Here is a 72089-nt window from a genome sequence, read left to right as displayed (position 1 = left end):
TTATTGATGTTTCAATGCATTTTATCCAAATATTCAAACCGCAAGATCTCTATTGATTTTAAAGGACATCCGGCTGAGATTTTCAGTCTGATTGTCCACCCTCTTGTGTGCTACAGTTTCTAGTTGTACTATTTCTATACTAACTCCTACCTTATATTGTCATTTACAGTATGTATCATTTAGGTTGTTTGTTGCGGCAGGTGGTTTCTCCCTGCGGTTGTCACTTTGTCACTCCAGCCATTCCCCTGGGAATGGACCATGTGTGTGGACAGAGACGATGAGGACAGATACAGTAGAAGAAGTGCAGGAAGGGTCAGACTCAGACAGATCAATAATCCCCTCTAATAATCTCTAATCCTATTACCATGACAACAATGAGCAACATCTCGATACACTCTTTCCTATCAATCGATACGCATCGGAGGGCCTGTGAGAAAGGAATATCGAAGCTGCTTAGCTCAGCTTTTAATGCAGGACAACTCGGAGAGTATACATTTTTGTGGCTCCTCCTGGGCCAGAATGAAAAATGGAGGAAAAAAAACAAAACAAAAAACAAAAGAGTAATGGGTAAGTGTTCTTACAGTGGTGATGATGTAGGTTCTGCTTGGTAGATGTGGCGTCACAGTTTAGCAAGAAGGCCTGCAAAGTGACGCACGTTCCCTGAGAACCAACAACATCTGCTGTCTGTGCATGGAGGCCCCAGCCAAGGGGGCAGAGGGGACAGAGGGGTCCACTATACACAGCAGCAGCGACTACACTTGGCTACTAATTGGTTTGGGTGAGGGAGGGGTGTGTCTTTCGGGGCCAGTGGATGAAGAACAAGGAAGGAGAAGAGTGGTCAAAGTACAGAAAAGGAGAAAAGGAACCCCCCCCTCCCCGCTTCTCTTCCGTTTGTATCCTCTCCAGACTCCAGACTCATCCTTGTAATTTAGATTAATTTCTTCCACATTTTCCTCAGGGATTAGGCTGAGAACGCATTTAGAACCCTGCCTGTTTTCCTCCCTGCACACACACGCAAACCTACTCAGCCCCCCCCCCTTACCCAGAAATTATGGCAGTTGCTTTAAAAACATTAAGTACCGACCACCTCACATTTATTTAAATTAGGGGCGTCCAAACCTTTTTCACAGGGGCCACATACAGAATTGAAAAACGCGGGGGCTGCTTTGATGTTCTTTGTAATAATATTGGAAACAATAATCATGACATGAAATGTTCATAATGTGTCATCTCTAATGTAGGTCGAGATATGCAAAAGCATGGGGACCAAAGTGTGGCCTGAGGGCCATTTGTGGTCCATTGGCAGGCGGCACATTGCATATATATTGTATATATATATATATATATATATATACATACATATATACACACGCACATATAATTTTGTTTATCCTTTTTACAAAATGTTAAAAATATACAAAAATATCAAAGTGGCCCCCCGCATCCTTTGTTTTTTCAATATGCAGTTTGGACACCCCTGCACGAAGCAGTAGATGGATTTAAAAGATAAATTACATTTCAGATCAAAACAACAGAAACAAATAAATAGCATTATTGCTTTGATAACTTCTAACATTACAGTGTGTCAGGTCTTGTCCCAGGACCGGAACTAGGACCCCAAGATGCGAGAGCCAGCGGTGGGTGTAATAATATTTATGACACACGACAGGGAAAAAATACAAACAGAGGAGAAAAAGTGCAACTGAAAATCACCCGGAGAATCACGGGGAAAAACACCGAAGCTAAACAGAAGAAGCTACCGAAAAAGTGAGAGGAAGAAGTGTGGAACAAATAACTTAAGGCGCAACATAAGGCTGGGACAGGATGCTGAGAGAAGCAACAGGTTCAGGTTCAGGTTCAGGTTCAGGTTCAGGTACAGGTACAGGTACAGGTACAGGTACAGGTACAGGTACAGGTACAGGTACAAAGGAGTACAGCCTGAGTTGGTTGGAAGGTACGCAACCTCCTGCAGGAGCTTGCTGCTTAAGAAGGCGTCCTCCAGATGAGCTGCAGGTGTGCCAATTAGGACTCGTGGTAGGAGGTGCGCTGCAACAGGGAGCAGAGAGAGAGAGAGAGAGAGCGGCAGAGCAGCGCACAAATCCTAACACAATGGAACAAATTTGCTAATTATTGGTCAAAAAAACAGTTTAGTATTTTTTTTTTTCCCCAAACAGTCCATCAGTAAGAATTTATAAATACGTGATAAATACCACTGTTAGAAAAGCCTAAAATTCCTACATGTTTATGTCTTTATGGCTCACTGATAAAGTTTTCTCGTCAAGTGTTGAGATTTTCTTTCAGTTCTGTGATTGGCTGTGACTGGCTGCAACGTGACTCCGATTCCATTTGTTAATTGATCATATGATATTATCATTCAGTATTGGTGAGTATCTATACATTTTATACTTTAAATGTGCTTTATAAGTATGTAAGGCATATTTCGGGCTAAAACGTGGATTGTGTCACGGGTGAACAATGGCAACTGAAGAGAGAAGGGGAGGGTTCTGAGTCTACTTTTATTACAAATGTTGATCCGAAATCAGAGGACAACATTAATGTCAGGCAAGCAGGACGACATGAAGTTTACCTACATTTACATGTATAATTCTAACATTATATCAATTTAAACAACAATCATAATAATCATCTGAATAATAAAATAGATACTGCATATTCGACAAAGAAGCTGTTTAAAGTACTCATGACACCAAAATACATGTTAATCTTGTTTTACCCGTGAAAAATAACATTGAAAGGCATGTTTTCTGTGTTACATGTGTGCTCGAATGTTGAAATACTTTCTTTTTTAAATATTTTTTGCCACTATGAAACATTTCCATCAGAGACTGTAGAAGAAGGACGAAGTGACATCACTTCGAGAACCCTCCCTCTCGGAACTACGCATGGAAGACAATGTTTTCATATTGTTATGGTGCATTTTTTTATTGTTTTACTGTTTGTAATATATATAAATATATGTTGTATATTATTTCATGTTGTTCTTATATATTTCTTTGATATTATGCCCGCTCATTCTGTGGCAGGCTTTTGCTCAAACGCTCGAGCGGACAGAGTAAGTCTGTTAACGTTTATAAAAGACGCCATTGACCACGTCAGATTATTTAGTATTGTGTTAAGCACATTTCGAGGACAGTTGTTTTAATAATGTGCCTCAAATAAAGGAAAGTTTGGGACTGAATGTGTCTACCATCAGCTGTCCCGACTCAGACCGCGATCTGCGAGTAAAAACAACAATAGAAGAAGTTTGACTGTGGAAAAGTGTGCCAAGGTGGCAGTAAGTAAATCCACATTTATAGACACTGTTCCTGCTCCCTAGGCCGAGCCTGGCCCTTTAAGAAGAATTGCATCGTGGGAAGTTGAATGTCTCTCTCTCTGTCTCTCTTCCCTCTCTCATCTGTCTGTACCGCCCATTCATTCCTGCGTCCTGATTGACTGCAGACCATTGTCAATCAATCTCCTTCGTGTGCCGCCCTGCTGTGTCTCCCATGTCATCGCGTAGCTTGCTTGCTAGCTTGTAAATGAATCTTGGGTTCGAAGAAGGAGGACTGCAACAGGAGGAGTACTGCAGCAATATGTTTTAACAAGGATACAGAAACACTAGAGTACAGCGGAACGGCACCAGGATAAAAAGGCACGGGTACAGGAGTGAAATACACGTGCGTGACTTCATCATTTCTTGTGTTTGGTTGATCATTAAAATTCGAACAAAGGTTACAAGTTTTTTGAGAGTGTTTAAACGTGAGAAACGTGAGAAAATGTTATTGCCTTTTGAAGAAAAGTGTATTGTGAGGAGTTTTACAGCCTTAAAACATATGTAATAAATAAATTAAGTTGGCTACTTTGCGGATTTTAGTCATTGCGGGCTCTTTTGGGAACCTATCCCCTGCAATAAACGAGGGAACACAGTATTCCACAAATCTTTTGAGTAATAATATGGGTTTTCATGCCAAATTTCAGGTAAGGGCTACTGCTCACTCATTTTGTAGCTTGCAGTCTCTGCCGTCTGTCAGTGTCAATCACTGCTAGTCAAAAAACATACCTGTTGTAGCCAGTTTTTCACGTGTGTAACTAGAGAGGCAGCTCTGGCTTACAAAGCTGATATCGTGCCATCTGTAGATGTTGAAAAACGGACGTATACAGTAATCCCTTGTAAATCAAGGTTAATTGGCTCCCGACCCGATCGTGATAATAAGTGAATTTCTATTTTTCTATTATTTACAAAATGAATATTTTCGTTTACCACCTTCAAAATGAGTTTTACATCATTACAACATTATTAGAGCTTTCAAGACATGAAACAGCACCCCTATAGTCACCTTTACACTTGTATGACCCAATATAGTAGACATAATGACAGAAAGTTAAGGAATAAATAAAACTCCTATGTGTGTGTGTTGCTAGAGGAGATGAGTATTATGTTATTATTGTGGTTGTTGTGAGATCATTCAAACCTGCAATAAAAGCCTCTTGTTCCGTCCATCAGGTCTGATGCTTGTGTGTCTTGTGCTGGCGAACATTACAGTCACAATGCTGACACCTAGTGACCAGTGTACTACTACCTGTACATATACAGTCAAACCTGTTTATAGCGGCCACTAAAGGGAAACGGCAAAAGTGGCCGCTTTAGGCAGGTGGCCGTTATAGACAGGTTGGTGGCCATTTTGAATTTGTGTGCGCACATACTAACATGTCTGTGATTAGAAGCTTGTTGTGTTTGCAGATACATATAATTATACTGTTACATGTTGACCAGTAGAGGGCACTGTGGGACTGCGGATAAAAGTTGTAAAGAACAACTAGGCTTGTTATTCTACACCACACACAGAACAAAGCTGTGCTACTATACAGTATATATATGGCAGAGTGTCATTACAGCTTTAGTTCATCAGGAAGTGACGGGAAGTGACGGTGGGCGTCCCGAGCAGGAGAGCTAGGCTCAGTGCTAGCTGTGAGTGTTGAGAGAGCTGGGAAGTGTGTGGATGTTGGCGTGGATGTAAAGTCCTGCAGTGTTCTCCGCTGTTAATAAAGCAATTAAAGTGCATCAGCGACGTGAGTCTCTCCTTCCCCACAACAAGGGGCATTACAGTATTGACCAGTGCACACCAGGAAATAAACGGTGTCACTGTAGTAGCAAGCTCCAAAGAAGACGGCTTTTTTATGTGGAACAACTGACAGTTTGTGTGGATCTTGTGAATGATTGTGACTGAGCTACGACTCAGTAATTAAAGTCTACACACGACGGCTTAATTGCTTAAAAAACAAAACTTTTTCATGCATGAAGCTTCTGCTTGAGTCGGTAATTTGGCCGCTATATGCAGTCAGATATTGACCAAGGGAGACAAAATGGGTGGCCGCTGGCCGCGTTAGACAGGTGACCGCTATACACAGGGTCTATAACATGTAAATTTTCTGCAGGGTGGCTATTATATAAAGGTGGCCGCTCAGACAGGTTTGACTGTACTACATATCACAATTTGTGTCTTCATCATGCCTAATATTTGTATTTTTCTTCACTGAGCAATTTTTATGCTTGAAAATGCTAATTTAAGCAAAAAATACATAACATTTGCTTAAATATGCTTTTTTTTTTTTTTACTAATAATAGGCCATATTCAACAGCATGATTTATTAATTAATATAAATAAAATAGGAAATTCAAGGGCGTGGGATTACTTTACATTTATGCAGTAACAATGTACAATGTATTCATAACTACACATCACAATACAATATAAATGAATGTTATTATTGTTGTGAATATTTATTTTTTGTCACTTTGCTGTGCGTTCATGGCTGTTTTTCCGCTTGCCAGAAAGCGCCCTCAGTGTGAAGTCACAGCCACAGTCAATTTTTATAGTTGCTTACTGACAGATGACAGCAGCATGGCATAAACATTTTATTAAGTGAATGATTTTATTTTTTTTATTGCTTTTTTCAAACATTTTTTGACATTTTTTACTTTAATGGTCAAGTTTGACCTTTTGTCTACTGTCATGTCGTGTTTTTTTGTATTTTTTTGTCTTTCTTCAAGAGCGACCACGCTACAAAGGAAAGGAAAGCCATCCAGCCAGACAGGTACCCTCCTCAGCTGTTGGACTACATTCCCAGGAAGACCCATAACCAGGCCAGGTGTTTTACTACTGAGTCACGCTGGGGGCAGACAGACCATCACACCGAAAGTCACCATCAAAAAGGAGAACAAGGCAAAAATACACAGTTCACAATATGAAAAAGACAATATATACATACATTAAAAAATGAATAAAGATAGATTTCAAAATATTTCTTTTTAAATGGTGCGTATTATTCTCATGTACCCTCCTTATTGGGATTTGTGGTACCACCTGCTTCCTGTGCTGGAAATGAATCACGGTCTACTACAGAGTTCCGTAGGAGAATGCGCTGTTCGCCGGGTCACAACACACCACGTTGAGATGGCGCTCCTCAAGCTCTTGAAGTGGTTTCAGCAGTGGGGAACTGCGAGCAAGCAATTAGTCTCACTGCAAATAAGCTGTAATGTGCAACACATTGCTGACGCCAAAGGTTGTATGGAATCTAGTGCATTTTTATGTGTAGCCTTCTTTGTCAGCGTGTTTTTCTCCGTCTTTGTGTTCTCAAGAAAATAACAAATACAATTGGTCATGCGTTTCAGCAGTTATTTGGTCACAAATGAGCGGAAGAAGACACTATAACCAAAATGAATGTTTTTTTCCACGCTGTCATGCAAGTGGCCTACATTAGAGGGTCACTCGGTCTGAGCTACAGGGCCTTTCAAAATAAAAGAGGGCTATGGGATTCCTTGACTAAGCTGGGCAAGTCTACGCACGCCTGTTTTTCTCTGCTTATTTGTCTGTGAATCACTCCCACATTCGACTGTGACCATGGACGCCTCGCTGGAAAACAAACAGGCCGCTGTATCAAACAGGTGCACTGACGCAAGCGGCACTCTGCCTCACAAGCACATTATCAGACTAACTAGGGATGTTCTTGCAAAATGAATGTGTAGAAATATACTCTTCCTTCTTATTGTGTTGCTTTTAGTTTCATTAATGTGTCTGCATGCCTTCTGCCAACTCTCTCTGTCCTTTCTCTGCTGTGTGGGGCAGATCTACTGCAAAAATGCTCGTCAAAGATCATCTCTGGCTGGAGGGCTCTGCTGTTTTTAAGAACCTTCTGCAAAAATGTTAGTCGAAGATCTCCAGTATGACAGGAGTGCTGCACTGTTTTTAAGGACCTACTGCAAAATGGTAGTCAAAGATCATCTATGTGTTCTGCTGTTTTCAGAACCAACTGAGTCAAAGATCATCTATATGACAGGAGCATGCTGCAGTTTTCAAAGACATACTGCAAAAATGCTAGTCCAAGATTCTCTACATGACAGAACCACTCTATCAAAGATCCTCTATATGTGCTTTGCTGTTTTTAAGGACCTACTACAAAAATGCTAGTCAAAGATCATCTATGTGACAGGAGCTCTGCTGTATTTACGAACCTACTACAAAAATGCTAGTCAAAGATCATCTATATGACAAGAGTGCGCTGCTGTTTTTAAGGACCTACTACAAAAATGCTAGTCAAAGATCATCTATATGACAGGAGCTCTGCAGTCAAAGATCATCTATATGACAAGACTGCTCTGCTGTTTTTAAGGACCTACTACAAAAATGCTAGTCAAAGATCATCTATATGACAAGAGTGCGCTGCTGTTTTTAAGGACCTACTACAAAAATGCTAGTCAAAGATCATCTATATGACAGGAGCTCTGCAGTCAAAGATCATCTATATGACAAGAGTGCGCTGCTGTTTTTAAGGACCTACTACAAAAATGCTAGTCAAAGATCATCTATATGACAGGAGCTCTGCTGTATTTACGAACCTACTCCAAAAATGCTAGTCAAAGATCATCTATATGACAGAAGCTTTGCTGTATTTACGAACCTACTACAAAAATGTTAGTCAAAGATCATCTATATGACAAGAGTGCGTTGCTGGTTTTAAGGACCTACTACAAAAATGCTAGTCAAAGATCATCTATATGACAGGAGCTCTGCAGTCAAAGATCATCTATATGACAAGAGTGCCCTGCTGTTTTTGAGGACCTACTACAAAAATGCTAGTCAAAGATCATCTATATGACAGGAGCTCTGCTGTATTTACGAACCTAATACAAAAATGCTAGTCAAAGATCATCTATATCACAAGAGTGTGCTGCTGTTTTTAAGGACCTCCAGCAAAAATGACAGTTTCGTCTGCTTTGAGGAATATGAGAAAAATGTTAGTGGCTCCAAAGTTTTGAACTGAACTGAACTTTGCTCTCCCTGGCGTAGACACTGTGTGGATGATGGCACCGGATTCAGGCACCTGTAATGTACTGAGAGGGCAAAGATGTGAATGAGTGTTATTGTGTAGCTCATAAACCCTCCATACCAGCTTGCTCTTCCCCCAACTTTCGCCGATACCTCCTTCCTCCTCCTCTTCCTCGTCCTATCATCTGATCTCTAACACCAGCGAGTTGTAGTCAACTGCTGAGCCACCGCGCTGACAGTTCAGGTTGAACAGGTTCTGAGGGGAGAGGCTGATACTTGTTGAGCTGACATGTACGCGTTAGAGCACTAATGGCTGCCTACCACGCCTCGGCCTTTTACCAAAATGCTACCTTCGGTCCTCAGCAGGGACGTGTGAGGAAAAAAGGGTCATTTTGCAGCACTGATTGATGCACAAGTAAACATGACAGAGCAGCGACTAACCGGCCGAGTGACTCATGGTTAGTCAATTTTGAAGTTCACACGTCAGAGGTTGACGCCGTAAAACTGGTCGGGAGAAATCTCATGAGTGACGCAGGAAGGAAACGGACGTGAGAGATGAAATTTCAAACAAAAAGAGTGCCATTGGTTCATGATAGCTTCTGCAAACTATCAACAAAAACAAGTCAGAGTGGAACCTCCAACGCCCAAATAGTGGTATAATTTGGATTTCAACAAACGTTTTCTGTGGGAATTTACCTCAAAAGTCCAACTATCATCACGTCAGCAACATACCTGTCAACCCTTCCGTTTTCCCTCACGGAAACGCCCATATTTTGCTCTTCTTTCCCGTTTGTCCATATTTTAACTTTCATGGAAAAAACCCAACTCTCTGGTACGTCAGGAGCATCTGGTGTTTAAATTTTCTTGCAACATTGGGGGAGGGTGAGAATTTGTAAAAAAAATTTTAAATTATTTTCCATAAAAAATCCTTTTATTTTGCAAATGTTGTCAGGTATTGTCAGCAAATTGCACGAGACTTCACCTCAGAAACGCTCATCATAAATCCTCTATCAGTGGTCCCCAACCTTTTTGGACCCATGGACCGGTTTGTGTTCCCACAATTCTTGGATGGTGTGGGGGGGCGGGTGTGGGGGGGGGGTTGCACGTTATTATTTTATGTATTATGTGTTGGGTAAAACTAAGACAGGAACAACATCAAATTAAAAGCACAAAATGAATACAGACCCACCATCCACCAATACGAGTCTGGAGACTGTTTTTCAGAGAGAAAATTATAACGTCACTGTCTGATGTGTGTGGGAACAGGCAGTGTGTTAGCATGAATTAACTTGAAGTTGTGCACAGAACAAATATAAATAAACATTAGCACTCAATAACGTCATCAAACCTTACCTTTATGCATTCCCACAAAGTATCAGCATTTGGGAGCAAATATGAAGTGAAAGAAAAAGGGTAAAAATACAGTGTAGTTGTCAATCTCAGCGTGCACTGTAAAATCCAATAGCACTCTCAACTCAGATAAATAGAACAAACTTATTTAAAAAAAAAAAAAAAAGACTTCATCTCACTTGCGTGTACCAAGTAAAACGTAAACATCTGTTGTGGTCAACTATAACTATTAAGCTCCATTTACTTGTTTTTTTCAAGGCAATTGGTTTGAATGTTTTTTTTTTTAAGTGAGGTTAACTAATGGATTTTACAGAGTGGGAGAAGGCTTGCACACTTACAATGGTGCCTTCAAGGACTGTCAAACAAAGTGGGACAGGTCGCTGCTCGCAACAAACAACATGAACATTCAAAATCTTCTAATTGTATTATTTTTTGAATTAAATATATTTCCAAAATTGGCATACTTTTAAATAAAATTTGATGTAGTTATTTCCAAATGTATTATTTTTAAGTGTACAGTGTTCCCTCGTTTATCGGGATAGGTTCCAAAAATAGACCACAATAAGTGAAATCCGCGAAGCAGCCAATGTCTTTTACAATTATTATATACTGTATGTTTTAAGGCTGTAAACCCCCCACAATACACGTCAGACACTTTTCTCAGACAAACAATAACATTTTCTCACATTTCTCACGTTTAAACACTCTCAAAAAAGTTCTAACCTTTGTTTGAATTTTAATGATCAACCCACAGGTCAGACACAAGAAATGATGAAGTCACTCACGTGTATTTCACTCCCGTGATTGTGCCTTTTCGTCCTGGCGCTGTTCCGCTTCACTGTGGTGTTTTTGTATCCTTGTTAAAACATATTGCTGCAGTCCTCCTCCTTCGAACCAAAGATTCATTTACAAGCTAGCAAGCACACAGGAGACACGAAGGAGATTTATTGACAATGGTTTATGGGCGGTGCAGACAGAGGCGAGAGGGAAAGAGACACTCAACTTCCCACAATGCAATTCTTCTTAAAGGGCCAGGCTCATCCTGTAACAGCGTTCATAGCTGCAATAAAAAAAAGCACCCCCCAAAAAAATCTGCGAAACAGCGAATCCGAGAAAGGTGAACCGCGATAGAGCGAGGGAGCACTGTCATTTTTGTTATTATTGCGCCTGAATGTTTTCCGTGGCCCGGTCCGAGGGCGGGGCCAAACGGCCAGGTGGTTGGGGAACCCTGCTCTATATCACAAAAACAAGATCTATGTGACAGAAGAGCTCTGCTACTTTGAGGAATCCGTTAAGGTTAGTTGCTCCAAACCATCATCCTGCAAGACTTCAGCAAATCTCGCAAAACTTCAGCTCAGTGAGCTACTAAAAGTATTTTGCTTCTTCTTTAGCGTTTTTCTGCGTTATTACCACAGAAGAGTACCAGTGATGTTGAAGAGGGACAGTGTGATGATAACCATAGAAACAGAAATACGACTAATTGCCCTGTAGGAGAGCGTCTGGCTCTAGTACTAATATCAGCAATACAATGAGTAGAATACAAATTTTTTATTATTATTATTCATTTTATTTTATTTTTTCTTCTTGTAGTCGCCTGGGAAGGACGTACATGGCAGGAGCTCTGTTGAAGATACTGGAAATTTGATCTATCTTAGTGCTTTCCTGACTACACTTGACGAACACAAGGTCAGCACTGCTTGCTGACTCCCCCAACCTTAACTTGAAATGGCGAGAGGTACAGATTCTATTCAAGTCAAGCTAACTCAAGTCAACTGAAGTTTAAAGAGGTTGCCTAGCAACAATGTCAAATATAAAGCAAAAAATGACACTGGCCCTGGCGTTACGGACTCAAAATCAAAAATAGCGTCAATCAGGCTGTGGGATGACGACATCTAATATATAAATAAATATAGAAATAAATAATATAGAAATAAATTGATGTTACAAGCCTTGGAGAAGGACAGGATTGAGAAACAACAGCATACTGTATCACGAATAGAGCGTCTGCGTTCACAAACAATACAACAATCCACAAAAATAAGTATGGCCATATCATTTCTGGAAGAAGACATAAAATATAAATACAACAACCTCAGTCAAAAGATCATGGATGTCCATAATGGTGTCACAAACACTATGAAAGAAAATAGAGCACTGAGCAAGGATACCAAAGCACTAAGAAAAGAAATGAAGGAGTTGCGAGATGAAAACGCAAACTTGTGCACTGCTCTTAAGGAGGTTAAAACCCCTAGACATCATGCAATGATATTAAGATTCTGAAGGATGACATTAAAGAATTATTGGAAGACAACGCTGCCTTGCGCGCTGCTCTTAAGGGAGCTAAAAACCCTAGCGAAGAAAATAGAGCATTATGCAAGGATGTTAGGGCTCTGCAGGATGATATCAAGGCACTATTGGAAGACAATGCTGCCTTGCGCGCTGCTCTTAAGGAGGTTAAAAACCCCATGGAAGTAAATAAAGCAACATGCACCTCAACATTCTACAGGATGATATCAAGGCACTATTGGAAGACATTGCTGCCTTTCGCACCACTCTTAAAGCAGAGAAAAAAAGCAAAGAAAAATATCACTATACAAATGAAAAATAGAATTGACGAGATGGATATGAATGTATGAATGAATGATGTGGTCCTCACAGGGCTCCGAATTACACCCAGGCCAAAAGATGGGGGGAACCACATGGAATGGATGTTCCTTCAACAAAGCAACAGATTGCCAACTTCCTACAATCAAAGGGAGTGGATGTAGACATTAACACCATCCACACCTGCTTCCCACTATATGGCAGAAGTATAATATCATGATAATAATATAATAAAACAAAATGAATTAAAAGTACTCACCCTTCGATGTAGCATAGGTGAATGCGAGGATTCTTGACTTTCGTGCGTGCTTTTTACTCAAAACCTGCTCCCTGTGTACTTTTAATTTATCATAGTTTTATTTAACAGCAATTCATTTTTTGTTAAACTTATAATAGGTACAGAATGTGACATAAAATATATGCCTGTACAGTTACCAAAGGTTTGCATGATGCCTGAAGCCAATTCATTTGCGTCGTTTTAAAATTAGAACAGCTTGAAAGTCGTGAATCCATCACATGACGCCGCCTGGCTTCACGGGGGTTAAAAGCTACACCACGGCAAATAATGAAGCCTTCTGTTCTCCTCACTTTGCTGTTTTATTGAAAGCAAAATGGTCATACACATGACCAATCAGTGAAACAGCGAGGCAGTACCGTGTCTCGCTACACATCATGCTTGAATCACATCTACTTTTTCCTGCTGTTTTTTTTCAAATCTTCATCAAAGTCATCATCATGATCAGCACGCCCGCTTCCTAACCTTCTACTCGATAGAAAACTAACCCGTTTATTATAAAACACGTCATCATATAAACCACACACCAACAAAAACAAACAAAATAAAATATTTACAATAACGACAACAAAAAGAGCCCATTAAATTACAACATAAATTAGAAAATATTTACATATGGGACAGGCGGGTGGATAAAATTCTATATTGGGATTTAATGTCTAATCAGAAAGAAATATGTACAGTACGTCCACACATTCTCACAACACACACACACACACACACAAAGTAAACTCATCATTAGGTCGTTTTTTGTTTTTTTTTAAATACTAAGAGGATGAATACATAACGTGGTAAACAAATATATCACTTGAGATGGGCATTTGACTCATTCCTAACTCACGAATGCATTCATTCAGTGGTTCTCAAACTTTTTACACCAAGTAACACCTCAAATATATTTTGCAAAGGAAAATTGAATTTAAATATCGGAGAATCTCTAATGAATATATTTATTACTATATTGAATTATTTGCTCATATTAGTTTTAAACATGTATGCCTTTCTAATATAATTTTATTTTACGCTGGAGTGGACTCCAATTTGCCTCAACTGTATCAAAGCGCAATTATTCAACAATATGGTGCGGCGGATCCCCGCACATTTGCCATCCAGCATTTACAGCTCTGCAAATTTGCATATATTTGGTCAAAAATATTTTTCATTTTTCTCCGGAAATACACACGTCGTACACCGTAAGTTGGTCATAATTTAAAAATACGTGATAATACAGTAAAGGTACAGTACAGTGCAGATAACACAATACAATGCACCGCACACATGTACCAGTAAGTTGACAATTTTTACATGTTTATGTCTTTATGCTTCACTGGTAATGTTTTTCGTCAAGCGTTGAGATTTTGCAGTTTGTTCAGAGGTCCTTGAACGCACCAAAGCTGTGTGCTTAGACGCATACGTTTGTTTGGTTATGGAAGGAACAGTTAGCATGTTATCGTAAACTGTTACTTCATTCCAACAGGCGAGCAGTGTGGATTATGTAGACGCAGCTTGGAGAAACACCTTCTCTTGCCTGATAGCCTCTAGCCTGACGACCAGGCTGACGACTACACCCAGTGACTCCGATTCCATTTGTTCATGGATCATCTGACATTATTATTCGTTAATGGTGAGTACCTACACATTTTTACACTTTAAATGTGTTCAATATGTATGTGAGGCATATTTTTAGGGCTGAAACCTGGATTGTGTTGCGAGTGAACAATGGCAATTGAAGAGAAAAGGGGAGGATTCCGGAGCTGGCTTGCACTCACTGGCTTGTGGCGTATGACAAAAATGTTATTTGAATTTAATTTCACCAAATAGTATTGGTTAAGGTTTATATTTGTGCGATTATTTGCTCTCCCGACAATTTTGACATAATTTTGTTGGCAATTGTCGCACAAATTCTAACAAAATGTGTCAAAACTAAGAACGTTGTGTAGAGAAGACGTGCTCGACACATCTGGTTAGATTTCATCTAGAACATTTGTGAAGCTTTGTGAAATTGGTTATAAAAACATACATCCATTGAATATATTGTTGATGAACATTTCACTGTTCAACACGGAGCCTATTTAATTTGGACACGTAGTTACTCATATTTAGATGTTAACCATCATATTTTTGGAAGATATTGTCTAATATAATCGGATTTTTGGTTCAAATTGTAAAAAATTCACGAGAAGAATGCCCCGTACAAAAGTTTGAGAATCAGTGAATGAATGGATTCCCGTGTCCATCCATAGTTTTAAGACATGGCAGCAACCCCTGTGTGAACACTGACGAGGCTTCTGTTGGACCCCATCAGACTGAAGGTCAGCAAAGCACAATAACACTGGATCCATCCTGACGTGACGTGGTGCAGCACAAACAATAATCATCTTTTTTTTCTTTTTTTTTTTGAACCAGAGAGAATTGCGTCTCTTTCTCATAAAAAGTGGTCCTTTGTGTTGAGACACAGGAAATCAGAGGATTTGCCTCCAGACAGCACTGAGGAGGAGGAGGAGGAAGGGGAGCTCACAGCATCTTGAAATGATGTCCTCTTGAGGGGAAATAAAAAAACAGCACACCTGCTGTTGTCCTCCACCAGCGTCTCCTAAAGTTGTTTGTCGTGTTAACAGACAGCTCTCCATCGTATAAAAGTCAAAAGACAGAAAGCGTGCGACAACGTGAAGGAGTCTTCTCAGAGTTCATATGTGGATTCTCCCGGGAGAGCGTCTCATTTCCGATGCTTGTCCAGTTTGTCAGCGGCTTTGCTACCGCCGTCTCCCGCCGCGTCGCCGCCAGTGCTCAGGTACATCTTGTCTACCTGTTTGAGGGCCTCGTTCAGGTAGTTCTGCAGCGACGTCATGGCGGCACAGATAGCCGGCGAGCCGAAGCCGTGGCTGATGAGGCTGAAGTGGGTCAGGCACCCCTGGATGCCCGGCTCCAGGATGGGCGCCGGCCGGGAGTTGCCCAGCGGCGAGCGGTCCTGGGTCAGCAGGTCGGTGAACTCCTTGCAGATTTGCCTGCAGGATTTAGGAGGAACTATTACAATGGCCATCGACACTATACAATGATTTACTACATGTGGTTAGTTGGAAAGCTTTGTCTGTTTACCAAAACCACAAATGCATGGTCGTAGACAACCACAATGTATCCCATACAACATTTTCCACAATGTTCTCATGTTTGGAGCCTCTAATTTGAACGTCACAATAAACTGGATGAATATTCGTCACAGAATTAATAATATGGGGCCGCACGGTGGCCTAGTGGTTAGCATGTTGGCCACACAGTCAGGAGATCGGGAAGATCTGGGTTTGAATCTCTGTTGGGCATTTCTGTGTGGAGTTTGCATGTTCTCCCCGTGCGTGTGTGGGTTTTCTCCGGGTACTCCGGTTTCCTCCCACATTCCAAAAACATGCATGTTAGGTTAATTGGCGACTCTAAATTGTCCATAGGTATGAATGTGAGTGTGAATGGTTGTTTGTCTATATGTGCCCTGCGATTGGCTGGCTACCAGTCCAGGGTGTACCCCGCCTCTCATGCTTGCAGAGTCTAGTTAGAATTTGACGTAATAGGATCTATCCATCCATTTTCTATGCCGTTTATCCTCATTAGGGTCACGGGGGTATGCTGACACTGACATTCCGCTGACACTCACTTGGCTGCGAGGAGCATGTTCTTGCGAGAGTTAATCTCGTTGCGCTCCACATGAGGCCTGCCCAGGTACTCTGCGATCGCCTTGGCTGGAAACTCCGTCTCGCACACGTAACCGAAGTCTCTGGCTAAGTGAACCGCTTCCCCTGAGGAGAAAGCAAACAAACAAAAGTGTCATAAGAGCTTCAAATTCAAGAGCGCACTGTCTTAAGGCACAAGGTAATATTCCTACGCATGTGACGTTTCAGAAATCCAGATTTTTTTCCAGACTTGGTAAATACTGTGGTATGAAAAACTGTTTGCCCCTTCCTGATTTCTTATTTTTTGCATGTTTGTCACACTTAAATGTTTCATCAAACAAATGAGTCAATGACAACACAACTGAACAAAAAATGCAGTTTTGAAATGAAACTTTTATTATTAAGGGAGAAAAAAAATCCAAACCTACATGGCCCTGTTTAAAAAGTGATTGCACCCCCAACCATAGAAACCCACCATAAGAAAGGCACTGGGCAAAAACGGCCTGCATGGCAGAGTTCCAAGACAAAAACCACTACTGAACAAAAAAAACATTAAGGCTCGTCTCAATTCTGCCAGAAAACATCTTGATGATCCCCAAAACCTTTGGGAAAATACGAGACAAAAGTTTAAAGCTGTGTGTCTCATTACATCTGGCGTAAAAGTAACGCTGCATTTCAGAAAAAGAACATCATCCCAACAGTAAAATATGGTGGTGGTAGTGTGATGGTCTGGGGCTGTTTTGCTGCTTCAGGACCTGGAGGATTTGCTGCGATAAATGGAACCACGGATTCTGCTGTCTACCAAAAAATCCTGAAGGACAATGTCCGGCCATCTGTTCATGACCTTAAGGTGAAAGGAACTTGGATGATCCAAAACACACCAGCAAGTCCACCTCTGAATGGCTGAAGAAAAACAAAATGAAGACTTTGGAGTGGCCTAGTCAAAGTCATGACCTGAATCCTATTGAGATGCTTTGGCATGACCTTAGAAATGCGGTTCATGCTGGAAAACCCTCCAATGTGGCTGAATTACAACAATTCTGCAAAGACGAGTGGGCCAAAATTCCTCCACAGCGCTGCAAGAGACTCATTGCAAGTTATCGCTGTAGATGTGTATCATTGAAGCTGCAAAAAATAATCAATAAATTGATGATTAATCAATTATCCAATTAATCAACAACTATTTTGGTGTTAGATTAATCATTTTTGATTATAAAATGTAAATGTGAAATCCTCTGATTTGAGCCACACTAATGTGGATATTTTTAAACATTTTCTTAGTCACCCATGAAAGCAGATATATTATCTTTGGGTTTTAGACTATACAAGATATTCACACACATCAGCTTTGACTTTGGAAAACAGTGATTGAAATTTTTGCCTCTTTTCTGATATGTTGAGGGCCAAACCGCTAACTGTGTTTGGGTCGTACTGATTTGGTCTGTCTGGGGCAGAGGTGCGGCCCAGGGATCATTTACGGCCCACAGCTGTTTTTTATTGGCTCCTGGCGCATTCTAAAAATACAGTTGAACAAGTAAACTAAAAAAAACAACAAAAATGGAAAAAAAGAGCAGTAATTTTACAATAATAACAACAAAATATTAGGAAATTCAAGTCATAATATGAGAAAAATAGCATAAATTTGAAATAAGACTAGACTAAAATATGTATTTTTTTTAAAAGAAAGAAAATAATTGTTAGTTGCATCTGTTGTTTCAAGTAAATAAAAAATGGAATTAACCATTTGTTTTCATTATTCTGAATATGTATGCCATTATGTCACCATATCATTTCCAAGGCATTATAGCTAGGTAATGTAGCTCATACAAAGGTTGGAGGAGGATAAGAGCCGAGGGCTGGCCATTCGACTAGTCGATGTTTCAAAATGTTTTCCGGAATGGGTCGCTCACTGTGTGCTCTCAAACAAACATATTAGCTGCCAGAGCAAGCACCTCAGAAAAACAGATCCATCCATTTCTTTTTTGTTAGTTATCCATAATTTTATCTTTTAGAAAACTAAACAGTTGTAACAGTTTTGGAAACATGAATATTTTTCCATACTTGAGTTTTTATTTTCCATACTTTCCAGAACTGGAAATGTATAAAATCAAATTCCATACTTTTCCATACTTGCGCAGGAACCCTGATATTAGCCCTTAGCTCAAAGGGAAGATGACCCGAGATGAATACGTTCCCCTCTTGACTTGCATGATCATGATGGGCTCATGTGGATCAAAACGCGAGCAGAGGGGGTCGCCTAAGGGGTCCACTGCCCCCTACTACATTGGAGGATGCGGGTTACTACTTAGAAGCTTTAAGGTCAGCTGGGCCTCCTGGCGAGATGCACACTGGATAACAAGGCCTGATTGAGCTAGTAAGGTCTCTAAATAACACAGAGCACCCAGACATTCTCAGAGTCATCAGACTGTTTATCAAAATCAGAAAGAATGAAAGAAGAAAGATTCTAACAGTTCTGTGGATTGTCACCCGTGGCTGGTTGATTTTTGTCGGGGTTAAGGTAGGACTTCCAAGCGCTGGAAGCCGTTAAAGGCTGCATGATGATACGGAGAAAAAAGGAGAAGAGCACGTGGTAGTGCAAGACTCCCCCAAGAAAATAATACAATGAATTGGATTGTGTTCAGCATACAATCATAGAAAAAATTATTAGAGCACCTTTGTTTCTTCAGTTTATTTATCCATTTTAATGCTTGGTACAACTAAAGGTACGTTTGTTTGGACAAATGTAATGATGATAGCAAATATAGCTCATAAGAGTTTAACTTAAGAGCTGATATCTAACAACTTCCATTGTTTTCTTGATAATAACCAAAATCACTTAAGTTCTTACATGAATAGCTATAGCATTGTACTGCCAAAAAATATAAAATGTAAAAAAAAAAATCTCCTCCCATTCCGTGTGGAAGTGGTACGTTTTTGGCTTCTTATTTTGTCCTTCTTCACCACCTCCTTTTGAAACCCTTTTTTAAGTTTACAATAAGTCAATTGGAGGCTAACTGTATATGTTTAAAGCAGCGGCTGTCCCTTGTGTCGCAGCAGTGATCCTTACAGTTGGGCAATGTTTTGCAACAAAGAATAATAGGAGTGTAAAGGTGACTACAGCGGTGGTAAAAACATATTTAGAAAGTCATAAACTGGTTTTCTGTGCTCTAACAACAAAAATATTCCATTTATTCATATTGAATCCTATTTCGTGGAAATTGAACTTACCACGGTTGGGTCTGGAACCAATTAACCATGATAAATGAGGGATGACTGTATATTATTATTTTTCATTACAATATAATTATAGTATTTTACGCTTTTTAAAATATTTTTGCATTATTCTGTTTGCTTGTATATATATATATATATATATATACACATGTAATATACCAACATATTGTGAAATATTATAAAGTATTTTGTATATAGTGCAATAATTGATTCCATGCAAAAACAAACAATGGAAAAGCAAACAAGGAATAATGATAAAAATATATAAAAACTATATATATATATACTGTATATATATATATATATATATATTTTTTTTTTTTATTGCTGTTTTTAGTTTTAGCGTGGTTGTACTGACTGATAGTGAGGCATGACCCTCCAACTCAGGTACACAGATTTGCTTCCTTTCTGTTTAAAAGAGGCAGAGAATGCTACTTAAATCTTATTTAATGATAAAATACTAAAAACATCTATCAAAGTGTACTATTTTGTTTTGGATGGAGGTCTGTGCCCTACTCAGTGCCACCTTGTCCTTCTTCCTACTATTGATACGATATTATTGGATTGACTATCGTTGTTGATGTTGTTCAATGCTGTTACAAAAGGACACAGAGTTCCTCCGTTAAGACAAAAGCTGTGCTGCACTCACGTTCCATCACTAAGAATGTCAATGATGAATGGTGTTCAGGGCACGGCTTTGGCCGAGCACATATAGCACTTTTGCAGCATGTAGACTGACGTTCCCGCATTCTCACTTTATTGCAGCGACATTCTAGGCCGAGAGTAATTACAGTTGACAAGGGAGAAGCGTCGCTGAGTGAGTGACATGTCCTACCTTCCACCAGTGAGGTAAGTAGAGTGACGTTGGCCGCCTTCCGTCTTCCAGCAGGCAAGTTGAGCCCAATTTTGTCCAGTTTTTCTCTCAGGGAGCGCCCGCCATTTTTCGATTTGGCTCTACAGAGGCAGAACACACACGCACAAAGAAAAGACACATTCACGTGACTGTCAACCTAACAAAAGTAATCACACAATAAGATGAAGGCACAATAAACGTGTCATTGTACAAGCTTCAAAAATGAAGAACACAATAGTGTTTGTGGCCCATGCTGACATTTGAAGTACAGAGGAAACTCTAAATTGTAAAGTAGCACAAATACACTTTCAATTTGAAGCACCTGACTTCATTTTACACTTGTATGGCAGTTAAGAATGTTGGAAATGTTACTTTGTGTCTTTTATGAAGGCGGAACAGATGATTTCCATTAGTTTGTAAAAAAAACAAATAAGTAAAAAACAATGTAAAAAAAATAAATAAATAAAGGGGAATAAAATGTTTGGATTGATTTCAAGCATTTTTTAAAAAATGGTTAAGTTTGGACCTGCAGCGCTGTCGAAATAACCTGCCAGACGAGCCCTTGCCAGCTCACCCACGCAGAATCTATTAATATCAAATAAATTGCACGTAAACAAGCTCTTTACTTTACCAAAAAAGGCCAAGAGGAAATTAAGCAGAGATATCACCCATACGGTTTGTGTCATCTGCAGTCACACACCAACACAACTCCCTGTGATGGCCGGCATCTTTAAGGGTGTGTGTATTGTTTGTGTGAGTGTGAGTGTGTGCGTGTGCATGCGTGCATGTGCTCTGCCCCTTTGACTTGCCATCCCCCCACTAACGATCCTCCTCCCAGTACTATATGACCTACTTTTAAAAAATGCTTAAACACGGACACATGGGAAGAAGCGAACGTGCACTCCAAGCACAAACTAGCCAGTCAGCGGTGTTGGATAGTGTGTTCTGTAACCTCATACACACACTACATGTGGCATGAGGTCACCTCAGTGCCAACACTCCTGTCAGTGTGGTTATTGTCTGCAGTGGAGTATCACTCGGAAGAAAATCCACAATATCAAACAAAAAATACCATACCATGCAAATACCTTGCAAAAACATACAGTATGTAAATGCTCTATATTTTGTATGATCACCACCAGATCCACATAACTTATTGTTACTGCAGTTTTACTGTTTACTTGTGAGGTGCAATTAGGATAATGGTGTCCAAAGTGTGGTCGGGGGGCCATTGCTGCAGCACAGATCGCTTTTTATTGGCCCCGGCACGGTGTAGAAAACAATCAAAAACAGATCAAAAAAGCACAAAGAAAAGTTTTTTTGTTTTTTTTTACTTTTTACAAAATAAATAAATACAAATAAAAATATAAAGTCTCTGTATCCTTTAATTTTTTTCAGTTTGCAGCCCTTAGTGAAAAAAGACACCCCTGACTTAATTGTTTTAACTGGCAATCCCCTTATGTAATAGTTACACAGTATACTCTATTAACACTGGTTGTTATGATGGAAACGTCCACTTCAACAGACGTCCTTGTGTTACAATTCAAAGGTTTGGTGCTCTGACCTGCGTAAAACTCCGCCCAGCAGCGATGCATTCAGGCACTCCGGCGGCGAAAGTCGCCTCTGGACCTCAGCCACCGTTACTTTGTACTTGGAAGTGGAGCTCAGCAGCGACAGGCGACCGGGGACGGAGCAGAAGACCTCCGTGGGGTTTGAAACCATGCCCAGCAGGGACTCCTTCTGGAAGGGGAGGCCCAGTGCGTTGCCTTTGGGAAGAGTCACAGGCCCTGAGTGGGTGGAAGGATAATGCAGGTGAGACGCTGAAGAGTCAGGATGAGTTGATAGTGACGATGATTCATATTATCTTCTGCTTTCTTAAGGCAAAGTTAAACGTGGTTTCACTTGGCTTTAGAAGGAAGTTGTGCAAAAACTTAGGCAATCACATTACTATTTGAACTGGACATGTCCTTGAGGGTCCCTGAGCCTACATGAGCTACAGGTACATCCCCAAAGGGACACACTTAACAAAAATAGCAACACATTCCACAAACATGGCTGACAAGTCGCGGCAAAAATGCTATATGTTCATGTCATTTGTAAGTTTCATTGTAGGGGGTTTGATGTTTTTTTTTGTTTTTTTTTTAACGAACAACCACAAAAATGTTAATGATCTTCTAAATGTTTTGCCACAAAATGGCCAAAAATTGAATATTGTGCCACAAAAATGCTGCATTTTGGGGGTTTTAGGGTTAGGTTGAATCATGTTTATTATATTCATCAACAAAAAGTTAAAAACAAATGTTGGTTTTCTACTAAATAAAAAGTATTTCTGTTAACACATGCCACAAATATGGCCGCCAGCTTGCTGTATTTTCCTACAAAAATTCTATAGTTACATATAATAACAAAATAGATAATGTTACTTAAGTATTTATATCTTATCTTGATGAAATTCACGAAAGAAAATATGAAGTAACTTCAAAAACTGGTACAAGATGCACTCCACAAACATGGCCGACACGTTGCAGTAAAAATGCAATATTTTGCTCAGAAATGTCCTCTACCAAGATGGCTGACAAGTTGCAACAAGAATGCTAATGCTATATTTGTACATCATTTCAAAGTGGTTAATGTTAGGGGTTGGTATCACATCATCATTCTGTGACATTATTTATTTTATGACAAAAACAAAGCTAAAATATTAGTTTCTTTGTTCCATCAAACTGTAGAATACTCCTCACTGGGGGGAGATGAAGATGGGGAGGGCCACTGAAAATGAACAGTAATCACTGACAATGTACACAACCTGGACCACGTGCAATAATTAGTCTTTTTCCTTTGATTATCATACTGTATTTCATAAGATGATTTTTTAAATTACAGTTTATTATTATTCTGTTTTACTTACACCTGTTTGTTCTGTGTGTGCTCTGTTGCTATTGCTGCTATTTTCTTGTATACTGCATCCGGTGTTCCTACTATTGGAATCTTTGTTTTCCTGAGGGAACACGTCAAGGGGATCAATAAAGTTCTATCTAATCTAATCTAATCTAATCTAATCTAATCTAATCTAGTTATCTTGTCTTTAGGCAACATATTCCACAAACATGGTCGAGCAGTTGCGATAAAAATGCTATAGATTATGCTGTAGTAAGTGATTTTTGCTATTATTAGGAAATACTTTTTTTTTTATTCAATTACAATATTGTCAAAATGTATTAGTTGTCTAATTGATTAAAAAAAAAAAGTGTAAAAGTTCTGACTGGTCCTGGTGTATTTTGCCATGTATGAATGCGACATCGTGTGATTATAGATCATCGTTCTATGATTGCTACTCATCTACGAATAAGGTTGTATTTGCTCTGCCTATTAAATTGTGAAGGTGAAATTGTCAGGGTCTCCTGTGCACAGACATACACTGAACTCCTGCTCTAATATCAGCTAATCAGCCAGCATCCTGAAGGATCGACACTACAACTACAAATATATGTTTATATATTTTGAACGTAGTAAAAAGGCTGAGACATGATCCCCCCCCACATCAGCACTGACAGTCACTGCACACAAAAGGACAATACAGCACACTAAATAAATACACAGCAAAGCTACTGTATATCATTCTTCATCCTCACCCGCAAGGATGCCCCCCTGATAACAAGTCCTCTGTACGCGATCAAGGCTCCTGCCCCCTCGCAGTCCTAATACTGAGACACAAATCACAAGAGTCACATGTGGAGGCTGCATGGTGCACATATAGCTGACGGACTGACTGTGATGTGACGCCGCCGCTCTTTCCCAAACGGAAAGAGAGCCTAGTTTGCCCACAGCATGCCCTTGAGCGTGGGAACAGGACATGATGAGTCATCACTATCGCTCTATCACATTCCAATCTGTCTAGCTAAATTATTTTTTTTATTCATGTTTCCTGTATTTTTATCATTATTACTGAACGTTATCATTTATTTATTATTACTATATTATGACTTAACTTTTTGAAAACCATAACTTTGATATTATTCACCTTTTAGTTTATTAAACGCAATAAAAAACAATCCAATACGGGTCAAGGTATGCTTGATAAGAGGTTAAAAGGAAAAAAGACAACGTCTCAGCTTTGTGGCAATTGAATTCAATCTACTAGATTAACCGCCGGGCCTCGTATAGTCGCGGGGTGCGTGGCCTACAAAACTAAATAGTGCAGGATTAGAAAAGATTGCCATTACCAGTTGTGGCTGTAGTCAACTTCCAATATAGCGGTAGTATCATGAGTGGTCAGCATCCACCGCCTTTATCTACTTTACCTCTGCGTGCACTTTAAAATGCTACTCATGCCTGGTCCTTACCGATATTACAACACTGGTTCTGTTGCTGCTGTGTTGTGCAGTTTAAAAATAATAAGCATGAATAAGTGACAATGTAGTCAAAGAGAGCCATACTTTTGGTTCACTTTCTCATGCACTCTTTTGGATTTCACCCTCTTATTTGTGGTTTAGGCCAATAAACGCCCCAGCTACAATTACTACATTGGTTCGTAATATTCTGCGATATGGACAATATTCCACCTTTTTTTCATAACAGTACAACTTTTTTTTTAATTCTAACTTTTATTTTCGCTGTGACCCTAATATTCCTTGGTAATGTTCCAACGCCAGTAAGTTTTAATTTGGATTTTAACATATATGCCACGGGCCAGTACAATAAACATGTGACCCCTGGGTCGGTCTTTGAAGACCTCTAACATCCAGTACAATGTATGCCAATAAATGATGTTCGGGTCCTGGGTAGAAACCAACATTTAAAACATGTATACTGTTGCTTTTAAAAGTGACGCTGTAATGTGTTAAAGGTTTTGTGATCTAAAACCCACATCGATCCGTCTATGCATCTATCTATCTGTCAACAAAGAGGTTAAGTGACAGTGCATCAGTCTGTCTATGATTAAAAATGTTATTAAACGTGCTGTGGCTCTGACTCAAAGCCTGTCTAATGGACTCCTGATGACAAAGCATGTGGGAATTAAGCATCTCAATCAAAACAGTTCATGTCCCAACAAATGACTAAACTGTCCTTCCCATGCAATGCAAGCCTGCACCCCGCCACACCCCTTCATCCCAACATGGGATCATCTCCTAATTTCCTGATCTGGCACGATGCCGGAAAGATTGTTGGGGTTTTTCTTGTTTTGTTTAGTTTCAAGCACACCCGAACGGGATCAGATGTAGCTTAAGTTAAGTGCATCTCATAGGTAATGGAGGATCATCAACAGAGAGGATGTACAGCAGAACAAGGCAGAGGGTTTACCGTAAATATCCAGCAGTTGCGTGTAATTAAAGCAGCTTAAAGCATATTCCGTCTTTTTTTTCTTTAAGTTGTTATACCATTAACATGCTAGAAACTCACCTTTTTTGATAACGGTCTGATCTGCCATGATAATACTGTGGTCATCTACGTGCTGAGAAAAAGAACAGAAGTGCAATTTAAAAATATGTTGTACATCTTTGTATAACATATAACATACAGTATACGTCTTTGTATAACATGATGTTCGATTTTTTGGTTTTCTTTTACAGAGCGCCACACACAGAAAAATTGAAGGATGCGGGAGCCACTTTAATACATTTTGTACATTAAAGATGCTAAACCCAATCCGGTGTAGGTTAATATATGCTACGGGATTCTAAACAAAACATTTTAGCTTTGTGTTATAGGTGACAAAGCAAATTAGTGTAATATCTAATAATATATCTCATTAATAACAAATTCATTTTCATTCAGAATTTAGAATATACAGGGCCGTCCCTGGCCAAATTGCCCTGATAGCAAAACCTATTTACATGTTTCCCTATTTTTTGGGGCCCAGTCAGTCAGGGGCCCTTGGAATGTCCTAACTTACCCCCCCATACGATGCCCATGATTAGACTCGCCTCTTTTTTTTCCTCTCCTGCCTCGGGGGAACTTGGTGCTCTATACGTGCCACATCCTTTGCGCATTTGCAGAGAATGTGCCCACTTGCACAAAATGAGGCCCCCCATGGATCATGGGGCCCTACGCACAGTGTGTTCCACGTGTAGGGAGGGGAGGCCCCGAGAATATGCCTTGTGCCAATAAAAAAAAAAAAACAAGCTGCGGCCCATTTTTGGGTTGCACTTTGGACAGCACCTGCTATCCATTCATGAGACACTTTACTTTCACATACGCCCTCTCAAATATGCCTTTATAAGGATAATAATGCTCAGTGTTGATACATTTAATGATTTATATTATTGTGGTGGCAGTGGTGTACAATTGCCACATAGTGAGAGCAGTTTCTAATATTTTGCTGGAATGGTAGAAATGCCTCCCTACATTAAAATAAACATATAAAATTACTGTCTTTTCTGAGTTTTGAATACAGTCCTTATAGATGTGCAGGTATTTTCATTGTAAAAAAAAAAGAAAAAAAAAGACAAGATCAAGACCATCTTTTTGGGCTTTATATATATATATATATATATATATATATATATATATATATATATATATATATATATATATATATATATATATTGTTATATATATTGTGTTATAGCTGACATACATTTTTGTTAGTTATTAGGATAAAATGTGCACGTTTTTCTCAATACATTACACCATTTTGCTGTTTTTTTTTTTTTAATATTGTTTTATATCAACAATTTGTTGCAGCCAAATAAATTTGAGCTGTGGTCTACAAATGGCCCCCCGGGCCGCACTTTGGACACAAATTGTAATGTAACCCTAATTATGAAATATTTGAAGTGTGGGTCTCCATGTTTGAAACACTATTCAAGTAACATTCACTGACCTGCACGTCCTCCATCCCATGGCCCATGTCGTGCATGCCCATGTTCTCCCCGATCACCGACGACTCGATGCCGTGGGCATGCGGCGCAAGAAGCTCCGGCCGGCGGAAGCCTTCCCTCCTCACCCCGGAGGAACCGCCTCCCTCCAGGCCCAGGATCTGGCTAGTCAGGCCGCTCCTGCCATGCGCCGCCAGGCCCTCCTGGCTCTGTCGCCCGGGCCACGGCGGCTGCTGCTGCTGGTTGGACGCCGGCGAGGACTGGTGTATGGAGTTGATGCTGAACGGGTCGGCCAGGTGGGAGTAAGGGTCACCGGACTGTGGGTAGGAGATGGGCTGGTATGGGGGAGGAAAGTAGGGCGGCTGGAAGTCCGAGCTGGCCGAGTGTGAGAGGGAGGGAGACGGGCTGTAGAGGTGTTGGCTGACAGCTGGCAGGTGAGGCAGCCGCGGGTTGCCATTGCTGCTGCCGTCGTGTCTCTCCTGGAAGATGAGAATGAGGGATAAATGTCATCAAATTTCATTTTCTTCTAAGAGCATATTTACCATTAAACAGACATTTTGACATCCTGCTCAGTTATTAGCCGTCGTTCAATTTTTAAAAACTTTCCCCGGTCTAAACATGTACTTTTTGTCGTCTTCTACAGTTTTACCCACACTTGTACGTCTTCTGGATTAAAATATAAACTCTCACTCTACAGTTTTAAACTTTCAACGTCACCCCGAAACTTTCTTTTTTCCCCAGCGTCCTTAAACTCACCTCGCAGTCATCCTCATACTTGACGTTGTCGGCTAGTTTCCACAACATGGCGAAACTATTCAAAAACCCCCGCAAGAAAAAGTCAATTAAAAAAGCCGCTTGAGTTAATCCAGGTTGTGTTTAGAGAAGATCGACTTTTTAAATGGAGTGGGGAATAGTTGCCACAATCCACCCCGCCAAAGTGGAGACGTTTCCACTTTGCCACTGATAAATGAGAGAAAATAAAGAAGTCTCTTCTCTTCTCCGTGGCGGCTTGGCGCGTCTGTGGAGCAAGTGGGCCCAGCCGGTGCTTTTTAAGAAACTTGACTCCCTCTTATGGACGAAAACAGCGCAGATACCAAAATGTCATTACGGTTTTGGCTGGAGGTGGGTGTCATCTTGCTTGGTGACGTCACCAGAAAAAAAAAACTTGAATGGGGACATTTCTGATTGGCTGGGGAAAAATGGCCAATCAGACTATGGTCCGTCTGTACGTTGTCAGAAAAGCAAAAACTACTATGGAAAGCCTTTTATGGATGATGTCTTACACTTTTGTCACTTGTTTTTTTTCTACATTGTTATAGTCATTTTTAGGTTGCTGGTGCACACGTGGTTTTATTATTCTACTGCTTGTTTACCTTCAAAATATGACAAGATGACAAATTACCATGTAATACTTTATGATATATTATTGTTAGTCTTGTAATAAAATATGTTGAATGATTTGCAGCCTAATTAAGTACTACATTATTGTCAGATTGAGTGGTTTTCTGGAAGTATACACCATTTATTAACAGTAAAAAAAAAGGTGCAAAGCTTCAGTTTAATAACTGAATAATGAGCATTTAGATAAAGCACTATTTCCGTTGTTGTTGTTTTCTACAAATGTGGTGGTTAAGAGGCCTGGTTCAAGCTGTAATAAGACCTCTGGGGGGGGCTAACTAGCATGCATCATTCCCTTCCAAAAGCAACTCTTTCTTTCTTAACCTCATTAGCATTTTTGGCGGAGCTCAGCAAGGTCCGAAACTAGACTGCATTAAAGCTTCAATATGCAACACTTCAGCCCCCAAAATAGTATTTCCCCCCCTTTCCAACTGCACATTTGTATTTTTATATTTAAATCTCTCACTGTGACACACTGAATAAACGTTAATTGGGTTTTAATTGGGCACCGCGCTGGACAAGTACAAACGTCAGATTGTAATTGGTGAGATTAAACGAGAGACTCAAACAGCCGGACCGACCTGACCCTGCAGAGCATGCATGCATGGGAACAACAAGATGCTCGGCTGGGGTTCGGAGATTAAGTGAAGAAGTGCTTGATTAAAATGTTATTTTACGTCAGAATGGACAGAGGGCAGATTTGGAGGGAGTTATTCACGCTTGGCCTCACGTTTTAAAACACTCTCAAATGCTCCCTTGCTTGTGGCTTTTTAGACATTTTCTTTAGCAATTAAAATAACATTTGTGGCCAAATCTGTATTTTTTTAAAATATATGCAAGCGTTAAAGGTGGGTTTAAATTACATTAGAAGAGACTTAGAGAAATGAAATATACGGACAAGAGACATAAATATGTAAGGTGATTGAAAATTATTTATGATGTATAAAGCTAATAAATTGATTTATGTGGGATTATTTAGTCAAATGATAACTCTTTAATCTATGATTAGCCATTACGATTAAATGATTAATTCTAATTCATGCATCTCCATCGTAATTTAGTGAAGTAATTTCATTTTATTTTAATATAAATTCCAGCATTTTTTTTTGTTGCTACCATTTAGGAGAATAAATCTTTTGCTTTCATCATACAGTCAAAATGAGAAAGTGTGGATTTATTTTAAAATTAAAAAATAATAATAAAAAAAACATTTTAAAAAGCTTTTGAGCGTATTTAAAGTTAAAACTCACCCTCCAGTCTATCCTCTCCAGCACAGACATCTGCAAAGCTCCAGTCTCGGCCAGTGAGTGAAGCCATGAGAGCTTCACATGCTCATCGTCACCTGATGATTGCGCACTGCGCATGCGCCAGCCACCAAACAACACACCTGAGTGGAGCGAAAACCTAATATTCAAGTATTATAATCTTTTTTTTCGTGTGTGATTTTTATCTTACCTTAAAAGAGCAAAAACATTTTTCTTAGTGATCATATTTCTTGTTTTAACGACTCATTTAATTAATTCCATAATTAGCAGCTATTACAGAACGAAACTATTTGACATTAGGTTAAAAGCAAAGGTTAAAAAAACACACGCATTTCAAGATGAGGTAATTCCACCGCCCCCAATCCCTTTACAAAAAAAGCCACATGGCCTCAGGCTGACCAAAAGAATCCGCTTTCAAAAGCCAGGGAGGCTTTTTAAGGACGAAAAAAACGCCGCCTGTTATCTGATCTTCCACAAAACTTTTGACTTTCATTAATGAACACATCAAAAGTGTCGTCACAACGCGGCTATTGGGTATCCTTCTCGAGAGAAATAAGCCACACTTACCTCTCAACTTGTCAAACTGTCAAATTATTCTTATACTAAATTGACTAGTTGAACTGTAAAGAGAAAAAGGAAAGAAGGGATGCATCGGGTAAAAAAAGTGAGGGCAAATACGTTTCTGTGACTGAAGAGCAGACTGTACAACGACTTTAAAGAGTGTTTGTTTTCTATTTATACTGGTAGTAGCCTATGGTTATTTTGAGAAATGAACTAAATATAAACAACATATTTTAGAACAGTATGTACATGTGTCAAAACGTTTAACTGGTACTGTATATTATAAGTGCAAAATATGATATAGTCTATATTAAATATACGTGTTTTTTTTTTATAAAACAGGCTTATTGGTGTAGATGTAGTTTATCCCTCTTTGCTACAAAAAAAACATTTTATTGATAGTTGTTGCCTGCATTTTGTACGTACATTACACTTATGACTTACATTATTTTATCCTCTTATGCGGGCAGTGGCATTTTTTCAGTTAAAAACAAACATGACTTTCCAATTCAAAAAGTCCAGCTGGTAGAGTCATAAATAAGTTATCAAAAGGAATAAACTACACTATGCACGTTTGCAGTTTTTTTTAAATACAGGATGTGAACACCAAATTTGTATCACGGAATGTGTTTATTCTAATGGTAAACGTCATATTAGCTATATTTTTCCTTTTACAATCAAGCCAATGCTGCCCCCTTGTGGTTGTTTTTGCCCAGTACAACCATTCCAGACAATTTGTTGGGTACACTTTTTTTTTTTTTTTACAATTTCAAGAGTCAGACCAGGAGCTTTGTTTACAGTTTACATTTGCCTTTATAAAGATTGATCAATTTTAATTAAAGGCATTAATTAAACAATAAAAATGTTTATTATTGTTGCTGTATCTGACTTTGATAGAAGTGCATTTTATGCGAGTTAATCAGCTACATGAGCGGTAACATATCAAACATGTCAGTAGGAGGCAGTGTAGTTCTACAGTTTAGCTCTGCATGCTTTGTGTAATAAGTGTAGTGTCTTGTTTATTATGTATTGTAGAAGGTTCAGCAGGGAGTTGATGTTCATTACTTTCCATTAACTACTGTGTGATGATCTCATATTGAGGTCGAGAAATCGCAATAAAGATTTACAATATTAGCTAAAGAATACGCAAAACAGATGGGAATTGTTTAATATGTTAATTTACTTTGAGACTTGCTTATGCCACAAATGCATGTGTAATACAAATGACTACTCATTTAAATGTCGTAAAGAGAGCATGTGGGGGTTAAACTAAGCACAGGATTACACACTTTTCTAGGAGAACTACAACAAAAAAAATGTTCAAATCACCTGAGAGAAAGGGGGGCGGGAGACCTTTATCCATGGGGAGATGATGCAAAACAAAAAAGTGGGCAGCCTGGGGAGTCATTAAACTGTCCACCACATTAACTAAACATGGAGCAACAGGGGTGAACGCCAGGGTGGCAAGGGAGGGTTGTGTGTGTGTGTGTGTGATAAGAGAGAATTAGAAGTGGTAGGGTGTGTGGGTGACCCAGTTGGAGATCTGATCTTTGGTACGCTTGGCAGAGCTGTGGGTGGTGAAGAGAGACTTGAAGGCTTCAGACTTCTCCTCCATTTCTTGGATGGACCTCTTCGAGGCGGCCGATGATGACGACAATGATGACAACTTGCTGCCTTTGGAGGCGCCCAAGGAACCCGAGGGTCCTGCTACATCTGACAAAAATGAAAGAGAAAAAAATGAAAGGCTGCAAAATAATGACAAAGCGGAACTAAATGTAGTTAAAATGGCATGTACTGGCACCTGATTGGCTGCTTCCCTCGCTGTTGTGGACCTCGCCATTTTGTGCTACCTTAACTTCTGTGTCATCTGCACAACATACGTCATAAGCAATGTCAATTATTGCTGGACATACTAGAAATATTCTTGTTTTAGGACAGAGGTGCATGAACAAGAGCAACACAGTCTTTAGCCATTAACACAACACACAGTAACTGAGATTCACATAACACCAAAGTAGACAAAATAATTAGCGCAACTTCACATTGGGCACAAAATGAACCCAGAGTGGTCAGTGATTATTTCAAATAAAAACAATAAATAGTATTTCTAAAGTAATTTTAGTAAAGTAATTATAAAATATGAAAATCGTACTTCATGTAAAATTAATTTTGTTCAACAATAAAATAGCAGCCATCTTAAAAAAAAATGCAAGAGTGCGTGGTGGTACAAAGGTTGGGCATAACACACAATGGGGGAGTGGGTATGTCATGTAATGCTATTTATTTATGGTCTGAGTATAAAACATACTGTAAAACCGAATGTCTTATTAAAATGACCGCTGACACTGTGAAAGAACGACTATCACCAACACACTTCGGCCTTCATATTAAAAAAGCTGTGTATTACATCTTGGCTGACTGCACTGAACAAAAGTCTCAGAAAAGTAGCTTCCAACAACATCAAATAAAAAGCACATAATGAACACAGATTCTCCAATGGAACAAGCCTGGAATTTGTTTTCCCAGAGAGAAGATTATCACAGCGTTTTTTGATGTGTGGGTAACGTAGTTAGCTGGCATGAATTAACTTGACATCAAATAAATACGACCACTAGCACTCAACGCGCACATAAGAATATCATCGAAGCTCACCTTTACGTATTCACACCCAGCATCAGCATTTGGGAACAATGATGGGGTGAAAGACAAACGGGAAAAATATAAAAGTCTATTTGAGGCAGCAATGGAAAACTTTTACTTTGTTTCAGAGCACTTAACTATGGTGCGTTCAAGGACTGCTGGGGAACTTCTCTGCCATAAAGGCCATAAACACGCAAAAACAATGGACCTATTAACAGTATTATTCCGAAAATTTACGGTATATAAAATGGGCCGCACGGTGGTCTAGTGGTTAGCATGTTGGACACACAGTCACAGTCTGGAGATCGGGAAGACCTGGGTTCGATTCTCCCTTGGGCATTTCTGTGTGGAGTTTGCATGTTCTCCCTGTGCGTGAGTGGGTTTTCTCCGGGTGCTCTGATTTCTTCCCACATTCCAAAAACATGCATGTTAGGTTAATTGGAGACACTAAATTGTCCATAGGTGTGAATGGTTGTTTGTCTATATGTGCCTGGCGACCAGTCCAGGGTGTACACCGCCTGTTGCCCAAAGTCAGCTGGGATAGGCTCCAGCATGCCCCCACGACCCTAATGAGGAGAAGCGGCATAGAAAATAGATGGATGGATGTTAATTGGCGTTCCTTCATTGGTCACAATATTAGCAAACCCTGCTCAGCCATATATTATAACATATTATATATATATATTTTTTTAATAAATCATTGCTCCTGAAAGTTTTCCACAGCACGGTTCGGCCCCATCCATTTTTATGTCATTCATCCACAAGCAACACTGCCCGTTGATATCGCCCATTCCGAATCCACGCTGAGGCACAGCTCATATGGGTAGCATTAACCTGCTCTACACTAGGGATTCTCAAAGTGGGGCCCGTGAGCCATAAGCTGGGGGAGGAGACCACAATTTTTTTTTTTTTTTTTGTAATCAAGAAATTAAGTTATGGTACAGTACATGGCTAAAAAGTGCACAACTTTGAATAGGAACAACTAGACCAATAAAACAAACGTTCAAAGCCAAACACTCCCACTTCCATTAGGGTTAATGGATTTGAAACTTCGACAATACTGTGAATGACCAGGTAAATCGCTGACTGCACTCGGGACATACCAAGTGCGCAATTCCTGCTGCCGATTTAAAAAGCACAATGGAGAAATATTTAAGTCCATCTGTTTCACCAAGGGATGCAAAAGCCAAACCAGCTAAGCTTAGAAAATATGAGAAGAGTTATATAGAGTGTAGTTTTGTTGTCCATCCATGTTCTGTCCTCTAGAACCGCGGGTATGCTGGAGTCTATCCCAGTTGACTTCGGGCGAGACTGGTCGCCACAGCACATATAGACAAACAATTCACATTCATACCTATGGACAATTTAAAGTCGCCAATTAATCTAACGCATGTTTTTGGAATGTGGGAAAAAAAAAACGGAGTACCCGCACATGGAGAACATGCAAACTCACAGAGATGCCCAACGGAGATTCAAACCCAGATCTCCTGACTTCCCGATCTCCTGACTGTGTGGCCAACATGCTAACTACAAGGCCACCGTGTGGCCGTTGAGAACAATGACCTGCAAAAATGACTAATAGGGGTGTCAAAATTTCTCGTTCAGAAAAAAACTGTCTCGTGGGCACTAGACCTGGGATGACGATAAATAAGTTAATCACACAATAATTGAAAATGACCTGGATCGTATTGCCTGCTTCAATATATTGCCTTGTGCATGCGTGTCTGTTTTCCTCGTCTCCCGCCTCCAAACAAGCAGGAAGAGGTTCACTCTGTGCACTTGTTTCAGCACCTACAAGTATTAATGTTAGTATTTCACTATTATGTTTTTCACGTTTGGTAATTTGTGGAATCATACATTCATACGTGAACTGTTTAGTTGGAACATAGAAAAATGAGGTGAAAAGATGATCATGATCAGTTGAAATGATCAGTTGGTGTTGTGATAACAATCTCCTTCTCAATACAGATAAGACTAAAGAGATGATCATCGACCCAAGAACAAGGGAAAAGGAGCCGCATAAACCCCTGTTTATTGATGAGACTGAGGTGGAGAGGGTGAAAACCTTCAAGTTCCTTGGCACACACATCAGCGAGGACCTCACCTGGTCTCACAACACCCAAAAAAATTATGAAGAAGTCCCAAAGGAGACTGTACTTCCTGAGAAGACTGAGGAAATTTGGCATGTCCACCACAATCCTGAGTTGCTTCTACAGATGCACCATCGAAAGTGTCCTTACAGCCTCCATCACTGTTTGGTACGGTAACTGTACAACACGTGATAGGAAGGCACTCCAGCGGGTGATCAAGACCTCACAGAACATTGTTGGGGCAGCCCTCCCCTCACTGCAAGACATTTATAAAACTAGAGTCCTACGCAGAACACACAACCTCATCAAGGACAGCACACATCCACAACACTCATTATTCACACTCCTACCGTCAGGCAGACGCTACAGGAGTTTGAAGTCCAGGACCACAAGGCTGGCAAACAGCTTTTACCTACCGGCAATCAGGCTTCTCAACGAAGCACTCACACACGCTGCACGCAACACACGCACACACTCATAGCACTTTATTTATTTATTTATTTGTTTGTTTGTTTGTTTGTTTGTTTGTTTGTATTATTGTCTCTTCTGTTGTTGTTGCTTAATTTATTGGTATATATGTTTATGTTTCTTATGTTTTTATTCTTTCTTGTGTTTTCTTTCTTTTCTTGGGAGAATGGACAGAATAAGATTTTTATTGCATAGTATAACTGCCTGTTTTACCATGCACATGACAATAAAACTCTCTTGAATCTTGAAAAGAGGAATTGTGTGCACAGGAAGAGGTTTGGTCCTTTCACAGAAACTCAGGTTGTGACTGGAGCTAAGTAAATAAACTGCAGGTGTTTTTTGGATGGCAACACTGCTAAACAGGAAACCACGCCAACGGCAACCCACACAGCAGCCACAGGGCGGGGGAAAGAAGATACTGATATGTAGTGCAAAGTCAAAAGTATGAATATTCTCATGACAATAAGAAGAAGACATGGTGATGATCGTGGGTGAAGGGGTCATTTGGGGAAATATTTAGTTTGTACTTTGTGTTAGGATATTTGAATACAACATTCCAATGTCCATTCTAACCAAAAAAAAAAACAAAACAAAACACAAATGAGCATGTAAAGTCTTGTTTTGTTTATGTAAAACGGCAGCTAATGTGCACACAGTCCCTTAACTTCCCAGGCTAGTCTGTAGTTGTACTGTTGTAAGCCCTACATAAGTCATAACTCTGCCTGAGTTGTTCACACAAACCTTTTGGTTTTGATGAGGTGGTTGCACTTTCAGCAGCTTTGCTCTTCTTAGACTTCTACAAAGGGGGATGACAGATCACACTGATTAGATGGTGTACGCAAAATGTCATATCTTGCTTAAAGAATGCAAGTGATCATATACCGTGGTGGATTACCACACTCACTTTAGTTTTGGCTTTGGCTCGCCTCTCCTCCATCTTCTCCGTCAGCTTCTCCACCTCCTCCTTAGTGCCATTAAGCACGACGATGTCTGACTCTTGAAAGGGGTCACCGCACTGAATCACACACAAAACACAAACACACATGACCGACAGGGACAAAGTTATATTAGGATCAGTCAATCAGTTACTGATCAGTTATTGGCATCCTTACAACATGGGTAAGAACACAAGGAGTATAGCTCTTTCATTTGAATAAAAAACTATTTATCTTATAGTGGGGGCCTTATATTTCCAAAGACAGTTCTTGTCTTGATACAATACTTGTATCGTATTGACGCAAACATAAGACTGACTCCACTCTTTTCCAAGTTAGCAAACACTCGGAATAGACCAGGGGTGTCCAAACTACGGCCCATGCGCTGCATTTCTAACTGATCCATGTCAAAGTCTAAACATATAACAGACTATGGCCCGTATATATTATGTACTTAACTGTTTCGTACTTCTTAGTTTAAACACCAGGTGAAGCTACTGTCTTGAACAAGGCAGTGTCTCCACAAAGAAAGCCATCACAGAATAAAAAATGTCGAGCGTAACCAGAAATCGCGGAACCAAAGAGACATAAGATTGCAAGCGAGTGCTACGCTTTGATTATCGCGTTAACGTAAACTGTTAAATGCAAAATCTCGCGGAAATTGACATAATGTGAATGACTGCACCTCAAGCAACCCAGCTGTGAAAATGCTGAAATTTGCAGACGACACCACTGTCACTGGCCTCATCAGTGACAAATCTGCTTACAGAACCGAGGTCAGCTGGCCTCCTGGTGTGTTCAGAACAACCTGGAACTGAAACCACTCAAAAAAAACAACTGTGAGGCTCCAGGGCCAAAAGAGGGCAGGCAACATCTCTGTAGACCGCTCACACCCCACCCACAAACTGTTCCAATTCCTCACCTCCGGTTTGTGATGCAAAGCATTGTTCGCCAAAACAGCCAGACACAAAAACAGTTTCTTCCCCGTGACTGTCAAACTATTGAACACTTAACAACACACACCCCCACGCCCTATTTAATATTATAAACCACTGCTATTAGCATCCATAGGCATTTGCATAATACTGATCTGGAAGTAACATTGTGAATTGTAACCTGTAACATTTTAAATACCATATTTATCTACTTATTCATCTCTTACTCGTCAGCTAGCGTGAGTAGAACTGTGGGTTAGCAGAGCATGCCAGTGCGACTCAGGCTATATGAGTGCGTTTACAACATGTTGTGTTTGCTGCTTGTTAATAAAGCGATTACATCTTCATGATTGTGTCTTCCTTAATCACAAGCACGGACGGGCATTAGTTTGTTAAGGATTTTGTAGCGATGTGTGCAGAGGCGGACATCCCATTAGACAAGCTAGCCAAGCTACATCAGTTTCTCTTTCTGTTCGTTTCTTTTATTCACTGACACACTATACGGTGGCAAAATAAGTGTAAAAAGAACCCTATATGGGTGGAGATGCTTCTTTGAGGCTGAACCAGTTGACAAAATTACTCCCCTTCCACTGGGAAATGGCTCAAGCCAGGAGTAGGTGTGCCTGGACAGAAGGGCCTAGCTTGGCGCCAATTAGGGATGCGTGAGTACACTACTATCTGTTCACCCATCTAAATTATATGTATCCGTATCTGTACTCGGAGTGGGTGGGGCACAAAACGAACGTGGCCGTTATTTAACCAGAAATGGGTGGGGCTTAAATTGGTGCATTATTTTAAGTATGAAATTGACATGGATTGATCAGAAGTTGCTATATTTATTTTCTATTATTAAGCTATATGTGTATTGCATATGTGTGTAAGTGATATGTAAGACCTTATTTAATTATTTTTTAATGATGTGTGTGAAGTTGGTGAGTCATGCAACCATCCAGTGATGGCAAACAGGGAAATAATCTGTCGGCCTTGTTCACTGTAGTTTTCTCAAATGCACCGCAACGAGCAGAGTGTTCCAACTGACTTTATATCACAAGCCAAATTAGAAGCAAGCAGACAGGAAAAAAAAAAACAAAAACAAAAACACTGCCAGTGTCAGATGCAACACGAGCCATTTACAGTTCTCTCTTGTTAAATGCACCACGTACGCAATTAAACGAGTTTATCGAGTAACTTTAGGAAAACCTGAAAAAAAAAAAAAAAAACACGTCCGGAGTGGAGGCAGTGACCAACGCGACACGAATCGTTTTCATCTCTGTCTTATCAAATGCACCGCGTATTTAACGGAACAAGTCTACCTAGTCTAGGAGGACAGGCTGCATAGTAGGAATGAAGCGCCAACGGCAGAAAAGACAATATAAACTATGTTTACCGTTTGTCATCATGGTCAACGTGAGATCTCTCCCCAACAAGATGGTAGAGCTAACGGCGCTAACCCGGCTGCAGAGGAACTACCGTGAGTGCAGCCTGATTAAGACTGAAGATTATATTAGATTTTTTCTCTATTTATTTAAAAAAAAGAATGGACTTATTTCAGCGGCTATGTTTTTATACAATTTTTAAAATTTTGATGAAACAACTTTGCACGCATTTTTGGTTTTGACTTTGTCTAAACTCACTTTGTTGAAAAAGTATCAGGATGTATATCGTAGATCGATATTCAACATAAATATATCGGGATATGAGTTTTGGTCCATATAAGTCAGCCCTAAGCTAAAGGCACCATGTAAAAAGAAAAAGTTTGAATGTTGACACTGTTAACAAATAACGCAAAGCTTTGTCATTAATTATACTGTACGCTTTGTACATTTACTTTTTTAACAAAATCTAAAAAAAAAACCAAAAAAAACCCACATATACCGTATTTTTACGACCATAAGGCACACTTAAAAGTCTTAAATTTTGTCCAAAACGGGCGAGGCGCCTTATAATGCGGAGCACCGTATGTGTGTACCGAGTTCCAAAATCTGTAAGCGTTGCTGTGTGACTTTTATGAGCGCTCCGCTCGACTGACTGGGAGCCTGCCGACACGCTGCTTGTATAGAGGAAAGGGACGTGGGCGTGACTGAGGATGCTAAAGGCACACCCCAGTAGTTATATAAGTATATTTTATGAACTCTATCCATCCGGGCAAGGACTACCGTGGCGTAGCAACATTCAGCGGATTACAAGGAAATTTGGCCATCTTCCGCTCCTACTGCACTAAAAACATTGCAGACAACTACTACCCAACTACATCACCAACATGGACGACGTGCCACTCACTTTCGACATCACACACACAACGGGGCACGAGAAGTTGCCTTTTACTGTTGTGCTTGGTTGCCATGGTAATGGGCGGAAACTGCTACATGTGGTGTTTTTTAAGAGGAAGAAAAGTTTCCACCCGGACCTATCAAAGGGGCTGGAAGAACGACGAGAAAACGGCTGAGTAACGTGTACGGAAAGAGACCGGATGTTTTTTCACACACGTCACAAGTGCAGCAAATTAACTTCATCATTCCGGGAGGCTTGACGAAGGAACACCAACCGCTGGACATCGGTGTAAACACGGCGTTTAAAGTGAAGTTCTGAGGAGCGTGGGAGCGATAGATGACAGCTAGTGAACACAGCTTCACTAACACTGGGAGGCAGCGCCGTGCGAGTTTTGCCACTATTTGTGAATGCATGTAAACACGGCGTTTAAAGTGAAGTTGCGAGCGGCCTGGGAGCAATGAATGACAGTTAGCGAACACAGGCTTCACTAATGGATTGTGGATGCTTGGGCTAACGTGTCTGATGCACTGTTGTTCGAGCTTTCACAAAAGCCAGCATCATTTCTGAGGCGCCGCACGGCAACAAGACTGACTGACAATGACGACAGGTGTTTGATGGAGAACTTGCCCCGCTGTTCAGTTGGGATACAAAAGATGAGGACTGTGATGAATTTGTGGATGAGGATTGATAAAAAAAATATAACGTGAGTACATTGTTAAATACTTCAATAAAGTGCAACCGAACTCAGTTTTGCTTTCGCTGGCTTTTTAAAAACATACAATAGCATGCATGCTAGCATATTGTAGCGTCGCTGGGAGCACTTCCTGTTCCTAAGTGTGCTTTGCGGTAGTGTTTTGGTGCAAATGCTCTTAAAAGTTACATGTTTGAGATACAAAGTTGTGAGACTGACTGAGACTGTTGTGTTTAGTGATGACCATCCTGATTTCAAATTGGTTTGATAAACTGAATGAGAGTTCTGCTCTGGACACGCCTGGAATAGACAGGATCTCATACGTATGTGAACCTAAATTTTAATGGAGTTAATGCTCATCATTTGCACCGCCTCTGTAAAAGGTTCCATGAAAATATGAATCCTGCTTATAGACAAACGCAATTATAACAACACATCAGTGCTTTGACATTGACCATAATGTAAGTACACATGACTGCTTAACAGCCAAATATCTTCAAACATATGGTAAGGCATGGTTAATTTTTTCCAGACATGTTTAATGTAACTTGTTAAGCATCACGTGATTACATTTCCCGGATCAACATGTCCACAGAGGAGTAGGAAGAAGCAGAAGTTTGTTTAATCATACAGCTTCTCCATTTCTATAACTGATAATTCAGTCACGCCATTTTAAATGTTTGCTAACTTCCTGCATGTTCTATTTAGAGAGAGAAGAATAGACAATGTGTAACAATGGATAGCTGGCTTATGCAGTGATGAAGGTAAGTAATAAAAAAAGAATGGTAGGAATTGGGAAAAACTTAATATGGATTTAAAAAAGACAGTATATAGATTATGCAATGTTTAAGGTAACTGAAAGAATACAAACGTTAACATAAAGGTAAACACAAAATAAAAATTGAATACAAGTTATTAAAATAAGAATAAACACAATTAATGATACAAATAAAAAAATAACTGATAATAAGTAAGGATAAATAGATACTGTAGTAAAAATAACGAGGCATCAAGGACGTCTTGTAAAAACATGTACAGTGTGCAATGTTTGTTACAGACTCAATAGCGCCATGGCAGATTATTCTAGACTTTTTGCATCTTTTTTTCGCTCTTTTATCGAGCAGGTCCAGGAAGCACAACACCGTGAGCAGTGAACTGATAAAAAGTGTTTCAAGGCGGTGTGCCTCATGAGATCACAGTCCAACACAAATATGAAAGTAAACCGGCGGGGGGTTCTATTGTGTCCCAGCAATGCAGGGGCCGAGTGGGTGTGAGCCGCCGCCATGTTCTCTATCCGACACAAGAGGGATCATCTCAGGAGCTGAGCAAGCACCAAACAAACTCAGGACAGTCAGGAAAGGATGCTGCTATTTGAGCTCTTAAGCAGACTGTGGGGTTGATTCGATATGTACGCATTTAGCTAGAGCTAAACACAACAATGGAAAATAATGGAAACTGAGACAACACGTGAGCAGGGGACTGTGTGGGGGAGGACCTCAGGGAGAGAGTGTATGTGCAAGGTGTAGCGATGTGTGTGTGTGCGCGCGTGTGTGTGTTACGCATTGGTAACCATGCTGTATCTCATGTACACACAACGCTGACAACCAAATCAAACAGGGACATGTACAGTATAGTACAACAACTACTGCTGCTTTTCTAGTTTGTTGGACTTGGATGGGACTGCTACTGAGACTTGCGATGCTGCTGATTTCCAGATGCATGACGAGCTGAACTGCTTCAAGAGGTAAAATTGTGCTGATCTTGAACTGTGTTTAGATAAAAGCATCTGTTTTTTTTAAATTATTGTTTTTGTTTTTTTTTTACAAACATACATTGACAATACAGACAACAAAATCTGCGAATTGTGACATCATTTAAACAGCCAAAAAGAACCCCTCTGAGCAGCATGCTGGGAGTATGACTTGCAAATGAGTACCGGTAAATCAATTACTTCTGTATCAATTATTCACAGTTCTTCTCCATTTTCCGGTGGTCCCGGAAGTTAACCGTACATAAAGTGGGGCTCTACAGTATACACCTAACATACGGCTGTGCTCATAAATTTACATACCGTGGCAGAATTTGTGATTTTTTTGCCATTTTGAATTTGATATGAATGACATTACAAAAACGTTTCTTTCACTGATGGTAGTTTGGCAAAGCCATTTATTATCAAACAACTTTGCTATCTACATCAGAACAGAAATGACCCTGATCTAAAGTTTACATACCCCCCAATGTTTCCCATACATTCACTTATTTGTGGCGGCCCACAACTAACAAATTTGAGCCGCCACGAATGGATCTACCACTACATGTTAGGTGGCGTTATGCATCATAACTCCACTCCAAATTCCAGCGGCATTAAAAGTGAAAGACGGGAAGTGTTTCTAGCGTCATGCATTTATTTGGTAATCAAGCGGTTACGAAAATCAAAATATTTGCTGAAGGAGCTGAGATCCAGACGTGAAGGAGATCTCCACAAGCATGGGGAGTGTGCAATACCACCGCAATGAAAGGTGAGGCGTGGAAGCGTGCACAAAACCTCCACAAGCTTGCAGCCCAGCCTATGACTAACAGGGGTCATGACAAGAAATAGTGCTAAATAGTGCTAAGAAAGACCTGGATAAACTCTTCCATCATTTGGTAACACTTAGCCTTCGTGTGAAATACCTCAATCAGCAGTGTCCTAAGTGCGGGGTGGGGGCCATTTGTTAGCCAGTGGCACATTGCAGAAGTCAGTGGTGTGCCTTAAGGTCTAGAAAAGCCTTCTCTGCTGGCCTAAACAATTTTCTTTCAAAAAGTAGTGTAGCAAGAAATTTACTTGGTGAATTTACTTGGTGTAGGGCATTAACAATCAATTTTCAAGAGAGACTTTTCTAAAAAAAAAAAAAAAAAAAGAGAGCTTCAATTTAATACGGCATTTGAAGAACAAACAGTGGCTGGAGTATGGTGAGTTTTCGAGGCTCACGGTGTGATCATCAGTCAAACGGCAGCTAAAGCAGCCATGCGACCATCAGAAGGCTAACCAAATAACCTGAAAAATAATTCAGTTCATTGGACAAGATGACCAGCCTGTCTCAGTGGTGGAAGACACCGAGTTCGCTCTCTCATTTAACTTTTTCATTTAACTGGGAGTGCTGCTAGAGGTCCAACAATGTACTGTCACTGTCATCCAAAGTCTCCTTAAAGAAGCCCCCCCCTCTCTTTTTTTTACTGCACACCTGGCCAATTACACTCATCATAAATATATTGAAAAATGTATAATTGATCCATGTGAGCGATATCGGACGATTTCAGTCCTGGACGATCGTATCGGTATAACAATCAATGGCAGAGATGCATATGGTTTCCTTTACAGCTATAAAGGAGGCTTTTATCATTTCTGGATATACTTGTAGAAGCTAAAGCTAGTTAGAAAAGCCTCCTTGAAGTCATAATGGATGTCAGTAATGGTGTCACAAACTTTATGGAAGAAAATAGAGCACAGAGCAAATCTATCACAAATATTATGGAAGAAAATAGAGGACAGAGCAAGGCTATCAAAAGTTGCAAGATGAACATGCAGACTTGAGTGCTGCTCTTAAGGAGGTTAAATACCCTATGGAAGATATCAAGGCTCTGCAGGACAATATTAAGGAACTGTTGAATGACAATGCCCCTCTCCTGTCCAGCCTTTAAAGCAGATAGAATTGTAGATCTAAATGCCGTCAAGTGCTCAACACATTTACTCTGCCAGGGAGAAGTGTGATATACAATTCCCCTGTTATACAGAATTTATTTGACTTAGATGCTTGTTATTAAGCAAATTTGGAGCGACCGGACCGGAGCAGGAGGGGACAGAGAAGAAGATAAAAGAAAAAAAAGGGGGGGGGGAATAAGAGGGGGACAAAAAAATAAAAAGAGACAAGAGACAAGGACAACAGCAGCAACAACAACAATTGTGACAACAACAACAGAACAACAGAAACATACAGAACTACATCAGCAAATAAATGTCTGTGACAACTATAAAGACGAACAAGGACATAAGGACAAAGGACAAATAATATCAACAACCACAATGACAATGCTGCATTGAGACAATCACACATAATAGTAGTCATGAAATGATGAACTATGATAGTGATCACAATGACAATACTGCATTGAAACAGTCACACATAATAGTAGTAATGAAATGATGAACTATGATAGTTATCACAATGACAATACTGCATTGAAACAGTCACACATAATAGTAGTAATGAAATGATGAACTATGATAGTTATCACAATGACAATACTGCATTGAAACAGTCACACATAATTGTAGTAATGAAATGATTATCTATGTTAGTTAACAGAATGATAATTACTGTAATGCACATCACTGTAAAAAAAAAAATATATAATCATACTGCTGATATCACCGTTGCTGTAATAAAACCAACAACATAATAACACCCTGGTTAACTCAGTGAGTAATGTGGGGAAGTACGAATGTACTGTGCTCTGCTCTTAAAGAAGCGGAAAACCGTAAAGAAAATACAGCATTATGCAAGGATGTTAGGGTTCTGCAGGATGATATCAAGGTATTACTGGAAGATAACGCTGGCTTGCGCACTGCTCTCAAGGATAAAGCCATAAAGCCAAAGATAAAGCTATAAACCATATGGAAGCCACCTCACGTACTGATCTTAAGGACGCTAAAGACCCCAGGGAAGAAAATAGAGCATTATGCAATGATATCAACACTCTACAGGATGATATCAAGGCACTATTGAAAGATAATGCTGCCTTTCGCACCACCCCTGAGGAAGAGAAAGAAGCAAAGGAAAATATCAAGGAGCAAATTAAAAACTTCATTGACGAGATGGATCAGATTGCACAAATGAATGATGTGGTCCTCACAGGGCTCCAAATCACACCCAAGTCAAGAGATGTTCCTTCAATAAAGCAGCAGATTGCTAACTTCCTACAATCGAAGGAGGTGGATATCGATGTCAACAGTATTGACACTTGCATCCCACTCCATGGCAGGAACAACACCACACCTGTCATCATTAAGTTCACCAACAGGGAATTCAAAACTGCACTGCTGAAACAGGGAAAGACGCTAAGAGGCACAAACGTCTACATGAATGAGCATCTGACAAAACGCAATTCCGACATCGCCAAGAAAGCACGAGACCTGAGGAAGCAGGGAAAGATACAAAACACTTGGAGCACCAGTGTTAAAATCTTCATTGAAGTAAATGGAGGTCCAGGAGTTGCAAGAGTGCTTGTTGTCCAAGATATCAGCGATCTGGATGCATATTAAAGATCATATTACTATGACAATAAGCATAATGGAGGAAACGCTGTACAAGACAGACCAATGCAACGAGAAGGACTACATTCCATAGCAATAACCTTGACATAATTCATAAAAGGAACTCTTGTATACAAACCCAGCATCACTCACAGTGCAATACTGAAGAGGATGTGGATATCAACAGGAGAGAAAGGACAGGATAAATAGAAAGGGAAAAGGAAAGAAAAAGGAGAAAAAAAAGGGGAAAAAAAGATTTTTTTTTAACGTGTGTACATGTATAATGTATGTGTGTACTGTATATGCATACATGTGTGCATTTGTGTAGGTGCAGATGTATGTGTATATATATATATATGTGCGTGTTTGTATGTCTACACATGTATGTATTAGCAATTGATGTGATACGAAGAGGGGGTAGGATTAAATAAGCTCTGCTTCTTCCTACTCCTTTTCGGACATATGCATGTTCGAAATAAATTAAACCAAACCAAAAATCTTATGAATTAGTAGCAACCTACATACTCGACCTTCTTCAAATCCCCATAAGGCCTGTTCCAATTCTGGGTTTTGCCATGTGTGTTCTCTTTTGCAGTGGTGCTGTCTGAATGACAAGAAGAAGCAGGTCTATTATGTGCCAGCTTGAAGGAGCCAAATGCAGCTTCCTATTGTGCCTAGGGATGAGCATCATGGTCTTCTCCATTATTTATTTGAGGGGCAGATTTCCCAAGGAGGCCCCACTCATGGAACCACCACCGCCTTGCCGACCTTTCTCCGCACAATGTTGTGCTTTTCTCCCTGCCACTCACAGACAGACAAAATGGCAACGACGTGACTGTCAGGTATGACTAAAAGGCCTTTGTGGTTTTCTGGTGATTATCATCATAGAATGTGTTGTCTCAACAGATACAAAGCTATATTACAAACAATGATCTTCAGTGCTCCCATTTGATGACAGACCTTCACTTCATCACAACACCCCTGAGCGGTGAGGAGAAGGACTACCCTTTAGCGTTCATCCTGACTGTTCACAAGGAGCTGGAGCTTTTTGTTCGAATACTTCGGGCGATTTACACGCCCCAAAACGTCTACTGCGTTCATGTGGATGCAAAGGCTTCGCAGGAGTACAGAGCAGCCATAAGGAAGCTGGTTAACTGCTTTGAAAACATCTTCCTGTCCAGCCACAGCGAGGTTGTGACCTATGCCGGCTTTTCCCGCCTGAAGGCAGACTTAAATTGCATGAGTGACTTGGTCAAATCCAAGGTCGGCTGGAGGAAGGTGGTGAACCTGTGTGGGCAGGACTTCCCAATCAAGAGCAACCTGGAACTGGTGCGGTACATGCAGAGCAAAGAGTGGCGTGACATCAACATGACGCCAGGGATCAAGCAGCCAGCGCATATGAGACACCGGACGCAGCTCCAACACAAAGAGATTGTTGGTTCTCACGTGGCCCTCAAAGGGCTCAAGAAAGGTCCTCCTCCACACAAGATGCAAATATATTTTGGCACAGCCTACTACGCACTCACGAGAGGCTTTGTCGACTTTGTTCTGAAGAGCCCCAAAGCCCGCGACCTCTTGGAGTGGTCCAGGGACACATTCAGTCCAGACGAGCACTACTGGGTGACGCTTAACCACATCAAAGGTAAACTCTGACTACTACAGTAGCTGATGATAGTTTTGGTAATATTCAATTGGACCATGCAAAAATGATGCACTCTGTCTGGTTTTGGGTTCTGTCCCAAGACGCTCCAGGTAGCAACCCAGATGGAGGCTGGGCAGGAGCTATCCGAGCTATCAAGTGGCGGGACCAAGAAGGAGAGAAGCACAACGGCTGCAATGGTTCTGTAGATTATGACCTTTTGTCTACAAATATGGACAAATATGGCTCCTGGCTGGAGCCACTCAAGACAGGAACTTGCTCAGTACAAATATAAATGATTACACTAAAAGTCTGTTTTATCTGGCATTCAATGAAAACATTTGCCTTTTTGGTTAAAATCACTACAGCGACAAACGTAGCAAAGAACATAACCAGTCCTGCAATCTTTATGCAAAGTGAATTTTTTAATGGCATTCCAACAGTAATATGTTCTCATAGAGCATATTTATGAGCACTAAAAGCGAGAAAAATCTATAATTTTCCTCACTTGTTTGTTCCACGTTTGAGAGAAGAAAAAAACAATCAAAAGACAACAAACAAACAAAAAAACAGGCTTTAAACTGTCTAATATCCAGCATCAACACTAGATTGTGGGCAACACACTCCCAATACACTATTCTAGGACCTCTTTGAGACTTATTTAAAATTGTTGAAAAATAATAGATATGGGAACTATGAGCACTTTCTCTGGTCATTTTCCAGGCCGTTATGTGCGAGACATCTGCATCTATGGAGTGGAGGACCTGCCGTGGATCATCGAAAGGAACAGCATGTTTGCCAACAAATTTGACAGCCACGACTTCCCAGAGGCTCTGGACTGTCTGGAGCAGTGGCACAGGAACAAGGTGCTGAGCCAGGCCACTGTTCCCATAGAGGCATCATGGCTGTTGGCCACACAGAGCAACTCAAGCAGCAGTAGCAGTCTCAACAAGTGTGCTGCTGGATAAACTCAATTGTGGTATTTGTGTCATTAGTGAACGTTCAGCATAATGTCCAGATTGCTTGCACTCATTCAGGGGGTGGAAACATAAAAAATGATGTCCAGGAAATGGGATGATGCACTGACTGTTTTGAGCACTGACGTAATGACCGATGACTAGTATAATTCGTGTATGTTTATGAAACTGCTAGACGGCTGCTCTTCTTGATAATCATACTACATATTATGTATGAAATTCTGTCAACTGGTTACTGATTGCTTTGTCAAAGCAAATCAAGTAATAAATATTATTGTGAAATTATTTACAGGGGGCTGTAAATGGTAGAACATTCATGTTAAATTTCCATAAATGTTCCATGGAAAGTTAAGCTGCAGGGTTTTTTATTCATTTTTAATTTTTTCCCCATGACATTTAATGGGAATTAACTAAATATTTTGTACTTTATAAAAATTGTATTGTACACAAACCATAATAATGACAATTTTGCTTTTCTCATCGGCAGACATGCACGCAAACTATCCTAAACCTAAACATATACCAGGTGTATGTGTTGTCTGAATAAAGTAACACACTTTGTGTACCGTTCAGCTATATAGACAATTATATTAAAATATAAGCTATTTATCATATCCAAAAATGCCTCAATGTTAGTTGCCAAAAGTGCTGCTCACCTTGTGGCAGATTTCGGTCTTCACCTCCTTGAGGGCACGGTCCGAGAAGACACAACCGCATGTCTGCAGGTAACAGAACCTGAAAATTAAAACATCAGGGAAATTACATATTGTACATATTGTGTTTTCATTTATAATGCCCTGTTGTGTAGAGCTGGCTGTTTCTGTTACCTATGCCTGCCGTTCATCTCTAACCCGACAACAGGGCAAATAAACATTCCACAGTGGATGTCCTCATATCTGTCTCCTTTGGTGTTCCTTCTCTCTCCTTCCCACTCTGGGTTATCAGTCAAATTGAGTTCTTTTATATCCTAAAATACAAAAAAATAATAATCCAGTAATTCCACACACATCCAAGTATGAATCCTGTGTATTAGGGGTGTCACGAAATCTTGTGATACAAGATTAAAACGGAATGAGATTTCACGAGAACAGGATAAGTGGATATCAGAAAGTGGATATCACATTCATGGGGTACGTACTAACTTTCAAGTGTCACTGAACAATGTTGCTCTATTGCTGTCCATCCATCCATCTCCTCTGCCGTTTGTCCTCACTGGGGTCGTGGGAATGGTGAATATGCTGGAGCCTATCCCAGTTGACTTTTGGGCGAGAGGCGGGGTACACCCTGGACTGGTTGCCAGCCAATCGCAGGGCACATATAGACAAATAACCATTCACACTCACATTCATACAATTACAGTCTCCAATGAACCTAACATGGACAGTGTTGTGAAAAAGTGGTTGGCCCCTTCCTGATTTCTTTTTTTTTTGCATGTTTGTCACACTTAAATGTTTCAAATCATCAAACAAGTTTAAATATGAGTCAATGACAACACAGCTGAACACAAATTGCAGTTTTTAAAAGAAACTTTTTATTATTATTAAGGAAGAAAAACATACAAACTTACATAGCCTTGTATGAAAAAGTGATTGCCCCCTAAACCTAACAACTGGTTGTGCCACCCTTAGCAGCAACAACTGCAATCAAGCAGTTGCGATAACTTGCAGTGAGTCTTTTACAGCGCTATGGAGGAATTTTGGCTCACTCATCTTTGCAGAATTGTTGTAATTCAGCCACATTGGAGGGTTTTCCAGCATGAAGCGTCTTTTTAACGTCATACCACAGCATCTCAATGGGATTCAAGTCAGGACTTTGACTAGGCTACTCCAAAGTCTTCATTCTGTTTTTCTTCAGCCATTCAGAGGTGGACTTGCTGGTGTGTTTTGAATCATTGTCCTGCTGCAAAACCCAAGTTCATTTCAGCTTGAGGTCTCGAACAGATGGCCGGACATTCGCCTTCAGGTTTTTTTTTTGTAGAGAGCAGAATCCATGGTTCCATTTATCACAGCAAGTCTTTCAGGTCCTGAAGCAGTAAAACAGCCCCAGACCATCACACTACCACCACCATATTTTACTGTTGGTCTGATGTTCTTTTTCTGAAATGTGGCTTTGCTTTTACGCAAGACGTAATGGGACACACACCTTCCAAAAAGTTCAACTTGTGTCTCATCAGACCACAGAGTATTTTCCTGGGGATCATCAAGATGTTTTCTGCCAAAATTGAGACGAGCCTTAATGTTCTTTTTGTTTAGCAGTGCTTTTGGTCTTAGAACTCTGCCATGCAGGCCATTTTTGCCCACTGTCTTTCCTCTGGTGGAGTCATGAACACTGACCTTGTCTTTTGTGACCTCCTGAATGAGTCGTCGCTTCACTCTTGGGGTAATTTTGGTTGGCCAGCCACTCCTGGGAAGGATCACCACTGTTTCATGTTTTTGCAATTTGTGGAGAGTGGCTCTCACTGTGGTTTGCTGAAGTCCCAAAAGCATTAGAAATGGCTTCTATAACCTTTTCCAGACTGATTGAGCTCAATTATTTTCTTTCTGGGGGTGAGGGGATCACTTTTTTACACAGGCTTATGTAGGTTTTTTAAATCTCCCTTAATAATAAAAAGTTTAATTTAAAAACTGGATTTTGTATTCAGTTGTGTTGTAATTGACTAATATTTCAATTTGTTTGATCCCTAATGAGGAGAAGCGGCATAGAAAATGGATGGATGGATGGATCTGAAACATTAAAGTGTGTCAAACATGCAAAAAATAAGAAATCAGGAAGGGGGCAAACATTTTTTCACACCAATGTATATTTTTGGAATGTGGGAGGAAACCAAAGTACCCGGAGAAAACCCACGCTTGCATGGGGAGAACATGAAAACTCCACACAGAGATGCGAACCCTGACCTTCCCGATCTCCTGACTGTGTGGGCAACATACTAACCACTAGGCCACCGTGGGGCACTCTCTTGTTGCGATTATACTAATTATATATTTTCCTAAAAACACTATTTGTGTGTGGTTGTTTAATGAACATAAACACATAATGTGTCCCGCCTTATGGAGATACGATCACAGGGGTCTCCGATCTCACCAGCTGATTTTGAAGCTTAAGCTCACAAATGGGTCAAAGAATATTTGCTTCAACTCTTTGCAGTTTTTTTATTATAACTGTTCAGTTCAGACTTTATGCCTTATATAATGACAAATGAGCACAAAATAGCATAAAGGCGATGGCCAGACTGTTTGAGTGGAGATCTGCTTTAGATAAATAAAGAAGTGTACAATTTAAATGTTGCTGGTCATAAATAAAACACAAATAGTTGACAGTTCTAATAATGATGAAAGTTGGAGACCCCTGCAACCCGGACACTGAATTTATTCTGTTTTAAGTTGGGCAGGACAGACTTCTATTTAATGAAAGATATTTAATTGTATTATCGTATTTTGTTCACTTTGTTATCTTGAACTAAAAAAGGAAATTATTGAACAATTTATTTACCAGTGTCTTACTCAATGTATTACTCAAAAACATGCATCAAATTAAATTCAGGTTTGTGTCAAATAGTACAACAATCATTTCACAAAAATAAATTTAAAAAAAACCCCAAAAAACAATCCGACCAAAAGGTTATTTTTTAATAATTACCTATTTGCCAGTGGTCCTTGGAATTGCCTAACGACGGCCCTGGCCAATAGCACTCTTCATGAATAAATTAAATGTACAGTTAATCCATGTGATCGGTATCGGCCAATCTCACTCACGGATGATTGATATTAGAATTGGTAGCATAAAACCCTGTTTGGTGCAGTCCTAGTATGATGTGTTTCTAACCATTATTTGAAGTTGTTTTTAAATAGATTATTATCTGTTAAAACTGCGGTTTATTTGTTCAAAAAAATACAGTCAAACCTGTCTTAGCGGCCACCTTTATAGAACGGCCACCTGCCTATAGCAGCCACTGAAAAATCCCCCCCAGCAAATTTACATGTTATAGACCCTGTGTATAGCAGTCACCTGTTTTGTCTCCCTTGGTCAATATCTGCCTGCATATAGCGGCCAAATTACCAACTCAAGTAGAAGCTTCATGCACGAAAAAGTTTCGTTTTTCAATCAATGAAGCCGTCATGTGTAGACTTTGATTACTGAGTCCTAGCTCAGTCACAATCATTCACAAGATCCACACAAACTGTCAGTTGTTCCACATAAAAAAGCCGTCTTCTTTTGAGCTTGCTATTTCCTGGTCAAACATGTAACTTTAAGAGCATTTGCACCAAAACATTACCGCTAATTAGGCTGGGAACAGGACGTGCTCCCAGCGACGCTACAATAAAAAAAAAAACATATGCCAGCATGCATGCGGCAGCGGGAGCAAAACTGAGTTCGGTTGTACTTAATTGAAGTATTTTAGAATGTACTCACGTTATTTTTCATCAATCCTCATCCACAAATCCATCAAAGTCCTCATCTTCTGTATTCGATACAAACAAAGCCGTCTTCTTTTCCGTTCGCTACTAGTCTGTTAACTTGTCAGTGTTATTCAGCTCCGAAGCAAAGAAGGAAACTTCTCCTGTTGCTTCTGCCAACTTTATTTATTGAACGCAGCCACCAGACAGCAGCTCAGAACACACACACATCTCTCAGCATCGTCTCTCCTTCCTGCTTGCCCACAAGGCAAAGGTTAAACAAGCCCCACTACATAGCTGTCCAGCCAATGCCTGTAAGAAATGACACCGTTTATTTCCTGGTGTGCACTGGTCAATACTGTAATGCCGCTTGTTGTGGGGAAGGAGAGACTTACGTCGCCGATGCATTTTAATGGCTTTATTAACAGCGGAGAACACTGCAGGACTTTACATCCACGCCAACATAAACACACTTCCCAACTCTCTCCAAACTCACAGCTAGCACTGAGCCTAGCTCTCCTGCTCGGGACGCCCACCGTCACTTCCCGTCACTTCCTGATGAACTAAAGCTGTAATGACACTGCCGTATAAAAAGTAAAATATTAAAAACAAGCGTAAGACATTACTAGCACAGCTTTGTTCTGTGGGTCGTGGATATATTCTATCAGTTATTAAGCCTCTAGCTTTCTTTTAGTAAGTAAAAACCTTGGCTATGATTGCACTACATTGTCATGTAGACCTACAAAGTACACTTGGAAGAACAAGAGGTGAATAAATGTATTGCAATTGATGTGAAACTGATGAGGGGTAGGATTAAATAAGCTTTGCTTCTTCCTACTCCTTTTTGAACATGCAAAATTGTGAATTGTACTATGTGATGTGCTACTGTTTGACTCATGCATGTTCAGGATTAAAACCATGAACCATGATAATAACAAGCCTAGTAGTGTTGTACAACTTTTATCCACAGTGCCCTCTACTGGTAAACATTATTATTTAAAAAAAAATTCCCCCTTTTTTTTCCTCTACTGGTCAACCTTCAAACTGGACGCCAACCTGTCTATAGAGGCCCCCTGTCTATAGCGGCCACTTTTGCAGACTCCCTCTAGTGGCCGCTATAGACAAGTTTGACTGTATTGACAATAATATAGTTTAGCATCAATTTGTGGAACAATACATGTTTCCACAATAAATGCTTCAAAACGCATCTGCATTGTTTTTTGACTCAGCTAAATAAAAGTTTGTTCAGTCATATTTTTCCGTTCTACTTTTTTTTTTTAATTAATGTTAAAATCTTGTCTCATTCTCATGGACCCAGTCTCATGCATCGTCTCATCTCGTGACACCCCTACTATGTATGCATACGCAGCACATTTTGAGCAAAACAATATCAAAACAAAGAAGAAACACACCTTGGTTCCACGAATATGTGTCACAGCCTCAGCGTTCGGTCTCTCAGCAGACTTATCCAGAAGATATTCAATGACAGCATCTTTGTTATAAAGCCTAAAACAAAAAAATAAGTTGTTTGACTTAATTAAACGTAGTGTGCACAGTCTACCTGTTTATTTTGCATTTTCACTTACTTTCCCAGTTCGCAGGCAACAATTGGACGTCTGAGTTTCTCCTGACTTAGGGCGCAGTATTTCCATTTGGCAGCCATTTCTGCATTTTTGTCAACCTACGTGCAGTTGTAGTACACATATTAATGGTTAAAAACAACATAAGTTCAAATCCAGTTTATGATGAAGTTTAACCCACAACAGCTCCCTGGATAAACAACACTGAGCAAAGAAATGTACCGTACTTATTTATATGCTAGGCCTTCGTTGCGTTTAGTATTACAATGTATTTATTATCAAATATCTATATAATATACATTATCAGCTTAATGTGGTCAGTTTTTCTCAGCGACGGAAAGCTAGCTAACATGCTAGGAAAGCTATTTTTAAAAAAGTCGATCACTGAGGAAAACATAGCGTTTTAAAGCACACTGTATGTTTAAATTGAGACCTATACATTAGTTTCGCTTGGCATTTTCAAAACAAACAGCCACATTACAGAAGTCGACGTTAGCCCAGTCTAGCTAACATTCGCTAACTTAATTCACCTTCTCGACTTTTTTGGGTCCTTTCACCAACTCATGTCTTTTGGGAATAGTTCCACCATCGCATCCCATTTTGAAAGCCGAATGGATGAGAGTGAAGTTTACAGCTGCTGAAGTGGTAGAAAGCGTCGAAATGACCCAGTTTGAAAAACAAAAACAAGACGGACAACGTCCTGAACTGAACCGGATATCCGGTATCAGAAGAGTACGATGTCACTTCCTCCTGTAGCTAATTTTACGACAGCCCTTCTGCGACGGCACATGCTGTGGTAGTTAATATTTTAAAATTTATGAACATAAATGGTCAATAATCATACTTCATATATATAATATTTTGGGAGATAATTTTATAAGTGACTCTTGTCAAAATACTTTGTTAGCATGGGAATGTTTCTATCGTCTTATGACATCCACCAAGACTGAGCTGTGTAAAAACTTTCGTAATGCACGTAGCGCAGACGTAAACGTCATATCCGGATATGTGTAACATAATATATAAATAGAATAAAAAACATAAAATGCAGATATATTTCATTGTAAAAAAAAAAAAAACATAAGTAGAGTGCAATTAAAAAAAAAGCTTCCATATCACCCTCGTGCGGCCAATGGAAGAGCAAGCGTCTTTTTATTGCAATTTCCAGGTTTCACCGCAGAGTGGCAGCACGCGTCTACACATTTGTATAGTTAGAAGAACAATTGTAGCAGTGCATGCACACGTGTGAAAACACCAGCATCTTACAGATGACCTCACTCTCTCATGGCTCTATTAGGCATCTTGCAGTGTACCATTAAACCCAGAGTTAGTAAGTGACATTAGGCTGGCTTTCAAGGCTTGCTGTCCAAAGATGAAAGTTTCCTTAGAAGACAGTCCAATGAGCACTAATGAGATCTACTTCCTGTGCCTTGCAGCCTGCAGATTAGTTTACTATCGACGTCCAAGTGCAGCCATTAGTTTTGGGGAACACCTCGGCGGAGACGCCTCCCTACAGCATGAGAGATAATCTGTGCGGAAAAGAAAAACACAGCATTGAACTTCATTTTGGCTCTTTGAGTGCCATTTTCCACCAATCTGTGCACACGGGCTGCTGACACTGCAGCAAAGTTTTAGCCAAATGAACACATTTAACACACAGAATCATTCGTCTTGTTTTTTATGCCTCTGTGTTCGATTGGCTCTTCCTGTCATTTATAAATTGTGTTAAGCATCTTATTGAATTTCCAGCCTTTCTCACACAGTGCTAAATGTTTAGTATGGATTTTCATTAAAGGCAATGGAGTGAGAGCTCTGTTAGCAAACTGTCTTAGAGTGTACTCACACTAGCCCAATTGTACCATGCCTGTGCCCACTTAACACCTAAAGTACGTCTAGTGTAAGCGCACTGAATCACTGTATTTTGGCATGATTGGAAGAGGTGGTCAAGGGCCCCACACGATTCCATGCACACAAGTGCACACACATAACCTAGCATAGTCATAGAATTCCTGTAATGTGCTCCATGATACACAATTCATAATCAAAATAAAATGCAAAGACTCAAATCAAACCCCCAGCACTCTCGCTCACCCGCAACTACATTTGTATCTGAAATAAACAATGAAATAATGACTCTAAATAGTCCAGTATGCCAGGGAAATTGCAGTAATATGGCAAAATAGAACATGTCAATTAGTTAATGTAATCGCCCCAATTGCAAGTAATTAATGACAGTGGCAACCTTGAATGAAAAATTAATAATCAGAACGACTCTGATGACTTGAAATAGTCCACTAAGTCAGATAAATTGCATGATACAGGAGAATAGAATGTGTTAGTTAATGAATGCAATCGCCCCTCTTTCAAGTAAATAATGACAGTGGCAACCTTGTGCAAAATAAATAATCAGAACGACTCTGATGACTTGAAATAGTCCACTAAGTCAGATAAATTGCAGTAATACAGCAGAAAAGAACATGTTTAATTATTGCGATCGCCCCACTAGCAAGTAATTAATGCCACAGCATCCTTGTGTGAAATAAATAATCAGAACGACTCAAACAAAGACTGGAAATAGTCCTCTTCATTAGAGAAATTGCAGGAGTGATGGGACAAGCGAACAGGCCGTGGCTCAAATGCACAGTATGAATGGCGGCAAAGTCTTGCATGGTACGAGTATGAGTATGAGTATGAGTATGCCCTCGAGCGAGGCGAGCAGAGCACCCCAGACAGGCTGAGAGCAAGCCAACACCTGAGGAACAACAATGCAACAATGGCCACTGTACAACAAGAGACAATAGGTCTTTATCCACTTCTTCCCCATACTTTATAGTGTGTATTCATTCTGCTTTGTCCCTGAATGACGTGCCTACAAGATTAGCTTTAGTTATGTTAATGTGAGCTTGCTGCAGTCTTTGTGGCAAGTGCACAAAGACTAACTGTAAGAGACTCCATCAGGGATCCTGTAAGTGCTTGGATTTTGTATACAGTTCTTTAAAATGCTTGACATTCACAATAAACAGTTGAACAGTTTGCTTGTTAAAATGAGATTTTTCATAACATGATAGCATACATACAAAATAATCTTTATTTAGTATGTATACTGTGTATATATATTTTAAAAATTAGCTATAAGACACTGGTAAAGATCTTCAAAGTGCACACATATCACTTTTTATTCCTGTATTTAAATGAATAAGCTGCGGTTTGTTCGTGTAAAAACATCAAAGACATTTTGCACACAAACATCACTTTGTTCAAAATAAATGTACATTTTCCCCATAAAAAATTATTAGAAATTGTTTTTTTCAGCTTTAGGGGTCACTGTCGCCATCATAAAACCTTTATTTTAACTGTCAACGTAACATATAACATTCGTCACTGCTGTATGGGTTAACCTGACTGAGCCAAAATGAAGCTGAGCAGTCAGGACGGGGGCGTGTGTACTGCTTCTACCGCTACATCACCACTACATCATTTTTTTTCTATGATTATCATCACACTTGTCCTTCTTTGCTTTCTGGGATGGCAAAAAAAAAAATACTCGCCAAAATATACCTCCAAAAAGCCAAAGAAAAAACACAAGATACTTGTGGAGGTCATCTTTTAGATGAGCTATGACAAAAAGTTTGGTTGAAATCCAAAATGTATGACTTCAAAGACCTTTCACTGTATTTGGTTTGTTAACTTCACCTTAAAAAGATACGTGCACCATCAATTTGCACAGTAATCCAAAGATAATCACTGTTATCGCAAGTGTCTGTTTGAAAGAATGCAGGTTTAAAGCCAAAGAAAAAGTGTGTCCGCTTCATTTTCCACAGTCTGTTGTTGAATGCTTATTCTTCTTCAAAGGACGCCCTCACCTCACATATCTTCCCGGCCTGCTGCGGTGCAGCCCTGCAGGACTGACCCAAAGAAAACCTCAACCCCCTCCCGCCCCACAAGCCCCCACGTTCATCCCCTGTGTTTATATTTCCATGATGAGTCCAACCTGCCCAATCAGACTTCCACTCACTGGCCTTGAACTGAAACTGTATACATCTCCACCATCCCAGCCATCCGAGGAAGCCAGTGGGAGCCCAGGCTGCATTAATTGCACGGGACCCGGCCCTTGTAGTGCACCGAGTCCAATGCATTTAGCGTTTCTAATTGGGACGGAATTTCTGTGTTTACATTGGCGCTGGTTGATAGGGACGGACCCCCGAGCCCTCTCCAGCCAGCCAGCCAGCCAAACTACCCAAGCTCTCTGAGCAGAAAAATGACGCTGCCCATTCCCACAATGCTTTGAGACAAAGCTGGGAGGAAACGATGGGGAGCTATTTACTCATTTGTTTGGTTTGGTTTGGTTTAATTTTATTTGAACATGCATGCAAGTTACAATAGAATACATCACATGACTCATTTCACAATTCCACATGTCCAAAAGGAGTAGGAAGAAGCAAAGCTTATTTAATCCTACCCCCCATCCGTTCCACATCTTGTGCAGTACATATTATTCACTTCCTGTATTCCATATGTGATTTTTAATACATAGAATAATAATAAGATAATGTAACAATATGATGATGTAATTATTAACATTTTTTCACAATTAATATAGTAGTCAGTATAAAATAAATAAATAATAATAAATGGAAATAAGTATAACAGAACAATAAATATAATCATCAGTATAATACTAAATAAATACAATAAAGACAAGCATAATAAAGCAAGTTCAAGACTCATCTGACTTGTATTTAGCAAACATCAACTGCTTGTATTGTTTTTTGAATTCGCTCATCTTGGTGCATTGTTTGAGTCCTTTGCCCAATCCGTTCCGTAGTTTAATTCCGCATGCTGAAATGCTGTGGCTTTTTAGCGTTGTTCTCGCATATAAGAGAAGTATTGTATGACATTTTTGGGTAGCAAGTTATTGTTAACTTGATGCATTATTTTAGCGGTTTGAAAATTTACTAAATCAGCAAAATTCAGCAAATTAAAAATAAAGGGTTTGCATGTTCTCTATACGCGGCATTATGAATTATCCTCACCGATCTTTTTCGCAGTTTATAATTATTACCCCATATCTCCACACAATAAGTTAGATATGGTAATACCAGAGAACAGTGAAGAGTGTGGAGTGATTTTTGATCAAGAACAAATTTTGCTTTACTCAATATTGAAGCATTTCTCACCACCTTTTGTTGTATATTTTTGATGTGAGATTTCAAACTCATTTTTTTGTCTATTATAATCCCAGAAATGTATGTTCATTCACCCTTTCAATGTCCACTGTGTCTATTTGTATTTGGTCGTACATGTCCTTTCTGGTATTGCCAAATAGCATTACTTTAGTTTGACTTAAGTTCAAGGATAATCTGTTTTTATCAAACCATTGTTCATTGTTTTAAGAGCAAAAAGGAAACACCAGTGCTTATACTATTTTCTAACAATTTTAAATAAGTCTCATTTTGTGCGTCTGTATCTTTAATGTAACGAGTAATGTAATGAGCTTTACTTTTTACATATACCGCACACTGTAACTCTGCACTTGTCCAATCAAATCTATGGTATGTCACATGGAACAGCATAACATTAAGGAGTGGTACAGGACGATACAGACGTGAGCAACAGTAGCATAGCTATGTGAGCTACGGTGCTAACATAACACGTGCATTTATTTTTTTTCAACTTTTTTCAACTGGTCTTCACATTTTGGTCAGGACTATGTGTGGAATTGAGACACAAAACACAAACGTAATGCACAGAAAATCATGCTACGTGAGCCTATTCCCTGAAGAAGAAAAAAAAAAAATCAAACTTAGTTCCGACGTCTCTCAACTGATAGATAGTTGGCATTGCTTTATTTTAAGATGTGTGGCAAAGCCTCTTTTTTTTTTTTACAAAGCTGTCCGCTGTGGAGTGGTGGACGTACACACGAGGTGGGCTCAACTAGGGGGTGACTCACAGGCACTATCGTGTCAACGGGGAAGCACTTTTTTCCTTTCTGACGTCATAAAAAGCCGCAACTTCAAAAGTGAGCATCTCTCAAAAGTGCAGCAAACAAGTGATTTTTCTCAACACAAAGCAGGCTCTAGTGACACATATTACTGTTGGAACATCGGTGACCGCCATATTGCCTCAAAAGAACAACCCCAGCCTGTCTTTTATTTTACTAAAGTATCTGCTTTGTATGAAAAAGAAGAAAGTGTTTTTAAGGTAAACACAATAAAATTGTTGCTGGGGTCAAGGCAAACGCCCCTGGCTCCACACTGGACTTCACGTACCACTCGCATGACAAGAAATCCAAAACCATGGAAAAGGCCCAACACATCCAACACACACAGACGGCCAAGGGACGGCAATTATTTTCTCATTCCTTTTCCTATTGTATGTTTACACCCACATAGCTACGTATTGTGTCAGTGGGAAACACCCAACCATGGACAATTGTACGACCCCGAGGTCCTGAGCGCGCGTAATGAGGGAGAATAATGCCCTTTTCATAGCTTGTTCTATCAATTGTCAGACATATTTTGTTGACATAATGAATTGACTACTGATCGCAGAAGAATCTGAAAATAAGATGAGGGAGATTTACAGTGTAAGTCAGGGCAAAACCTTAAAACCTTCACTTCACCAAATGACTAATATAATCATAAGTCACGTTATGAAGACATAAATTAAAAACAGAATTAGTGTGTTTATGCTGGTCAAACATCCTTTATATGACAGGAGCGCTCTTCTGTTTTTTAAGAACCTACGGTTACGGCAATTGTGATAGGGGGCACATCAATAAAAATGATGAAAAAAATTTGCGGCTAACTCTCACAATTACGAGTGTGCCTGAACGCCTCACGTCGCGAGGAGAGCGGAGCAGAAAGGAGACAGTGCATGGAGTCGTTGCATTGCTTTGCGTGCATCATATGAACAAATAGGTAAGTTTGATGATTATTTTGTGCGTTACGAGTGTTTAATCTTGTGTTTAACAAGTGTTTGTGAGTGGAGAGTCCCCCGAAAATGAGTCTTTATTGTTGGTTGTATGTATTTTTGTACTTTATATACTGCTTTATCATGATTGTTAAACTTTGCCCTTCAATTTGGTATTTAATTAATATGCAGACTTAAACCATAGCCATCATGTGTTGGCAAAACAGTGAAGCTCAATTCCACCCATTTAAACGGAAGGATGCCAACAATCAGGCTGGAATAAAAGATATGTAGGATGTTTACTTAATTATCTGTGCTCATGTGAAACTTGAAACTTGAAAACTCATGTGAAATACACATTTTTGACCCGGAATTACTATAAAACTAATTAAACAATGAATTATGTTCAGTATTTCAAGTTAATTCAGATAAAAAGGTTTCTGTTTTCAAGTGTTCAGGTGGCTTCCCCTTCAGGTCAAATGTCTGAACGGGGTACATCACATTTTTGGCTTTCTGGAACAGGTTAATTGGATTTACATTATTTCTTATGGAAAAACTGATTCGGTTAGCATTAGAGTCAAACCTTCTGGCAGAAATTAATGACAAAAAAACAACTAATCAAAGCTCCTCTATATAACAGGAGTGCTCTGCTATTTTTAAGGACATACTGAAACAAAAAGCGCCTTTCGGCCATAGCGTTTTTGTATCCTTGTTAAAACATATTGCTCATGCCGTCGTCCTATTCCTTGAACCGAAGATTCATTTAGCTGGTTAGCTGCTGCTTCTACTTCTTCTAGTGTTTATTGGCGATTAGCAAGCAGCTCACACAGTTAACTAGTTTGCTAGCGATGGCAGGAATGACATTGATTGACAATGGTTTATAGCTAATCAGGATGCAGAACACAATGGGCGTGTTCTCCCTTAGCTAATCAAGACTGTTGTGGCTCTATAGCCATCCATTAATTTTCTATGCTGCTTATCCTTATTAGGGTCGTGGGGGTATGCTGGTAGCCTATCCCAGCTGACTTTGGGCGAGAGGCGGGGCACACCCTGGACTGGTCACCAGCCAATCGCAGGGCACATTGGCTCTATATTTAGCCGGGTATTGTCTACTGTGGGTTGCTAATATGCTCGTACAGGTGCGTAAACACATACTGAGACAAGTGGAGCTGCACTTGTCATGTCTTCAACATGAGCATACAACACCCTGTACTGGTAGCAGTAGTAAATACAATAGCAGACACATGCAACAGAGCACCGATAGATCTCTCTAATACACCACAAGGATGCACAACACAATGCGCATTCATACACTGTTGTGTTTTGATTTCTAATGGCATGAGGTTTCACTCAGTGGCAGCTCGGATGGAGAAAGCTGTTTGTCCAAATACACTTTTTCTAAATGGAATAATACAATCTCCCCTCTTCGCACCTCTAGATCTGCTATGAACAGCAAGCAGTTTGGATGTTGACAAAGTGTTGAAGAGGAAGAGATGATAAACTGTAAATAAAACAGAGATTTGATCATTTGACCATGTTTAAAACGCATATAGAGGATCTTTGACTGGTGTTATAACTAGGTCCTTACAAACTGCAGACATACTGTAAGAGCATGTCAAAGATCCTCTATGTAACAGGAGAGCTCTGCTGTTTTTAAGCACCTACTCCAAAATGCTAGTCAAAGATCCTTTATATGACAGGAATGCTATGCTGTTTTTAAGGACCAACTTGTGAAACGCTCGTCAAAGATCCTCCATATGACAGGAGCTAGGTATCGTCTTCTTAAATATTAGTCGCTCCCAAGATTTGAACTGAAGTTGCAGGCCGGTCTGTCACTAATGGGCTGGATTTAGCCCGTGGACTGAAAGTTGGAAGCACCTGGTGTAGATGATTACTTTTTTGTACAAAACCCTACTAAATCGTAGCTTACGTAGCTACGCAACGCGCATGGTGATGTCATATGCCCCAACTGGAATCCGATAAGGGAATGGCTTGGATTCCAAGGAATTGAAACACTCAACAAGAACCGGTTTTCGATTCCCATCCCTAGTCTTGATATTTATTTCTATCACGCAAGGTGGCAGGAGGACTACAATTCTATTGTGCTTGTGCAACCATACTTGACTCTAAACGTCCAGAAGTGCACCCTTAAACAAGGACAAAATGATGCTATTTTAAATTCCCTTGTTCCAAGGCTTGTCAAGTGTGCACCTCATTTTCTTTATTTACTGCAAACTTGATCAGGCGTTAACCCTTTTTTTGCACACTCAGCCAAGAACACACAGAATGTTCAAATTTGTCCAGGTGGACAATTTTTTGCTCCCCATCTGCCAGTGCGTGATTATCTTTTCCACTGCGGCGCAGCAGTCAAAGCAGCCGCAGCCTGACAGATAAATGGACGTACACAAGGAAAGTCTCCATACATCAGTGGATGGTATATGCACGGAACAAATGTTTGTTCATTGGCAGCACTGCACTCAATCACATCTCGTTAGTGTGATTGGACGTCCGAAAGGTTCTGACAGCATGCTGGCTTTGACTGGTGTGGCCCCGGGTGACGGGGACATACCTGTGGCTGCCTTGTGTGCTCAGTGGGCACGTGGTGACGATTAATCGCGCACAGCAGCAGCGGCAGCTGAGGCCTGGAAGAGGCAGTGACTAAGGTTGAGCGTGTCTGTGCCAGCGACTGACTCACCGAACATGTTTTCAGCAATAATAAAACACACTCTCGTACTTTTTTAGTGCCATTTCTTGCCGCCTCATGAGCGCCCACATTCAAGACACAGCAGGGTTTGCTGACGGTGTTGAACTCAGCTCTGAGTTGCACCATTCATAAGTGACATTTAAACACAGGAAGTGAACAAACGATCATTAATTGCTGAGACATGGAGAAGGGGTTGAATAAGATATGCTTCTTCCTTCTCCCTTTCGGACATGTTGAATTGCAAAGTGTAGCTTAATGTAACTTGTTAAGCATGTCCGAAACAAATGAAACCATAACCATCATAAGCTCATTCTGAATATAAGTAAATTGAGTTGAGCTGTCATCCTGGTGGTGTTTTTGGGCTCCTTACCATGTTGGAAAACTGCCATCCCAAAGGAAGGGATCATGCTCTGCTTCACAATGTCACAGTACATGTTGGAATTCATCTTTCTAATCGACCACAGCTCTCCAGCGCCTACAGCACTCATGCAGCCCCAGACCATGACGCACAATGTCCAGTGGTTTTCGTTCGGTCTTTCTTAGGTGTTAAGACAACCGACATCTCTTAAAACGATGCACTGAGAATTAGCCGTCAGTCTGCAGTACATTTATTCAGTCACCCCTCGATGGCTCTCCGAGGGCTCCTTTGGAAGAGACACATGTTTGCAATAACGTTTTTTTGCGTCTGGCCTTGCATAAATGTTTAGCAGCGTTCCTTCTGGGAACTGAGGCCCGACTTTACTGTCTGGACTCAGCTGTAAATTTTCTTTTTAAAAAGGAAGAGGAAGACACAGAAGGAGGTAATGTTCTTGTTTCACCCCCTGCCCTTGGTCCTACATGCACATACAGTTACAGTGCAAAAGGGAGGGGACTATCATGATGATGAACGAAAAGAGAGAAGAAAAGCTTTGAGGCTTTGACAAATGATCTCATAAATGAGTAGGAAGATTACAGGGAAGCTACCCGCTGAGAGGAAGCGGGGCAATAAATATTCTTTAAGAGTTGTCAATAAATGTGCAGTGTTGAGTTGAGAGGAGTATCAATAGAACAAATGAGACTAAGATCCTGGATTAGGTTGTTAACTTGAGCTGAGAATGACATTTATTTTAAATATTAGTTATAAACTATATACTGTATGCATACATATACTGTACCTACACTGTATGTATACATGTTATTTCTCTTTACTTACATGAAGCATTGGCATTATGTTATATATCAGAGGTCACCAACGTGGTGGCCGTGGGCACCAGGTAGCCCCCCACGACCACATGAGGTGCCCGCAAGCCTGCTTTTCATTCAGGTTTTCAAGATTCAAGATTCAAGATTCAAGAGAGTTTTATTGTCATGTGCATGGTAAAACAGCAGTTATACCATGCAATGAAAATCTTATTCTGTTCATTCTCCCAAGGTTTTCAGTTAATAATGAAAGAACAGTAGAAAGAAATGCATTCTGAAATACAAAATGTGAGTTGTGGACACCAGCATTTTGTTAATGTTCTGATAAAACAAGCATATTCGCTTTGCTTGGGTTTAAAATAAGCTCTGAAAATAAATGTTACAAAAATGAGTAGCTCTTGGCCATTTTCATTTTGTAAAAGTAGCTCTCACAAGGAAAAACGTTGGTGACCCCTGCTATATATTATACTGTTATTATTATTATACCATTACACTATTATTGTACTATCTTTGTTATTTTTAATTATTGTGTTTTTTCAATAATATTTTTAATAATGTAACACATTCTAAATGGCTCATTTATACATGTGAGTCTAAGATAATAATATAGAAATAAATAAAATATATCCTATACACCATCGGGTTCAGGGTTTGCCACCCTAGACTGGCACCAACCACTTTGCGGCTGCAGCTCCGATCGGCTACCTCAGCAATGGAGGGACGGAATACGGCCCATTTGGATCAATGTACAACCGGAGGTTAGGGCTGCTATAAAGCTAAAGGAAACACCAAGCATGGATTGCTCGTGGGACCCCTGAAGCTGTTGACCGGTACCAGCAGGCCAAGGTGGTATGCGACTTTGGCGATGATCGAGGCAAAAACTCAGGTGTGGGAAGAGTTTGGTGAGGCTAGGGAGCACAATTTTCGGCCAGCCTCGAAGAGGTTCTGGGACATCATTCAACACTTCAGAAATGGGCAGAAGTGCCTGGTTCACACTGCCTCCTCATTCCTCCACAGCGCTGTAAGAGACTCACTGCAAGTTATTGCAAACACTTGATTGCAGTTGCTGCTGGTAAGGGTGGTAATACGTGAGAAAATAAAACAGTGCTTGTAACTGTCATAGCTGTTATTTAATTGATTACATATTATTTGAGTTCCCTTTTTTCTAGGCCCATGCAGTTGAGAAGCAAAATGATAGCGAGCCATGCCTCTACAGTTTGTGTGGCGTCCATCAGAGCCTCATAAACATCCCGGACAGCCGACTGGCTTTCCCACACCTTTCAAGCACACTTGTTAGTCAGCAGGCCAATTAAACCTGATTTAAGGGTTCACCTGTGCACCCACCGGCAAAAGACCCCCTTAGGGCTCCGCCGCTTGTGTATGAGTGATGGCTTGATGAGATAATGACACACAGCCACAGGTCTTACCTGCAGTCAGCAACCTACGATTGGCTCATTATCTAAGATGGGACAGAGACCCTCCAAAAAAATGTGAAAGGGAAAGGTCATTCCGACAGTCGCATCACTTTGAAGAATGACAAGGTACCGGTAGGCATGAAAATCTAACATGGCCCATGTTACAAATCCTTCAGGTACTTGCATGTACATTGATCACATTTAGTAGTAAAGTTGCTTTTATAAACCTTAAACTGTAAAAAAAATAAGTAAATTGTAAAGGCACAATCTGTTATAAAAAGATGCTGTCAATCAATATGAGTAAATTGCACCACTGTCTTGGGCTCGGCATGATTGCTGAAGCACAAGAATATCATCAATACGCTCAGTCCTCCCGCCAGTTATCAATGGTGTCAGCTTGCATAATAGAAAAAAGGAAGACAAAGTCAGGAAAGGCAACAGCAAAAAACAGCAGAGCGCTTTTATTATACAGAGGATCTTTGACGAGCTTTTTTGCAGAAGGTCCTTAAAAACAGCAAAGCACTCCTTTCATATGGAGGATTTTTGACGATCCTCTGAATGCTCGTCTCCCAGTATTAGCGCATTTATCAGCCTGACAAATCCAAATGGAATACATGTGGTCTGTCTCTTACATACGAGAAGCCCCCCCTGGAGAAACAGGAGCAGCGTCTGTGGTGATATTGATACTTTTCCTTAACACTTTCCTCCTCACGCCTGCAAGAGTTTGTGTCTGGTAAGCAGAGGCAGCATCCTCCAGTTGCTGCCCTTCTTCATTTCCCAGCTGGTTTCCCCATCCTGTGGATAAGCTTACAATGATTCCCACCCCCCACAAGAACAAAACGTGTGAGTATTGCCAAGGTGTGGCAGCCAGAGGTTCAAGACGCCTCACGCCAATTACACCCAGCGTCCACAGTCTTGCTACAGTCCAAACTGTTATATACAGTATCCATCCCAGCATTTCAGTGTGTCTTCCTAATGGTAAATACTGTAACCGGTAAAATGGGTATACTTTAGAGTAGTCAGTGTGTAGCTTGTTTAGCAGTATTTATTTACTATCCACTGAAAATGAAACAACACACAGCCTTTATTGTCCAAATAGCTGGCAACACAATTCAGTAGCAAAGTAATTATGTCTTGCCAACAGTCAAGCATGGTGGTAGCGTCAATGATGTGGCCGTACGAGTGCTGCCAACAAGGAGGAGCTGTGGTTCAAAGCAGAAAGTGATCCCCTGTCTTGGGAACCTGGTTTTCCAACATGATAAAGAGTCCAAACACACGTCTAAGATAACAAGTGCCTTGCTGAGGATGGTGAAGGTGATGGAGTGGCCAAGTATGCGTCCTCCCGACCTCAACCCAATTGAGCACCTACGGAGCGTCCTCAAGCAGAAGAAAGGTGGAGGAACAAGTAGTCCAACATCCACCAGCTCCAGTAGTGATGTCATCATGGAGGAGTGGGTTCCAGTGTTCCAGTAACAACGTCTGCAGCTCTGGTCAATACGTTTTAAGGCAGTGCTGGATAACTGTGCTCACACTAAATATTTACACCAAGGACACAACTTTGACATGCAATTGGACTTGCTAAAACGCCATTTTACTTGTTTCATTTTGGCTTGCTTTGCTTCAGAATGTTATATCGGAATTCACACATCTGCCCAGTAGCACGGCAGCACTTTCAGCCAACCATCTATTGTCCATCTACTACTATCATTCCAGTCTGTAGACAAGACACGATTATCTTGTGGTGTAGCTATTTAGACATTAATGACAGTGTGTTGACTCATTTTCAGTGGATAGTAAACCTGCTACTACTATACGAGCTGTATCCTGACTACTCGATAGTGTATCCCAGTAGGCTTTCTACTGTATGTGAGGGGTATACTCACTTTTGTGAGATACTGTATATTCAAGATTCAAGATTCATATATGTTATAAACCCAAAAAGTTCATCCTATTTTACATTTCATAGTCAATCAGGATTAGGGTGTAAATGCCCAAATGCACTTTCAATCAGTGTGGTCCTTGTTAGACAGCGTCAGTGAATAAATGCCAGTCCTAATCGCCCTCCCGTCCTTCACTCACTTTGCAGCTTTGACTTTGCTTAACCGTGCCAGACAGCGAGGCTCAGACCCCTCTGACATTTACGCCGCAAAACGCTCCAAGCAGAAGCGGCGGCTACCAGGCAAGCATCGCCTCCAATCATCGTCACCAACCTCCGAGGCTCTGGCTGGCTGCCTCTCTGGTTTCACCTCCCTCCGATTCTCATTAACTTGTGTGAGAGTCTCTCACACTCGCATCAGAAAGCAGAGTAAACAAAATGAAAGGATGATATCATGTTTTTGTGTCTCCGTCTTGTTTTTGATGGGCAATTGACTTTGGGAATAAGTGGAGGAGGGCTGACGGGGAGCGCTTGCCAACAAGAGCTGCGAGGCCTCCTGCTCCTCTCGTCTGTGATGCCTGCGGCCTGAGTTTGGCTTGGCCGCCACGGCTGCACTTGATGGTTTATGCATATTAAGCGGTGGAGGACGCTGTGCCATGAGGTTCCTCTTGCACTCAATATGTCTGCGCAGAAGTGACAGCAAAGCGCTTGCTGCCATGGGCGTTTGAAATATTTCAGATTGGAAACAACGGCCGTTTTCAAAGTAGGCCAACACCGCAAGTTTAAGAAAAAAAGAAATGTTTCTCTGCAGAAATGCTGATATTTCACAGCCAGGCAAAAGCGGCTTTTTTAAATTAGCTTCTAGGCTACATTTAATGATGTGTAGTCTCATTTTCCAGTTTTTTTTCCTGTAGTTCCACTCTTTCTGTTCTAGAATTGCATAAGTTCACGATATAAGTACAAAATGTGCCTTGTGTGTGTTTTCAAATGCAAACGTCCATTTCAGAGTGTGTTTATCAATGAACCAGACACTTAACATAAAAACTAAATGTTTCTCTCCAGAAAGTCTGATATTTCACAGCCAGGCAACTTTTTAATTAGCTTCTACGCCATATTGAATCACGTGTAGTCTCATTTTCCACTCTTTCTTTCCCCTTTTCTGTCCTACAATCTAAACTCATGATTTAAACTGATTATATTTATTCTTTTTTATGATTTGATTAAGCTATTGTTTATCACATACCCTGTACTTATTTATTACTATACAATGTTGCTGTTCATTTTTTATTTATTTATTTTTTATTAGTAAATAAGCTTTCAATTTTACGATTACACTTATCATTTTTCCCCTATTAGAAAATGGTAACTGCTACATGTTAAACACAGGGAGTGGACAATAATTACGGGATTAAATAATAATTTTTGGACATGTCGATTTAAGTAAACATGTGATGTACCTCAACGTAACTTTGTTGAACATGTTTGAAATAAACCAAACCATTACTACTACACACAAAATGTAGGCTTCGTGCGTGTTTTCAGATGCAAATCACCACTTGTATTGACCGCCAGCGCGTGTTCATCAATTAACGAGCCACTTATTAGAAAACAAACAGCGCAGACTTCCCCTGAAAGGCCCAGTCAAAACAAGTGGCAAAGGCCGGCTTGTCCCCGCACCACTGCTTCTAATCAGAGCCAGATGTCTCCCCCAGAAAACTATTTCTGCACAACCCCGTCCCCTTTTTCTGCAATGGCTGCCTCCCCTCTTCTTCCACTGACCCCCCCTTCCCCCACTCCCCTTTCCTGTCTGAGACGGCGTAGACGGCCGGTGTTTGGCGGTCGTGATTTGGCTCTCTTGTCTGCTCGCTGGGTTATTTTTTTCTTCTTCTGCATTCCACATCACTTCTACTTTTTAAAGCCATTTTCTACCAGATGGTTCAGTTTGGTACGCATTTCGGCCAGTCAAGGACTAAAAGGACTGATCCACACTGTACTACTTTTCGTTCTACTGAGGTACCAACCAAGGTACCAAGGTTTATAAATCGAGAGTCCTACGCAGAACACACAACCTCATCAAGGACAGCACACATCCACAACACTCATTATTCACACTCCTACCGTCAGGCAGAGTTTGAAGTCCAGGACCACAAGGCTGGCAAACAGCTTTTACCCACAGGCCATCAGGCTTCTCAACAAAGCACTCACACACGCCGCACGCAACACACACTCATAGCACTTTATTTATTTATTTATTTATTTGTATTAATGTCTCTTCTGTTGTTGTTGCTTAATTTATTGGTATATATGTTTATGTTTCTTATGTTCTTATTCTTATTCTTTCTTGTGTTTTCTTTCTTTTCTTGGGAGAATGAACAGAATAAGATTTTCATTGCATAGTATAACTGCTGTTTTACCATGCACATGACAATAAAACTCTCTTTTATTGTCACCACTGGATGACCACCGTCATCCATCATGGCCTGATACCACTTTTACATGTTTTAAATCAGCCCGTAACGATACCAATCAGATACCTTTTTTTCTCCTTTCTTGTTGTTTTAATAGATTTGTATGCAGTACTAAATGTACATTGCATTGCTTAATATTCATTAAAAAAACACCTTGGACAAACAATGCAAATGAAAATTAAACTGGCCACAATATGGCTCAAGTCATGCAATATTGCTGCTGCTGATGCTTTCTGCTTAAATTTTTAATACATGTAGCTTTTAATCGCATTTTGATTGGTCACCAGACCCAGAAGCACCTTTCAAAGATTCAAAATGTAATCAAATAAAACTTTGTGCAAAAGATGAGCCTTGTTACAAATGAAAAAGGAATCATTCCAGTGTACAAGGAGATGCTTCACTCTCAGTGTGGCTCAATGTAGACCTGAATGACATGGCCAAACAACAAGTTGCAATGTTGATCACAACTTCAATAAGATAAATAAATAAATACAATTAGAACTTAACACACAAAGACAGTAATTCCTCGTTTATCGAGGTTAATTGGTTCCAGACCAATAAGTTCATTAATAAGTATGATTTCTTATGGATTTATAAATTGAATATTTTCGTAGCATAGAAAACCTGTTTACGACCATCTAAATAAATTTTTTAAAACATTTTTAGAGTCTTCTAGACATGAAAAAACACCCCGTTACACTCGTATTACCCAATATACTGTAGTAGACATAACACGAGTGAATAAAAAATTTAAGACACACATAAGACTCGTGCTTGTGTGTGTTGCTGTAAATATCTTCCGGTGCTCGGGGAGCTGAATGTGGGATGGACAGAAAGTCACGTCGGGGGTTCAGAGTTGAGTTTTAACTTGCCGTGGGTTACGGTTGCAACAGTTGCCCAGTGTTTATGAAGGTTTTTTGTTGGGGATTATTGTGCCTGTCGTGAGATAATCCAAACCTGCTATTCCGTTTTTTTGTGTGTCTCACCAAACATTACAGTAGCATTACTGACACCTAATCCTGCATACCACAGTTCACTTCACCAGTTCACCATTTCTATGCTTGAAAATGCTTCATTTAGGCAAAAATATATCAAATTTGTGGCCTGCGATTGACTGGCGACCAGTCCAAAGTCCGAAGTCAGCTGAGATAGGCTCCAGCATACCCGCGACCCTAGTGAGGATAAGCAGCATAGAAGATGGATGGATGGATATATGAAATTTGCTTACTGTGCATATATTTGGACTAATAATAGG

At 40.2% G+C, this 72089-nt stretch overlaps 3 protein-coding genes across 8 annotated transcripts; 1 reads left to right on the top strand and 2 right to left on the bottom strand.

Annotated features, from left to right (window-relative positions):
* Positions 1–12166: 12166 nt before the first annotated feature.
* tfap2c (transcription factor AP-2 gamma (activating enhancer binding protein 2 gamma)) lies at positions 12167–31368 on the bottom strand. Of its 4 annotated transcripts, none has more exons than XM_054784385.1 (8): positions 29789–31368; positions 27146–27619; positions 25723–25774; positions 23955–24026; positions 21887–22109; positions 20305–20423; positions 16220–16361; positions 12167–15581 (listed from the first exon to the last, which is right to left on the bottom strand). In XM_054784385.1, the coding sequence occupies exons 1-8, from the start codon at positions 29900–29902 to the stop codon at positions 15293–15295; spliced, it is 1485 nt and encodes a 494-aa protein (XP_054640360.1). In that variant the 5' UTR covers positions 29903–31368; the 3' UTR covers positions 12167–15292. The 4 variants fall into 4 exon arrangements, with proteins under 4 accessions (XP_054640360.1, XP_054640362.1, XP_054640363.1 ...); XM_054784386.1 differs by lacking the exon at positions 29789–31368 and adding an exon at positions 27897–29664 and having other exon boundaries at positions 12168–15581; XM_054784387.1 differs by lacking the exon at positions 23955–24026.
* Positions 31369–31524: 156 nt separating this feature from the next.
* Positions 31525–54997, bottom strand: rtf2 (replication termination factor 2). Its single transcript, XM_054784392.1, has 9 exons — positions 54811–54997; positions 54287–54381; positions 54113–54206; positions 49131–49270; positions 48960–49038; positions 36467–36577; positions 36304–36358; positions 32166–32231; positions 31525–32077 (listed from the first exon to the last, which is right to left on the bottom strand). The coding sequence occupies exons 1-9, from the start codon at positions 54877–54879 to the stop codon at positions 31869–31871; spliced, it is 918 nt and encodes a 305-aa protein (XP_054640367.1). The 5' UTR covers positions 54880–54997; the 3' UTR covers positions 31525–31868.
* Positions 37954–49454, top strand: gcnt7 (glucosaminyl (N-acetyl) transferase family member 7). 3 transcript variants are annotated; one of them, XM_054784390.1, is made up of 6 exons: positions 37954–38094; positions 42055–42138; positions 46283–46529; positions 46594–47329; positions 47431–47526; positions 48050–49454. In XM_054784390.1, the coding sequence occupies exons 3-6, from the start codon at positions 46296–46298 to the stop codon at positions 48292–48294; spliced, it is 1311 nt and encodes a 436-aa protein (XP_054640365.1). In that variant the 5' UTR covers positions 37954–38094; positions 42055–42138; positions 46283–46295; the 3' UTR covers positions 48295–49454. The 3 variants fall into 3 exon arrangements, with proteins under 3 accessions (XP_054640365.1, XP_054640364.1, XP_054640366.1); XM_054784389.1 differs by lacking the exon at positions 37954–38094 and having other exon boundaries at positions 41645–42138; XM_054784391.1 differs by lacking the exons at positions 37954–38094; positions 47431–47526 and having other exon boundaries at positions 41645–42138.
* Positions 54998–72089: the final 17092 nt, after the last annotated feature.

This window comes from Dunckerocampus dactyliophorus, chromosome 8 (assembly GCF_027744805.1).
Source record: "Dunckerocampus dactyliophorus isolate RoL2022-P2 chromosome 8, RoL_Ddac_1.1, whole genome shotgun sequence".
Taxonomy (NCBI): Eukaryota; Metazoa; Chordata; class Actinopteri; order Syngnathiformes; family Syngnathidae; genus Dunckerocampus; species Dunckerocampus dactyliophorus.
Note: the sequence above shows the minus strand (reverse complement) of the source record. Positions and strands in the feature narration are given on the sequence as shown.

Excerpts from the sequence above, each read along its gene's own strand:
- rtf2 (XM_054784392.1), bottom strand. The coding sequence starts at position 54,879 with ATGGGATGCGATGGTGGAACTATTCCCAAAAGACATGAGTTGGTGAAA. Across the intron at positions 49,039-49,130 it reads GAGATGAACGGCAGGCATAG|GTTCTGTTACCTGCAGACAT; the intron begins GTAACAGAAACA and ends TTTAATTTTCAG. Across the intron at positions 36,578-48,959 it reads AGACCGAAATCTGCCACAAG|TGCGGTGACCCCTTTCAAGA; the intron begins GTGAGCAGCACT and ends TGTGTGATTCAG.
- tfap2c (XM_054784385.1), bottom strand. The coding sequence starts at position 29,902 with ATGCGCAGTGCGCAATCATCAGGTGACGATGAGCATGTGAAGCTCTCA. Across the intron at positions 16,362-20,304 it reads ACTTACCTCACTGGTGGAAG|GGGAAGCGGTTCACTTAGCC; the intron begins GTAGGACATGTC and ends CTTTCTCCTCAG. Across the intron at positions 15,582-16,219 it reads AACATGCTCCTCGCAGCCAA|GCAAATCTGCAAGGAGTTCA; the intron begins GTGAGTGTCAGC and ends TAAATCCTGCAG.
- gcnt7 (XM_054784390.1), top strand. The coding sequence starts at position 46,296 with ATGACAAGAAGAAGCAGGTCTATTATGTGCCAGCTTGAAGGAGCCAAA. Across the intron at positions 46,530-46,593 it reads GGCAACGACGTGACTGTCAG|ATACAAAGCTATATTACAAA; the intron begins GTATGACTAAAA and ends TTGTCTCAACAG. Across the intron at positions 47,527-48,049 it reads GAAGCACAACGGCTGCAATG|GCCGTTATGTGCGAGACATC; the intron begins GTTCTGTAGATT and ends GTCATTTTCCAG.